The sequence below is a fragment of the Hordeum vulgare genome, chromosome 7H (genome assembly GCF_904849725.1).
Source record: "Hordeum vulgare subsp. vulgare chromosome 7H, MorexV3_pseudomolecules_assembly, whole genome shotgun sequence".
Lineage (NCBI taxonomy): Eukaryota > Viridiplantae > Streptophyta > Magnoliopsida > Poales > Poaceae > Hordeum > Hordeum vulgare.
The window spans coordinates 88,028,360-88,100,448 of NC_058524.1; the positions used below are offsets into that span (position 1 = coordinate 88,028,360).

The following is a 72,089-nucleotide window of genomic DNA, read 5'->3' on the forward strand; positions in this document are numbered from 1 at the left end:
GACCAGAGGGGGGCCAGGGGCCTCCCAGGCGGCCTGCTGGCGCGGCCAGGCCCTAGGCCGCGCCAGGAGATCGCATGGGTGGGTCCCACCTCCTCCGGTGCCCTCCTTTGGTCTATATTTAGAGTCCCGAGAGGAAACCCTCGCAGACTTTCTGGAATCACGAATTTCTCCATCGTTCCGCCACCGCAGCGCTTCCAAGATCGAGAGCTTCAGGAGACCTCTTCCCGGCACCCTGCCGGAGGGAGTATTGACCTCCGGGAGCTTCTCCACCGCCATGGATGCTTCCCGGACATGTCATGAGTAGTTCTCCTTGGACCATGAGTCCATGACCAGTAGCTATGTGATGTCTTCTCTCCAATCTTGTGCTTTAATGGTTAGTCCTTGTGAGCTGCCCTACATGATCAAGGCATCTATGTAATTCTCTTGCTATTGCTATGCTCGGTTTGTTGGGATTCGATGGATTATGAGATTATGTTCAGATTTTTATGAGTTATATATTTGATTATACTTTTATATTATGTTCCTTAGTGATTCCTGCATGTTCTTCGTTGCTATTTATTGCTTTGGCCGAGTAGTAGATTTTAACTTCAAGAGGGAGCGTTATGCATGATTGTGGGTTCATGCCCCTCGATGTCTAGCTTGAGTGACAGAAACATGAGACTAGGGAATGTGCTTGTTACCACCATGGATAAAACAACGGTGCTTGTGACCACGGTTGCAAGGATTCTTTACCTTACGCATAGTTCATTAATGCAGTTGTCCGTTGCTTTGACTTTACACATTGGGTGGGGTCACAACTTAATACCGAAGAGATGTTCTGGATAGATATCTCAAGGTGGATGATTAGTAAGTAAATGTTGATGAATAAACGGTCTATTTGTCTTGGTGTACTGCCCATTACTATTGAACTTCTAGCTATCAAGTAGCATAATTAGCATTGCGGTGCGATCATAATTCTGTCTATTGCCCAACTGTGCTTTGTTTACCCAAGCATAGTTGTTTATCGTCTTTTGGGAGAGAGACATCACTATTGAACATCATGTGACTCCGGTCCATATCACCATCATTGTTTACACCTCCATCATTTACCGCTTTCATTTACTTTTCCGTTGTAATCACTATTACTTTCCCGCTTGTGTTTTGATCCTTTGCAAACTACAAGGCCGGAGAGGTTGACAACCTCTCTGTACTAGTTGGGAGCAAAGTTATTTTTTGTGTGTGCAGGTCCACGTCTTCTGCTAGCGCCAGGATGGAAGACACCTACTTGTTGAGCCTAGAAGTCCTCTTGGTTCAATAAACCTTACAGTCTTCGTGTAAGGGAAATCTGCTATTGACTACATCTCCATCTTCCACTTGGGGTAACCAACGAGGGGCGAGAAGTATATCCATCAACTCGTCATCAAGCAAATTTCTGGTGCCGTTGCCGGGGACTCGAGTCTTCAAGATAGGGGAGTTGCACACTATGTTTTACGTTTGCTTTTTAGTCTTGTTAGTTTGCTTTTTAGTTTTTGTTTTAGAGTCTTATACCAAAACCTACAAAAAAATAGTTTCTTTGTTCTTGCTTGTTGTCGCTGCTACGGGCTCCACTGAAAACACCAAGTTGTGTGACTTCACTAGTCACAACAATAATGACTTTATATGCACACCTATTGCTGCTCCAGCCACTGGAGCCACGTCCTATGAGATTAAACCTGCTTTCCTGAACCTAGTTATGAAAGATCAATTCTCCCGTGCTGGAGATGATGCTACTTTGCACTTGAACAATTTTGTTGAGCTCTATGATATGCAAAAATATAAATAAGTAGATGGTGATATTGTTAAACTTAAGCTTTTTCCTTTCTCCTTGAGAGGAGGAGCTAAAGTGTGGCTTCAATCTTTTCCTAGGAATAGTATAGATTCTTGGGATAAGTGCAAAGATGCTTTTATTGGGAAGTATTACCCGCCTGCTAAGATTATCTAGTTGAGGAGTAACATTATGAATTTTAGGCAATTGGATAATGAACATGTTGCTCAAGCTTGGGAACATATGAAATCTCTTGTTAAGAATTGCCCTACATATGGTTTGACTACTGATAACCCACAAGTATAGGGGATCACAACAGTTTTCGAGGGTAGAGTATTCAACCCAAATTTATTGATTCGACACAAGGGGAAGCCAAAGAATATTCTCAATTATTAGCAGTTGAGTTGTCAATTCAACCACACCTGAAAGATTTAGTATCTGCAACAAAGTATCAGTAGCAAGGTAGTATGATAGCAGCAGTAGCAACACTTACCAATAGCAACAAAGTGACAGCAGTAGCAGCAAAGTAACAGCAGTAGCAACAGAGTAACAGTAGCAGCAGTGACAGCAGTAGCGACAAAGTAACGTAGCAAGGACCAGTAGGAAAAACTCGTAGGCTTTGGGTCGGTGATGGATGATTATGCCGGATGTTATTCATCATGCAACAGTTATAACACGGAGAGATATGTAACTAGCTCCAGTTCGTCAATGTATTGTAGGCATGTATTCCGTATGTAGTCATACGTGCTTAGGAAAAAGAACTTGCATGACATCTATTGTCCATCCCTCCCGTGGCAGCGGGGTCCTAATGGAAACTACGGGATATTAAGGTTCTCCTTTTAATAAAGAACCGGACCAACGCATTAACACTTAGTGAATACATGAACTCCTCATACTATGGTCATCCCCGGGAGTGGTTCCGGCTATTGTCACTCCGGGGTTGCCGGGTCATAACACATAGCAGGTGACTACAACTTGCAAGATAGGATCAAGAACACACATATATTAGCGACAACATAATAGGTTCAGATCTTAAATCATGGCACTCGGGCCCTAGTGACAAGCATTAAGCATGGCAAAGTAGTAGCAACATCAATCTCAGAACATAGTGGATACTAGGGATCAATCCCCGTCAAAACTAACTCGATTACATGATAGATCTCATCCAACCCATCACCGTCCAGCAAGCCTACGATGAGATTACTCACGAACGGTGAAGAGCATCATGGAATTTGCGATGAAGGAAGGTTGGTGATGACGATGGTGACGATCTCCCCTCTCCGGAGCCGAGAACGGACTCCAGATCTACCTTCCAGAGGAAGAACAGGTGGTGGCGGCGCCTCCGTATCGTAAGACGCGATGAACTCTTCACCTTGATTTTTTTTGGGCGAAAGGGACTAAATAGAGCTGAGATTGGAGGCGGTGGAGCAACGTGGGCCCCACAAGCCTGCCAGGCGCGGCCAGGGGGGCCGCGCCTGGTGGGCTTGTGGGCTCACAGCTCCACCCCTCTAATTGATTCTTGCGCCAGTATTTTTAATGTATTCCACAAAAATACCCCGTAAATTTCCAGGTCATTCCGAGAACTTTTATTTCTGTGCAAAAACAACACCATGGCAATTCTGCTGAAAACAGCGTTCGTCCGGGTTAGTTCCATTCAAATCATGCAAATTAGAGTCCAAAACAAGGGCAAAAGAGTTTGGAAAAGTAGATACGGCAGAGACGTATCAACTCCCCCAAGCTTAAAACCTTGCTTGTCCTCAAGCAATTAAGTTGACAAACTGAAAGAGACAAAAGAAAAACTTTTACGAACTCTGTTTGATCTTGTTGTTGCAATTATGTCTAACTCATATCCAGAATTTCAGCAAGATCATAAGCTAACCACATAAGCAAATGATATCTAGGTCTCACGGTTAACTCATATCAATGGCATAATCAACTAGCGAGCAATAATAATAAGTTTCAAACGTCAACACTTCAATCAAAACAATCATGAAGCAGTACGAACAGATGGTATCTCGCTAGCTCTTTCTGAGACCACAAAACATAAATGCATAGCACCTTCAAAGACCAAGGGCTGACTAAACATTGTAATTCATGGCAAAGAAGATCCAGTCACAGTCATACTCAATCACAGTTAAAAGCAAAGCATAAAAATGACAGAGGTGCTCTCTAATTGGTGCTTTTATAAGAAGAGGATGACTCAACAGGAACATAAATAGATAGGCCCTTCGCAGAGGGAACCATTGATTTGCAGAGGTGCCAGAGCTCAAGCTTTGAAAACAAAGATAATAATTTTGGGTGGCATGCTTTCATTGTCAACGCAATGACCAAGAGTTTTCACCATCTTCCACGCTACACATGCTATAGGCGGTTCCCAAATAGAAAAGTAAAGTTTTGACTCCCCACCACCGATCAATCACACTCCACGGCTAGCCGAATACTCGGGTGCCGTCCATACCAACAACAATCCAGGGGGAGTTTTGTTTACAATTATCTTTTCGATTTGAGCATGGAATTGGGCATTCCAATTACCGGCCCCTTTCTCGTGAGTGATAGTGAATAAACACATATCGAGGATAACACGCCTAGCATGGAAGATATTGATAGCCCCCTGTCACCACATGAGCGGTTCGGGCATGCAAAACAGATTATTTCTTGAAGATTTAGAGAGTGGCACATGGAAATTTACTTGGAACGGTAGGTAGATACCGCATATAGGTAGGTATGGTCGACTCATATGGAACAACTTTGGGTTTATGGAAGTGGATGCACAAGGAGTATTCCCTCTTAGTACAAGTGAAGGCTAGCAAAAGACTGGGAAGCGACCAACTAGAGAGCAACAACAGTTATCAAAATGCTTTGAGATTAACCAACATTGAGTGCAAGCATGAGTAGGACATAAATCACCATGAACATGAATATCATAGAGGCTATGTTGATTTTGTTTCAACTACATGCGTGAACATGCGCCAAGTCAAGCCACTTGAATCATTCAAAGGAGGATACCATCCTATCATACTACATCATAGTCATCTCAAGATTCATGTTGGCATCCAAGACAAACCATTATAAGTTCCTAGCTAATTAAGCATGGCATCAGAAACTATGATCTCTAAGTTGTCATTGCAAACATGTTTCTCTGACAACAAAGCTGAATCTGGAACGATGAGCTAGTCATATTTACAAAAACAAAATAGATCGAGTTCATACCAGCTTTTCCAGGCTCAGTCACTTCATCATATATCGTCATTATCGCCTTTCACTTGCACGACCGAATGATGTGAACAATAATAAGAGTGCTCGTGCATTGGACTAAGCTGGAATCTGCAGGCAAACACAAAGGAGAAGACAAAGTAATATGGCTCTATAACAGGTTAACAGATATGCGTGCGAGAGCCACTAAACATTGTAACCATGGTCTTCTACCTTGACCCAAAGAAAAACAAAACTATTTACACGGGAAAACTCCCAACAAGCAAAAGAAGAACGGAAAATCTTTTTGGGTTTTATCAAACTAGACAAACACACGAGAAGAAAACGAGAAAAAGAAATAAACTAGCATGGATGATACAGTGGCAAAGTGTGAACACCGACTAGCAAAGTGAAAGTGTGAACAAGAATATAAAGTCGGTGAGAAACACGTACTCCCCCAAGTTTAGGCTTTTGGCCTAAGTTGGTCTACTCCCAAGGAGGGAAATAACCATCTCCGGGGTACTCCAGAGTGTACTGAGGGTGCCACTGCTGGGTGAGCTGTGAAATGATTTTTTCTGGAGGTAGGAGAAGCAGATGGGAGCTAGAATAAGTGGAGGGGGTACACGTGGGCCCCACAAGCCTGGGAGGCGCGGCCAGGGGGGTGCCCGCGCCTCCAGGGCTTGTGTCCCACTAGTGCAGCCCCCTGACTAGCTTTCCATCTCAGTATTTTTCAAAAATTCCAGCAAAAATCATACTTGATTTTCACGGCATTTGGAGAACTTTTATTTTCGGGGGACTTTTCTACGGGACGCAAAAACAGAAAACAGGGAAAACTAAACTAAATCTATCATTTTTCTTCTAAGCAACCGAAGGTGAAAGCTTGGAACAGAGGTTTGTGACTCCTTGATTCATCCATCTCATGGTCATCGAAAGAAATCCGTCATTGAGGTTGATCAAGTCTCCTTGACAAACTTTTTCGAATCGCAAAAGGAAACGGAGAATTTTCGAATAGTCACTAGGTTACCTCAATGAGGATGTGCATATCCCCAACAAGCAAATCATACTTCATCTTGACAGTAGGTATAGGGCATTCAAAGGTCCCAATAAGAATCGATGAAGTTTTTTCGATATCATTGATGCAATGTACTCGATATTGTTTCTTCGGAAAGTGCATCGTATGCTCATTACCGTTGACATGGAAAGTGGCATTGCCTTTGTTGCAATCAATAACAGCCCCTGCAGTGTTTAGAAAGGGTCTTCCAAGGATGACCGCCATGGCATCATCCTCAAGAATATCCAGAATAACAAAGTCTATTAAGATAGTGACGTTAGCAACCACCACAGGCACATCCTCGCAAATGCCGATAGGGAAAGCAGTTGATTTGTCGGCCATTTGGAGAGAAATTTCAGTGGGTGTCAACTTATCCAGTTCAAGTCTACGATAAGAGAGAGAGGCATAACACTAACACCGGCTCCAAGGTCGCATAAAGCAGTTCTAACATAGTTGCCTTTAATGGAGCAAGGTATAGTGGGCACTCCGGGATCACCTAGTTACTTAAGAGTTCCACCCTTGAAGTTATAATTAGCAAGCATGGTGGAAATCTCAACTTCAGGTATCCTCCTCTTATTAGTCACAATATCTTTCATATACTTATCATACAAAGACATTTTGAGCATATCTGTCAAACGCATTTGTAGAAAGACAGGTCTAATCATTTCAACAAATCGCTCAAAATCCTCATCATCCTTTTTCTTGGATGGTTTGGGAGGAAAGGGCATAGGTTTCTGAACCCATGGTTCCCTTTATTTACCATGCTTCCTAGCAGCGAACTCGTTCTTATCGTATCTCTTATTATTAGGCTGTGGGTTATCAAGATCAACTGGTTCAATCTCCACATCCTTATCATTGCTAGGTTGAGCATCATCATGAACATCACTATTGATATTACCATTAGGCTCATGTTCATCACCAGATTGTGTTTCAGCATCAGAAACAGAGACATCGTTTGGACTCTCAGGTGTACCAGCAACAGGGTTGCTAGCATGCAGGTTCCTATCATCTCTCTTCTTCTTCCTAGGATGACTAGGTGCATCAGTGCTAACTCCTTGAGAATCTTGTTCAATTCTCTTAGGATGACCCTCGGGATACAAATGTTCTTGAGTCATTCTACCGCCTCTAGTGACGACTCTAACAGAATTGTCATTCAACTCATTCAGCAAGTCATTATGAGCCATAAGTACTTGTTCTACTTGGGTAGTAACCATAGAGGCATGTTTACTCAGGAGCTTAAGATCATTGACATTTCTGTCCACACAGGCACTTAAATGACTAAGCATACGAGCATTATGTTCCAATTGTCTGCTAACATAATCACTGAAACTTTGTTGTTTGGCAACAAAGTTATCAAATTCATCCAGGCATAAGCTAGCAGGTTTATCAAAAGGAATATCACTCTCATCGAACCTACGAAGAGAATTTACCTCTACTACCTGTATCGGGTTATCAAGACCATGGATCTCTTCGATAGGTGGTAGATTTTTGACATCTTCAGATTTAATGCCTTTCTCTTTCATAGATTTCTTAGCTTCTTGCATATCTTCAGGACTGAGGAATAGAATACCTCTTTTCTTCAGAGTTGGCTTAGGAGGTGGTTCGGGAATAGTCCAAGCACTCTCATTGCACATGATATTATTCAATAGGATCTTAGCTTGTTCTACAGTTCGTTCCCTGAAAACACAACCGGCACAACTATCTAGGTGGTCCTTAGAAGCATCGATTAGTCCATTATAGAAGATATCAAGTATTTCATTCTTCTCAAGAGGGTGATCAGGCAAAGCATTCGGTAGCTGGACGAGCCTCCCCCAAGCTTGTTGGAGAATCTCTTCTTCAACTTGCGCAAAGTTGTATATTTCCTGCAAGGCAGCTTGCTTCTTATGGGCAGGGAAATATTTCTCAAAGAAGTAGTAGATCATATCCTGGGGGCTACGCACACAACCAGGGGCAAGAGAAGTGAACCAGGTCTTAGCATCATCCTTTAGCGAGAAAGAAAACAGCTTGAGGATATAGTAGTGGCGGATCTTTTCCTCACTAGTGAATAGGGTGGCTATATCGTGCAGTTTGGTAAGATGGGCTACAACCGTTTCAGACTCATAACCGTGAAAAAGAATCAGATTCGACCAAAGTGATTAACTCAGGGTCAACAGAGAATTCATAATCCTTATCGGTCAAAAGGATAGGCGAATTGGCAAACTTCGGGTCGTATTTCATCCTAGCGTTCAGAGATTTTTTCTTTCCACTTGAGCTGTAATTTCTCAATATCATAGCTATCCTTACAAGCAAGAAAGTCCTCAGCTATCTCTCACTCTATAACATAACCCTCAGGCATATCAGGCAATTCATATCTAGGAGAGCTAGTTCTAACAGGCAAAATAGCAGGTTCTACTTCAATAGTATCAGTAGTTTCATAAGTATCATCACATCTAGCAGCAACTCTAGCAATTTGTGCATCAAGGAATGCACCTAGTGGCAAAGCAGTATCAAGCATAGTGCCATCATAAGCATCATGGGCAGCAGAAGTAGCATCATTAAGCACAGGCGACATATCAAGATTTCTAGCAGGAGGTGGTGTCGCAAACTTACTCATAACTGAAGGTGAATCAAGTTCAAAGCTAGATGGCAGTTCCTTACCTGTCCTCGTAGTTGATGGCAAGACTTTAGTTCTTGGGTCTTTCGGATTCCTCATAGTGACCAGCAGACGTAAATCCCAAGTGACTCACAGAATATAGCTATGCTTCCCCAGCAACGGCGCCATAAATAGGTCTTGATAACCCACAAGTATAGGGGATCGCAACAGTTTTCGAGGGTAGAGTATTCAACCCAAATTTATTGATTCGACACAAGGGGAAGCCAAAGAATATTCTCAAGTATTAGCAGTTGAGTTGTCAATTCAACCACACCTGAAAGATTTAGTATCTGCAGCAAAATATCAGTAGCAAGGTAGTATGATAGCAGCAGTAGCAACAGTAACCAATAGCAACAAAGTGACTGCAGTAGCAGCAAAGTAACAGTAGTAGCAACAGAGTAATAGTAGCAGGAGTGACAACAGTAGCGACAAAGTAACGTAGCAAGGACCAGTAGGAAAAACTCGTAGGCTTTGGGTCGGTGATGGATGATTATGCCGGATGTTATTCATCATGCAACAGTTATAACACGGAGAGATATGTAACTATATCAAGTTCATCAATGTAATGTAGGCATGTATTCCGTATGTAGTCATACGTGCTTACGGAAAAGAACTTGCATGACATCTATTGTCCATCCCTCCCGTGGCAGCGGTGTCCTAATGGAAACTACGGGATATTAAGGTTCTCCTTTTAATAAAGAACCGGACCAACGCATTAACACTTAGTGAATACATGAACTCCTCATACTATGATCATCTCCGGGAGTGGTTCCGGCTATTGTCATTCCGGGGTTGCCAGGTCATAACACATAGTAGGTGACTACAACTTGCAAGATAGGATCAAGAACACACATATATTGGCGACAACATAATAGGTTCAGATCTTAAATCATGGCACTCGGGCCCTAGTGACAAGCATTAAGCATGGCAAAGTAGTAGCAACATCAATCTCAGAACATAGTGGATACTAGGGATCAATCCCCTTCAAAACTAACTGGATTACATGACAGATCTCATCCAACCCATCACCGTCCAGCAAGCCTACGATGAGATTACTCACGAACGGTGAAGAGCATCATGGAATTGGCGATGAAGGAAGGTTGGTGATGACGATGGCGACGATCTCCCCTCTCCGGAGCCGAGAACGGACTCCAGATCTGCCTTCCAGAGGAAGAACAGGTGGTGGCAGCGCCTCCGTATCGTAAAACGCGATGAACTTTTCTCCTTGATTTTTTTCGGACGAAAGGGACTAAATAGAGCTGAGATTGGAGGCGGTGGAGCAATGTGGGCCCCACAAGCCTGCCAGGTGCGGCCAAGGGGGTCGCGCCTGGTGGGCTTATGGGCTCACAGCTCCACCCCTCCAGCTGATTCTTGCGCCGGTATTTTTAATGTATTCCACAAAAATTCCCCGTAAATTTCCAGGTCATTCCGAGAACTTTTATTTGTGCGCAAAAACAACACCATGGCAATTCTGCTGAAAACAGCGTTATTTCGGGTTAGTTCCATTCAAATCATGCAAATTAGAGTCCAAAACAAGGGCAAAAGAGTTTGGAAAAGTAGATACGACGGAGATGTATCAACTACTTGGATGGTTATCCAAACTTTCTATGCAAGATTGAACTTTACCTCGCGGAATCTGTTAGACTCGGCCACGGAGGAACCTTTGTGTCAACTACACTTGGTGCTGCCACAAAGCTATTGGATGAGATGGTGAAAAATTATTCTCAATGGCACACCAAGAGAGCTCTAACGGATAGGAAGGTAAACTCTGTTGAGGATATCTCCTCCCTTAATGATAAGGTTGACATGATCATGACTCTACTTACTAAGCAAGCTCCTATTGATCCTCATGATGTTCCTTTAAATTCTTTGGTTGCTCAAGAAAGAGAGCAAGTTGATGTTAATTTTATTTCTAGGAACAACTTCAATAATAATGCCTATAGGAGTAATTTTGGTAGCAATCCTAGACCGTTCCCATCCAACAACTATGGGAACAATAACAATTATCCTAGCACCAAAAACTCCACTTCTGAATTAGAGAGCATGCTTAAAGATTTTATCACCTCTCAAAAAGCCTTCAACAAGAGTGTAGAAGAGAAACTATAAAAATTAGATGGTCTCTGTTTGAAGGTGGACAACATAGCTCATGATGTAGAGATGCTTAAAATTAGAACTTCCCCACTTGAGGAAAGGAACACCAAACCCATGAATGCTATCCAGGTCCAAATTAATGAGAACATAAGAATGCTAGCCAAACTTCCTACACACACTACCATTGCTACTATACAAATTGTTGAGGACCTCAAAACTTTTAGCACCCATCGCACTCCTAGTACCAGTGGACCTAGTAATGGTGATGCTAATACCTCAACTATAGTACAAGAAGGTCCTATGAATTTAGAGACTACCAAAAGAATGAGCTTAGATGACATTACTACCACTTTAATTAATGGTAGTAATCTTGATTTTGACAATTGTAGTCTCTCCGAAGTTATCACCTTTTTGCAAAGGATGGCTAAAGACCCCCACACTAGTACACTCAATATTGCCTTCACCGATCATATTACCAATGATCTTATCAAAGCTAGGGAGGAGAAGCTCAAGCTAGAGACTTCTATCCCTAGGAAACTAGAAGATGGTTGGGATCCTATGGTCAAGATTAAATTGAATAATATCTCTTGCTTTGCATTGTGTGATGTTGGAGCTAGTGCTTCCGTTATGCTCAAAAGAATGTATGATATGCTTGATTGGAAACCTTATGATCCATGTTGTTTTGGTGTTCGTCTTGTTGATTCTTCCATAAAGAAACCTTTAGGGAGAATTGATGATGTTCTTATTATTGTCAATGATAATTATGTGCTCGTTGATTTTCTTATTATGGACATTGAATGTGATCCTTCATGTCTAATTATTTTGGGATGTCCTTTTCTCCGCACCGTTGGTGCTATAATTGACATGAAAGAGGGAATTATTAAATTCTAATTTCCTATTAAAAAGGGAATGGAACACTTACCTAGAAAGAAGATTAAGTTACCATATGAGTTCGTTACTCGGGCAAGTTATTCTTTTGAAGTTGATAACACTTGATCTTCTTGCATTATGTGTAGCTCAAAGGCATAAAAGAAAGCACTTGTTGGGAGGCAACCCAATTTGTTTTTACTTTCAGTTTTAGTAGTCTTTATGTTTTTTACTACTGTAGCAACATCATTGTATGTTTATTTTTAAGTGTTGTGCCAAGTTATAGCCTCCGATTGCAAGAAAGTTCAAAAATTGTGACATGCTGTCCAGAAACAAATTATTCTGCTTGACGGAGAAATTCGCCAAAACTCAACAAATCATCTTTTTGATCTGAATATTTTTGACAGAATGCTCTATATAATTTCTTTTCTGGAATCTGTTCTCAGTTTGTTGATTTGAGTGGCATAAGTGCCCCTAATAAATTATTTACTGCCCGATGTTATGTTTTTCACAGATTCTGCCATGTTTTGTGTTTCCATTGTTTTGCGAATCCTAATCTTGCTTCTTATTTGCAAAAATCTTTTGGCAATCATGAGAATCAGTAGCTTTTCATGAAAATATTTATTTTCCAGGAGGTAATGAAATATTTTATTAAGGAAACTAACCACTCTAATCAGCTTATGGTGAGTTTTGTATGAAGGGAGTTTTCAAGTATGCGATGGGAGAGATGATGAAAGAAGAAACAGGAGTGGCAAGTGCTCAAGCTTGGGGATGCCCCCATGCACCCCAAGAAATATTCAAAGGATAGTCAAGCGTCTAAGCTTAGGGATGCCCCCGTGCATCCCCTTCTCCATCAACAATCATCAGTTCGTCCATCTCCATGCTATATTTTTATCACTTCATATGATATGTGCTATGCTTGGAGCGTCTCGCTCTTTACTTTTTAGTTTGTTTTAGTTTTTCTTGCTGTTCATAACAAGTCAGAACCTAGCCTACCTTGTTTGGGAGAGATACACGCTCCATTCCACTCTAGAACACAACATAGGTTTTCATGCTTATCTTTTTGTGTGTTCTTCATCTTTTCGTAGCTATTGTCATGCTTAGCTCTTAGTTTTCATGCTTATCTTTTTAAGATCTATTATTTAGGTTGCTTCTGGAACTCTCTTGAGTTATCATGCTTATCTTGTTTAGAGAGTTGGCTCGTTGCACTGAGTTGTGTGTCTTGCATGAGTAGGTAATTGAGATTGCTATTTAAGTATAGTAGTAACTTGCAATAGTTTTGAGGTATTGATTTGAGTAATGTTTGGACTACTGGTGCCAAGATCTTGAGCCTATTAGTGATAGGTGTCGTATTTTGGGAAATCTGTGTGTCTTTTAGAAACTAAAAATTAGTTGAGAACTCTAGCTACTAAATTGATCGTTAACCTGTGGAGGGGTTGGAATATATAGAGTACCCTCACGTTACCATGAGTTCTGGATGCACAAGGATAACAAAAACCCCAAACACTCCACCTCGGGGTACTTGTCTCTTTGTGAATCTCCTAACTAGATAGAGAGTTACCGAAAATAAGTGTATGAGTTCTTCGGACTAATGTGAGTATTCGATTGTTGGCACTTCCACCATCCATATTTTGCTAGCCTCTTCGGTACCGTGCATTGCCCTTTCTCACATTGAGAGTTGGTGCAAACTCTGCCGGTGCATCCAAACCCATGATATGATACGCTATGTCATACATAAGCCTCATTATATCTTTCCTCAAAACAACCACCATACCTACCTATTAAGGCATTTCCATAGCCTTTCCGAGATACATTGCCATGCAACATCCACCATCTCATGACTTGATCTTCATGTTGTACATGCTTTTGCTTGATCATAGAGCCGCATGCTAGTTGGGCCTTGCCCAAATTACTTCTACATGACGCGCTAGTATCATTGCATATCCTGCTACACTGGTAGAGGCATACATTTGCATACATCATGATAGCTTTCACTTGTCTTTATGTTGAGTACTTCTTATAAAGTGTGGTGATTTTTCTTTTTATTCATGTAAAACATAGAGTGTTGCCCTTAAGAGAGGAAAAGATCCCAAGTGGACAAAACAAAAGATCCCAAAGAGGACAAATGAGAGATAAAAAGAAAGAGCCAAAGAGGCCACAAAATAAAAAAAAAGAGAAAAAGAAATAAAAAGAGAGAAGGGGCAACACTACTATTCCTTTGAAAGATCCACACTCGTACTCCATTTCTATATTGGTACTACATAGAGATTATCATTCATGCATAACTATGTGGGGGCCCTTACACTATAGAACTTGGTTTGCATATTCCCATGATGAGCCTCCTCAAATGAGCTCTAGGTATTCATGAGCAAACAAGTTGGATGCACCCCCACTAGTTCCATTGGAGAGCTTACCTTAGCTCATATGTGCATCCATTACATGGCAATCCCTACTCCTCACATCATATTTATCATTTGCCTTTCTCTCACCTATGGTTGTCCTCATTGATGTGATCCTTTCACACATTTTTGTCTTCCTTCCCCATAATTATTCTATTTGCCATCCTAAGTGCCAACATATCTTGCTTACGCTCATCCATTGCATGAGTGCTCAAAGTCGAAAGGGAGAGGATCATTTTGACTTGTGCCTGACTAGTGGTCTCGGGATGAGTCAAAATAAGATTCCGAAGGAGACTAAGTGTGAGGTTTAGTAGATTGAGTTCTCAATTAAAAAATATTTTTTATGATCTCAACCCATCTCCCACTTCTTGCACGCAAACACCATTTGGAGACATTCGAGTCACGGACAGTAAGAGCTCTTGCACCTTTATGTTCTTACTTTGCTAAATTCAATACTAGATATAGACTCTTGCTTGTTATTGTCTTGACTTGAATTGCATATATCATTTGCTTTCCTTTGAAGTTCTTATATGCGTGTTAGCATGTCATCACAGAAATTATTGTGTTATCATTTATCTACTCGAGGACGAGCAGAAATTAAGCTTGGGGATGTTCATACGTCCCAAACGTATCTATAATTTCTGCTTGTTCCATGATCTTTTGGGTGACATTGTCATATGTTTTGCTACACTTTTATATCATTTTACACATATTTGGACTAACCTACTAACTCAGTGCACCCAGTGCCAGTTTCTGTCTGCTAATGTCTATTTTGCAGGGGCTTTTAACGAATTTTCCGAAGCCCCAAAAAAATCCAGAAAAAATATATAAAAAATCAGCGAAACAGAAGCTTCCGGATCATCGAAGATGGGCCAGAGGGGGACCAGGGGCCTCCCAGGCGTCCTACTGGCGTGGCCAAGCCCTAGGCCACGCCAGGAGGTCACCTGGGTGGGTCCCACCTGCTCCGGTGCCCTCCTTCGGCCTATATTTAGAGTCCCAAGCGGAAACCCTCGCAGACTTTCTAGAATCGCGAATTTCTCCATCGTTCCGCCACCACAGCGCTTCCAAGATCGGGAGCGTCAGGAGACCTCTTCCCGGCACCCTGTCGGGGGGAGGATTGACCTCCGGGAGCTTCTCCACCGCCATGGACACTTCCCGGACGTGTCGTGAGTAGTCCTCGTTGGACCATGAGTCCATGACCAGTAGCTATGTGATGTTTTCTCTCCAATCTTGTGCTTCAATGGTTAGTTCTTATGAGTTGCCCTGCATGATCAAGGCATCTATGTAATTCTCTTGCTATTGCTATGCTCGGTTTGTTGGGATCCGACGGATTATGAAATTAATAATTAGATTGCTATGAGTTATATATTTGATTATCCTTTTATATTATGTCCCTTAGTGATTCATGCATGTTCTCCGTTGCTATTTATTGCATTGGCCGAGTAGTAGATTGTAACTCCAAGAGGGAGCGTTATGCATGATTGTGGGTTCATGCCCCTCGATGTCTAGCTTGAGTGACAGAAACATGAGACTACGGGATGTTCTTGTGGCCACCAGGGAGAAAAGAACGGTGCTTGTGACCACGGTTGCAAGGATTGTTTACCTTACACATAGTTCGTTAATGCAGTTGTCTGTTGCTTTCAGTTTACACTTTGGGTGGGGCTCGCAACTTAATACCGAAGAGATGTTCTGGATAAATATCTCAAGGTGGATGATTAGTAAGTAGATGTTGATGAATAAACGGTCTACTTGTCTTGGCGTACTTCCCATTACTATTGAACCTCTAACTATCAAGTAGCATAATTAGCATTGCGGTGCAATCATAATTCTGTGAATTGCACAACTGTGAATTGTTTACCCAAGCATAGTTGTTTATCGTCTTTTGGAAGAGAGACATCACTAGTGAACATCATGTGACTCCGGTACATATCACCATCATTGTTTACACCTCCTTTATTTCCGCTTTCATTTACTTTTCTGTTGCAATCATTATTACTTTCCCGCTTGTGTTTTGATCCTTTTGCAAACTGCAAGGCCGGAGAGATTGACAACCTATTTGTACTCGTTGGGAGAAAAGTTATTTGTTGTGTGTGCAGGTCCACGTCTTCTGCTAGCGCCAAGTGGAAGACACCTACTTGTTGAGCCTAGGAGTCCTCTTGGTTCGATAAACCTTACAGTCTCCGTCTAAGGAAAATCTGCTGATGACTACATCTCCACCTTCCACTTGGGGTAACCAACGAGGGGCGAGAAGTATATCCGTCAACTCGTCATCATCAACTATACTGAAATGTCACCGAACATTAAGTGTGCAGACCCTGCGGGTTCAAGAACTATGTAGACATGACCTAAGACATTCTCCGGTCAATAACCAAAAGCGGAACATGGATGCCCATATTGGCTCCTACATATTCTACGAAGATCTTTATTGGTTGAACCTCTATGTCAAGGACTCAGTTAATCCCATATGATGTTCCCTTTGTCCTTCGGTATGTTACTTGCCTGAGATTCGATCGTCGGTATCTCCATACCTAGTTCAATCTCGTTACCGGCAAGTCTCTTTACTTGTTCCGTAATACAAGATCCTGTGACTAAATACTTAGTCACATTGCTTGCAAGGCTTGTTGTGATGTTGTATTTCCGAGTGGGCCCTGAGATACCTCTCTGTCACATAGAATGACAAATCCCAATCTTGAACCATGCCAACCCAACAGACACCTTCGGCGATACCTATAGAGCACCTTTATAGTCACCAGGTTACGTTGCGACATTTGATACACACAAGGTATTCCTCCGGTGTCCGGGAGTTACATGATCTCATGGTCATAGGAACAGATACATTGGCATGCAGAAAACAGTAGCAATAAACTAACACGATCATATGATACGTTCATAGTTTGGGTATTGTCCATGACATCATTCTCATGATGATGTGATCCCGTTATCAAGTGACATCTCATGTCTATGGCCATGAAACCTTGACCATCTTTGATCAACGAGCTAGTCAACTAAAGGCTCACTAGGGACAATGGGTTGTCTATGTATCCACACATGTATTTGAGTTTCCAATCAATACAATTCTAGCATGGCTAATAAATGATTATCATTAACAAGGAAATATAATAATACCAATTTATTATTGCCTATGGGGCATATTTCCAACATGAGCTATGGTTGACTAGCTACGAATTAAACCGTTTTAACACGTTATCACGCAAACCAATGCCGATAGCATGTTAAACAGTTTTAAATATGCATGAGAGTTGGAAAATATTAATCTACGTGAAATTCTACACGTTTTACAAATCTACGGTTTTTGCATATGACACACGTTTCGGGGCAGATCTGGCCGAAGGCGGACCGACAGTGGAGTTCCACGCGGCGGCGGATCGGGGCAGCGACCAGATTGGGGCCGGCTCGACCTGAGGGTTCGGCTGGCGACGACAGAGCTCTCCGGTGATCCGGCGGCAAGCTGCGGAGGTGGCCGAGAGCGACATGGTGGCGGAGCTGCTGGGGGCTTCGGCTCGCCGACGTAGCGCAGCACGGCGCGACCTCATGCGGGATGCGGTCAGGGCTCAGGCCACAACAGCTTCTCGGGAGGAGCCAGCTCGGGGAGGAGGTTGCGAGCTGGTGGCTGATCCAGGCCTTCCCGGGCCCGATCTCGGCTCGGCGGGCCGGTGGCTGGAGGTGGGAGAGAAAGTTTTACACACACTTTTTAAACAAATATTTTAATAATGCCGTGGGCGCGGGCGCGTGTGGTTGGTATCAAAACGATCAACGACAAAACGGAGAGAACCGGTAACTATTAACGGATGCAAGTTTTGAAAACTGGCGGCAACGAAGTGCCGATGCAATGCAGATGATGCGAATGATGCGATAAACAAATAAGCACGGGGCGGCAATGGAATAAAAGGGGAATCTTCTAGAGCGTCGGTCCCGGGTTGTTACATATATATATTGAAGAGGAGAGAGGGCAGCCGCACCCGAAAAGGCCATGGCCCAGCTCTCTCTCTCCCTCTCTCTCTCCCTCCTCTAGTTCGTTCCACCTCTAGATTGATTCGGTAGCGCACGGTGCTTCCTGTCAAATCAGGTCCACCAAGATCGCCGCCACACCGTCGTGTTGTCAGAGAACTCATCTACCTCTCCGCCCCTCTTGCTGGATCAAGAAGGCGGAGAACGTCATCGAGTTGTACGTGTGCTGAACGCGGAGGTGCCTTCCGTTTGGCACTAGATCGGGATGGATCGTGATGGGATCGTGGGATGGATTGTGATTGGATCACGAAGACGTTCGACTACATCAATCGCGTAATATACGCTTCCGCTTAGCGATCTACAAGGGTGTGTAGAGGCACTCCCCCCTCTCGTAGATGTTAGTATCCATACATTTGTCTTGGTGAGTGTAGAATTTTTTTTGTTTCTCATGCAACGTTCCCCAACAGAAAAACCCAAAGATAACGTCCAATAGGCTCATGAAGGTTGTGTTGGAATTATGCCCTAGAGGCAATAATAAATATAGTTACTATTATAATTCCTGTATCAAGATAATCGTTTATTATCCATGCTATAATTGTATTGAATGAAGACTCATTTACATGTGTGGATACATAGACAAAACACTGTCCCTAGCAAGCCTCTAGTTGGCTAGCCAGTTGATCAAAGATAGTCAGTGTCTTCTGATTATGAACAAGGTGTTGTTGCTTGATAACTGGATCACGTCATTAGGAGAATCACGTGATGGACTAGACCCAAACTAATAGACGTAGCATGTTGATCGTGTCATTTTGTTGCTACTGTTTTCTGTGTGTTCCTATGACCATGAGATCATATAAATCACTAACACCGGAGGAATACTTTGTGTGTATCAAACGTCGCAACGTAACTGGGTGACTATAAAGATGCTCCACAGGTATCTCCGAAGGTGTTCGTTGAGTTGTATGGATCAAGACTGGGATTTGTCACTCCGTATGACGGAGAGGTATCTCGGGGCCCACTCAGTAATACAACATCACACACAAGCCTTGCTAGCAATATGACTTAGTGTAAGTTGCGGGATCTTATATTACGGAACGAGTAAAGAGACTTGCCGGTAAACGAGATTGAAATAGGTATACGGATACTGACGATCGAATCTCGGGCAAGTAACATACCGAAGGACAAAGGGAATGACATACGAGATTATATGAATCCTTGACACTGAGGTTCAAACGATAAGATCTTCGTAGAATATGTAGGATCCAATATGGGCATCCAGGTCCCGCTATTGGATATTGACCGAGGAGTCTCTCGGGTCATGTCTACATAGTTCTCGAACCCGCAGGGTCTGCACACTTAAGGTTCGACGTTGTTTTATGCGTATTTGAGTTATATGGTTGGTTACCGAATGTTGTTCGGAGTCTCGGATGAGATCACGGACATCACGAGGGTTTCCGGAATGGTCCAGAAACGAAGATTGATATATAGGATGACCTCATTTGATTACCGGAAGGTTTTCAGAGTTACCGGGAATGACGAATGGGTTCCGGGAGTTCACCGGGGGGGCAACCCACCCCGGGGAAGCCCATAGGCCTTGGGGTGGCGCACCAGCCTTTAGTGGGCTGGTGGGACATCCCAAGAAGGCCCTATGCACCATAGGAAGAAAATCAAAGAGAAAAGAAAAAAAAGAGGAGGTGGGAAAAGGGGGAAGGACTCCTCCTTCCAAACCTAGTTGGACTCGGTTTGGAAGGGGAGGGTTCCCCCCTTTGGCTCGGCCGACCCCCTTGGGAGTCCTTGGACCCCAAGGCAAGGCTCCCCCTCCTCCCCCTATATATACGGAGGTTTTAGGGCTGATTTGACACGATTTTACCACGGCAGCCCGACCACATATCTCCATGGTTTTACCTCTAGATCGCGTTTCTGCGGAGCTCGGGCGGAGCCCTGCTAAGACGAGATCATCACCAACCTCCGGAGCGCCGTCACGCTACCAGAGAACTCTTCTACCTCTCCGTCTCTCTTGCTGGATCAAGAAGGCCGAGATCATCGTCGAGCTGTACGTGTGCTGAACGCGGAGGTGCCGTCCGTTCGGCACTAGATCGTGGGACTGATCGCGGGACGGTTCGCGGGGCGGATCGAGGGACGTGAGGACGTTCCACTACATCAACCGTGTTCACTAACGCTTCTGCTGTACGGTCTACAAGGGTACATAGATCACACATCCCCTCTCGTAGATGGACATCACCATGATAGGTCTTCGTGCGTGTAGGAAAATTTTTGTTTCCCATGCGACGTTCCCCAACAGTGGCATCATGAGCTAGGTTCATGCGTAGATGTCTTCTCGAGTAGAACACAGAAGTTTTTGTGGGCGGTGATGTGCATTTTGCTGCCCTCCTTAGTCTTTTCTTGATTCTGCGGTATTGTTGGATCGAAGCGGCTCGGACCGACATTACTCGTACGCTTATGAGAGACTGGTTTCATCACTACGAGTAACTCCGTTGCTCAAAGATGACTGGCGGGTGTCAGTTTCTCCAACTTTAGTTGAATCGGATTTGACCGAGGAGGTCCTTGGATGAGGTTAAATAGCAACTCATATATCTCCGTTGTGGTGTTTGCGTAAGTAAGATGCGATCCTACTAGATACCCATGGTCACCACGTAAAACATGCAACAACAAAATTAGAGGACGTCTAACTTGTTTTTGCAGGGTATGCTTGTGATGTGATATGACCAACGATGTGATGTGATATATTGGATGTATGAGATGATCATGTTGTAATAGATAATATCGACTTGCACGTCGATGGTACGGCAACCGGCAGGAGCCATAGGGTTGTCTTTATACTAATGTTTGTGCTTGCAGATGCGTTTACTATTTTGCTAGGATGTAGCTTTAGTAGTAATAGCATGAGTAGCACGACAACCCCGATGGCGACACGTTGATGGAGATCATGGTGTGGCGCCGGTGACAAGAAGATCGTGCCGGTGCTTTGGTGATGGAGCTCAAGGAGCATGTGATGATGGCCATATCATGTCACTTATGAATTGCATGTGATGTTAATCCTTTTGTGCACCTTATTTTGCTTAGAACGACGATAGCATTATGAGGTGATCTCTCACTAAAATTTCAAGACGAAATTGTGTTCTCCCCGACTGTGCACCGTTGCTACCGTTCGTCGTTTCGAGACACCACGTGATGATCGGGTGTGATAGACTCAACGTTCACGTACAACGGGTGCAAAACAGTTGCACACGCGGAACACTCGGGTTAAGCTTGACGAGCCTAGCATGTGCATACATGGCCTCGGAACACATGAGACCGAAAGGTCGATCATGAATCATATAGATGATATGATTAGCATAGGGATGCTTACCACTGAAACTATACTCAACTCACGTGATGATCGGACTTGAGCTAGTGTAAGTGGATCATGAACCACTCAAATGACTAGAGAGATGTACTTTTTGAGTGGGAGTTTAGCGAATAATTTGATTAAGTTAAACTCTAATTATCTTGAACATAGTCTAAGTCCACTTTGAATATATTTGTGTTGTAGATCATGGCTCACGCGACAGTCACCCTGAATTTTAATACGTTCCTAGAGAAAGCTAAGTTGAAAGATGATGGAAGCAACTTTGTAGACTGGGCTCGTAATCTTAAGCTAATCTTACAAGCTGGGAAGAAGGATTATGTCCTTAATGCTGCGCTAGGAGATGAACCACCCGCTACGGCTGATCAGGATGTTAAGAACGCTTGGTTAGCACGTAAGGAGGACTACTCAGTAGTTCAATATGCAGTCTTGTATGGCTTAGAACCGGGACTTCAACGTCGCTTTGAGCGTCATGGAGCATTTGAGATGTTCCAGGAGTTGAAGTTTATCTTTCAGAAGAACGCCCGGATCGAGAGGTATGAGACCTCCGATAAATTCTATGCTTGCAAGATGGAGGAGAACTCGTGTGTCAGTGAACATGTGCTCAAAATGTCTGGGTACTCAAACCGTCTAGCTGAGCTGGGGATTGAACTCCCGCAAGAAGCTATCACTAACAGAATCCTTCAATCACTGCCGCCAAGCTATAAAGGCTTTGTGTTGAACTACAACATGCAAGGGATGAACAAGTCTCCCGGCGAGTTGTTTGCGATGCTAAAAGTCGCAGAGTCTGAACTCCGTAAAGAGCATCAAGTGTTGATGGTGAATAAGACCACTAGTTTCAAGAGAAACGACAAAGGCAAGAAGGGTAATTCAAAGAAGAGCGGCAAGCCTGTTGCCAATCCGACGAAGAAACCCAAAGATGGACCTAAGCCTGAAACAGAGTGTTACTATTGCAAGGGTATGGGTCACTGGAAGCGCAATTGCCCCAAGTATCTGGCTAATAAGAAGGCGGCCAAAGAAAAATCAGGTATATTTGATATACATGTTATTGATGTGTACTTAACCGGCTCTCGTAGTAGTGCCTGGGTATTCGATACCGGTTCTGTTGCTCATATTTGCAACTCGAAACAGGAACTGCGGAATAGACGAAGGCTGGCGAAAGATGAAGTGACGATGCGCGTAGGAAATGGTTCCAAGGTTGATGCAATCGCCGTCGGCACAGTTTCACTTCAGTTACCATCAGGATTAGTTATGAACTTGAATCATTGTTATTTAGTGCCTGCGTTGAGCATGAACATTATATCTAGATCTTGTTTATTGCGAGACGGTTACTCTTTTAAGTCAGAGAATAATGGTTGTTCTATTTCTATGAGTAACATCTTTTATGGTCATGCACCCAATGTGAGAGGATTGTTCATATTGAATCTTGATAGTGATACACACATACATAACATTGAGACCAAAATAGTTAGAGTTAACAATGATAGCGCCATATTTTTGTGGCACTGCCGCTTAGGTCATATTGGTGTAAAGCGCATGAAGAAACTCCATGCTGATGGACTTTTGGAGTCACTTGACTTTGATTCACTTGACACGTGCGAACCATGCCTCATTGGCAAGATGACTAAAACTCCGTTCTCCGGAACAATGGAGCGTGCAAGTGACTTGTTGGAAATCATACATACCGATGTGGGTGGTCCGATGAGCGTAGAGGCACGCGGCGGATATCGTTATTTTCTCACCTTCACTGACGATTTGAGTAGATATGGTTATGTCTACTTAATGAAGCATAAGTCTGAAACATTTGAAAAGTTCAAGAAATTTCAGAGTGAAGTTGAAAATCATCGTAACAAGAAGATCAAGTTCCTACGGTCTGATCGTGGGGGTGAATATCTGAGTTTCGAGTTTGGTGCTCACTTAAGACAGTGTGGAATTGTTTCACAGTTAACACCGCCTGGAACACCACAGCGTAATGGTGTGTCCGAACGTCGTAATCGTACTTTATTAGAGATGGTGCGATCTATGATGTCTCTTACCGATTTGCCATTATCGTTTTGGGGCTATGCATTAGAAACAGTTGCATTCACTTTAAATAGGGCACCATCAAAATCCGTTGAGACGACACCATACGAATTGTGGTACGGCAAAAGGCCAAAGTTGTCGTTTCTTAAAGTTTGGGGATGTGATGCTTATGTCAAAAAGCTTCAGCCTGAAAAGCTGGAACCCAAAGCGGAAAGGTGCATCTTCATAGGTTACCCAAAAGAGACAGTTGGGTACACCTTCTATCTCAAATCCGAGGGCAAAGTGTTTGTTGCTAAAAACGGAGCTTTTCTCGAGAAGGAGTTTCTCTCGAGAGAATTGAGTGGGAGGAAGATAGAACTTGACGAGGTTGTCGAACCTCTCATCCCTCTGGATGGTGGCGCAGGCCAAGGGGAAATCTTTGTCGTTGTGACGCCGGTTGAGGAGGAAGTTAATGATGATGATCATGAAACTCCGGTTCAAGTTTCTGTCGAACCACGCAGGTCGACGAGACCACGTGCTGCTCCAGAGTGGTACGGTAATCCCGTCTTATCAATCATGTTGTTAGACAACAATGAACCTGCAAATTATGAAGAAGCAATGGTGGGCCCAGATTCCAACAAATGGCTAGAAGCCATGAAGTCCGAGATAGGATCCATGTATGAGAACAAAGTGTGGACTTTGGAAGTACTGCCTGAGGGCCGCAAGGCTATTTAGAACAAATGGATTTTTAAGAGGAAGACGGACGCTGACGGCAATGTGACCGTTTATAAAGCTCGACTTGTGGCAAAGGGTTTTTCACAAGTTCAAGGAGTTGACTACGATGAGACATTCTCACCCGTAGCGATGCTTAAGTCCGTCAGAATCATGTTAGCAATAGCTGCATTTTTCGATTATGAAATCTGGCAGATGGATGTCAAAACGGCGTTCCTTAACGGTTTCCTTAAGGAAGAGTTGTATATGATGCAACCCGAAGGTTTTGTCGATCCTAAGAATGCTAACAAGGTGTGCAAGCTCCAGCGGTCCATTTATGAACTGGTGCAAGCATCTCAGAGTTGGAACAAACGCTTTGATGAGGTGATCAAAGCATTTGGGTTTATACAAGTGGTTGGAGAATCTTGTATTTACAAGAAAGTGAGTGGGAGCTCTGTGGCATTTCTAATATTATATGTGGATGACATATTGCTGATTGGAAACAACGTGGAATTTTTGGAGAGCATAAAGGATTACTTGAATAAAAGTTTCTCTATGAAGGATCTAGGAGAAGCTGCTTACATTCTAGGCATTAAGATCTACAGGGATAGATCGAAACGCCTGATAGGACTTTCACAAAGCACATACCTTGATAAAGTTTTGAAGAGGTTCAAAATGGAACTGTCCAAGAAAGGGTTCTTGCCAGTTTTACAAGGTACGAGATTGAGTAAGACTCAGTGCCCAGCAACTGATGAGGATAGAGAGCATATGCGCTCCGTCCCATATGCTTCAGCCATAGGTTCTATCATGTATGCAATGCTGTGCACTAGACCAGACGTTAGCCTGGCCATAAGTATGGCAGGTAGGTTCCAGAGTAATCCAGGAGTGGATCACTGGACGGCGGTCAAGAATATCCTGAAGTACCTGAAAAGGACTAAGGAGATGTTTCTCGTGTATGGAGGTGATGAAGAGCTCGCCGTAAAAGGTTACATCGATGCAAGCTTTGACACAGATCTGGACGACTCTAAGTCGCAAACCGGATACGTATTTATTCTTAATGGGGGTGCGGTAAGCTGGTGCAGTTCCAAGCAAAGCGTCGTAGCAGATTCTACATGTGAAGCGGAGTACATGGCTGCCTCGGAGGCGGCTAAGGAGGGTGTCTGGATGAAGCAGCTCATGACGGATCTTGGAGTGGTGCCAAGCGCACTGAATCCAATAACCTTGTTCTGTGACAACACGGGTGCCATTGCCTTAGCAAAGGAACCACGGTTTCACAAGAAGTCCAGACACATCAAACGACGCTTCAACCTCATCCGTGACTACGTCGAAGGGGAGGACGTAAATATATGCAAAGTGCACACGGATCTGAATGTAGCAGACCCGCTGACTAAACCTCTTCCACGGGCAAAGCATGATCAACACCAGAACTGTATGGGTGTTAGATTTATTACAATGTAATTCGCATGATGATGTGAGGGCTAGATTATTGACTCTAGTGCAAGTGGGAGACTGTTGGAATTATGCCCTAGAGGCAATAATAAATATAGTTATTATTATAATTCCTGTATCAAGATAATCGTTTATTATCCATGCTATAATTGTATTGAATGAAGACTCATTTACATGTGTGGATACATAGACAAAACACTGTCCCTAGCAAGCCTCTAGTTGGCTAGCCAGTTGATCAAAGATAGTCAGTGTCTTCTGATTATGAACAAGGTGTTGTTGCTTGATAACTGGATCACGTCATTAGGAGAATCACGTGATGGACTAGACCCAAACTAATAGACGTAGCATGTTGATCGTGTCATTTTGTTGCTACTGTTTTCTGCGTGTCAAGTATTTGTTCCTATGACCATGAGATCATATAACTCACTAACACCGGAGGAATACTTTGTGTGTATCAAACGTCGCAACGTAACTGGGTGACTATAAAGATGCTCTACAGGTATCTCCGAAGGTGTTCGTTGAGTTAGTATGGATCAAGACTGGGATTTGTCACTCCGTATGACGGAGAGGTATCTCGGGGCCCACTCGGTAATACAACATCACACACAAGCCTTGCAAGCAATATGACTTAGTGTAAGTTGCGGGATCTTGTATTACGGAACGAGTAAAGAGACTTGCCGGTAAACGAGATTGAAATAGGTATACGGATACTGACGATCGAATCTCGGGCAAGTAACATACCGAAGGACAAAGGGAATGACATACGGGATTATATGAATCCTTGACACTGAGGTTCAGACGATAAGATCTTCGTAGAATATGTAGGATCCAATATGGGCATCCAGGTCCCGCTATTGGATATTGACCGAGGAGTCTCTCGGGTCATGTCTACATAGTTCTCGAACCCGCAGGGTCTGCACACTTAAGGTTTGACGTTGTTTTATGCGTATTTGAGTTATATGGTTGGTTACCGAATGTTGTTCGGAGTCCCGGATGAGATCACGGACGTCACGAGGGTTTCTGGAATGGTCCGAAAACGAAGATTGATATATAAGATGACCTCATTTGATTACCGGAAGGTTTTCGGAGTTACGGGGAATGACGAATGGGTTCTGGGAGTTCACCGGGGGGGCAACCCACCCCGGGGAAGCCCATAGGCCTTGGGGGTGGCGCACCAGCCCTTAGTGGGCTGGTGGGACAGCCCAAGAAGGCCCTATGCGCCATAGGAAGAAAATCAAAGAGAAAAAAAGAGGAGGTGGGAAAAGGGGGAAGGACTCCTCCTTCCAAACCTAGTTGGACTCGGTTTGGAAGGCAAGGGTTCCCCCCTTTGGCTCGGCCGACCCCCTTGGGAGTCCTTGGACCCCAAGGCAAGGCTCCCCCTCCTCCCCCTATATATACGGAGGTTTTAGGGCTGATTTGGCACGATTTTACCACGGCAGCCCGACCACATATCTCCACGGTTTTACCTCTAGATCGCGTTTGTGCGGAGCTCGGGCGGAGCCCTGCTGAGACGAGATCATCACCAACCTCCGGAGCACCGTCACGCTGCCGGAGAACTCTTCTACCTCTCCGTCTCTCTTGCTGGATCAAGAAGGCCGAGATCATCATCGAGTTGTACGTGTGCTGAACGCGGAGGTGCCGTCCGTTCGGCAGTAGATCGTGGGACTGATCGCGGGACGGTTCGCGGGGCGGATCGAGGGACGTGAGGACGTTCCACTACATCAACCACGTTCACTAACGCTTCTGCTGTACGGTCTACAAGGGTACGTAGATCACACATCCCCTCTCGTAGATGGACATCACCATGATAGGTCTTCATGCGCGTAGGAAAATTTTTGTTTCCCATGCGACGTTCCTAACTGGTATGCAATGTAAAAACAGTCTATAAAATTGAAGATAATCACATTCCTACCACCACCACCCTCCTCTTTTAAAAAAACAGAGGGCAGACAAGTCACTATGCAATGTAAAACCTGGATTACAGTTTATATAATCTGGCCTTCAAACATGTGCACCTAGATTATTTTTATAAACCAGATTATATTCATAATCCAAATTATCATAATTTACTGTGGTTTCAAACCTGTTATTATCATCATCATGCAACGCCCAACAAAGCCCAAAGATAACGTCCAACTGGTTCATGTAGCTTCCAGACAAAACGAAAGGTGCTGGGTTTTCGCTCCATTTCACTAGTAGCTGTGATGGACACAAAAAGTGAAACAAGAGGCGTGGCATAAAGAAGGATAAAAAGGTGCGAACTAAGAGGCGTCCCTGCCTCCGGCTGCACACCACCTGTCCCGACGCCGTGTGCATTCCTGGCTGCCGTCCTCCCATCTGCCCGATTCTAGTATATTTTTTATTTTTATTATCACATATCGGAAAACCCTTTCGGACCCCACATTTATGTACCTCTTTCGATAACAAATTCCGCCTGCCCGGCCTAAATTCCGCAGCCACGGGCCACGTGCCGCATCCCGGCATCGCGAAGGGTACCCACGTAGCCGCTCGCGCGCGCCGGCGCAGCCCTTAACCCCGGCCGGCACAGCCCAAGCATCCCAGCCGCACCACCACCACCACCACCACCACCACCGTCCTTTAATCTCTGCCCCCACCACGTACTACTCCGCCACCAACAACATTCCTTCCACTGTCGCCAGCCCTGCCTCACCCGATGCCGCCGCCGCGCACCCTCGTCGTCCTCGTCCTCGTCCTCGCCGTCATCGTCGTCGGCGGCGGCGTCGCGGCCCATGGCCGCCTCCTCGCCTCCGGCGGCCTCCCGGGGCAGGGGAGCGCGTCCGACGCCGCCGTGCTCCGCCTCCCGTCGGCGGGGCGGCTGGGCGGGGAGGCTGAGGAGGGCGGGTGCGAGATGACCTACGGCTTCCTGCCGTGCACGGAGACGGCGGGGGGCAACCTCTTCCTCGCGCTCGCCTACGGCTTCCTCATGTTCAAGTCCGCCACCTACCTCTCCGCCGGCAGCGAGCTGCTGCTCGAGATCCTCGGCCCGGGGATCGTCGGCGGCCTCTTCCTCCCCATCCTCGGCGCGCTGCCAGACGCCCTGCTAATCCTCGGTTCGTTCTTCTTCTTCTTCTTCTTCTTCTTCTTCTTCTTCCTGTGAACTCTGTTCGTCTCCTTCTTTCTTTCTTTTTACAACATAATACTCCCTCTGTCCCAAAACAAGTGTGTTAACTCCGGTATAACTTTGCACGAGTTAGTATAAACTTGAGACATTTGTTTTGGGAAAGATGGAGTAACTCTTTCATCTCTTCGCTTCGCTGTGTCCGTTTGATGACTGTGTTTTAGTTTTCGGATCGCTATGCTCCCAATCGATAGAAAAAAAAACAATCAAATGTTTATGATTCAATGGATAATACTCCGTCCATTCACAAATACAAAATGTTTTGGAATATGGACTAAGTACGGATTGAAATGAGTCAACAAACACACTAAAATGCATCTACGTTCATCTCCGAATCAGAAAAAAGTTAGAACATGTTACAATGATGAACGGACGGAGTATCATCGTGCAGGGGTATTTTGGACTTTTTCCTTCTACAAAATAGGATAGAGATGGAAGTCCAAACAATAGGAAAGAGATTATTTTTACAGGTGACTAGCTAGGAAAGTGATTATTATTTCCTTATTAGTCTCGATAGTAAATAAGGAAAGATAAAAATTCCTAATTAATGTTATAGTAGTCAATCTTGGACTGTCTAGCTTCCAACTTCCTTTTCAACACAATGAGAGAAAAGAGAACTGCTATACGTACGACTATTTCTGTACGATTTTCATACAAACAGTGAACGGGAGTCTTCCCTTCAATTCAATGGAGGATTAGGATAGCGTCGGACAGAAATCGTACACAGATTGATCGTATGCAGATCAATTCCGGGTAGAAAATGTTCTAAAAACACACACACAAGGGAGCAACTTGTAGTGTTCTTTTGGTAATGCGTGTATTCTGATACGTAGAACAGATTAATAATGTCAATTGTTAATTACTTAAAAAACTGTCACACTTATTAAGAAATACACCGATGATATAACATATGTGCGTTTTAAGTACATAAGTATATTGATTATTAATCTTGTAAGTAATTTAGACAAACTATATTTCTGCTATATTTGCACCACACACATACAAAAAATGTCAATATGCATATTATATAAAGCACAATACTTAGATATTAAATATAAATCATATGCATGTTTTTTGTTCCATTTTTTACGAACACTCGAGCAAAATGTAGATGCAAAATGCATAATGTGTCTGTTTCTTGCATTTCAGTTTCTGGCCTCTCTGGCACTAAGGAGGTTGCTCAAAGTCAGGTTTTGATCGGAATGGGCCTGCTGGCGGGATCGACGATCATGCTTTTGACCATACTTTGGGGATCTTGTGTTATTGTCGGTAAATGTGATCTGTCAGAGAATTCAACTACAGTTGATTCCCAAGATACCAAAGCCTTCAGTCTTTTGGGTATGTTCTTATTTCTCAAATTCCTGTCTGGGGGTCCTTAGAAATTGAATGTCATCAAGTGCACCTGACATCTGGACTTCCAAACAAATCGTTGAACAATATTACCGCCTAATAGCTTCGTATATTTAGTTGTGATGCTCCACATCACTACACTAGTTTAGATAGTGGCTCTAGTTCTTCAGTTCAGGCTTCACGAAACTATTTTGAGGAAACACTTCCTAAAGCTATAGGCGTTCGTTCAGCCATGCAGGGTAAGAAGTTCTGATTTTATTTTATTTTACCTCTATATATCACAAACATGAATTTTGGACATGCTATATTAGTATGATGGCTGGGAATAGTTATCTTCTATAGCATAATAATTAATTTCCATGCCTTGCATCAGTACATACGCGATCCATTAGATCCATTCTGATATAACATTTGTGCTGTTAGGCTCTGGTGTTTCAACTGATTTGCAGACCAGCTATGCAGCAAGAATCATGGCAATATCTGTTCTCCCCTTTATTGTTGTTCAGATACCACAAATTCTGAAGCTCCAATCTGGTCATCGCTTAACTCTACTGCTTGGGCTTATAGTTGCAGTGCTACTTCTGCTTACTTATTGCCTATACCAGGTATATACTGACCTCATGGGAAAATGAACTCTACGCTTTCCCACTTTTTCTGCTTTTAATAGTGAAATATTTCACTCTATGTTAGCTTATGTACATTTCATCTGAAAAGGTTCTGAATTTTTTTATCAAAAAACTTTATAATTTTTTGGAGTTAATGACTTTTAGCAAGAACAAATGGTGCCTCTCTACCACCTATCTGACTTTCCTCTAGGCATTTTCATTTGGTCAGGAACTAAAATCTTGTGGCACATGTTCATTTACGTGTTGCTAATTTTCCAGGGGCAATTGCACATTACTTACGTTCATTATCATCTTATTTTGATCTATATTGCCCCATTGAACAATACTTGCATCTTCCACAATCAGATCTTTCAGCCATGGATCCAGAGGAGAAAATTAGAATATTCAAGACTGAAGCATGTAATGTCTGGGCTTCTGAAACATGCTCAAATGCATACTTTTGGTCACCTTATTGATGATGATGGCACACCAAATGTTTCTGTCATAGAGAAGTATGCCACTGGTTTGCATTTCGGTTTTAGTTACGTTTTCATCCCAAAAAATATATTCTAAATTATACCGTAAAAATTGGCAGGTTATTTCACAAAATTGATCTGGACAATGATGGAATGATAGGGCGTGGTGAACTACAAGCTTTCATTGTTGGTGTGAATTTTGAAGATATTGAGTTGGATAGTAACCTAGCTGCAGACCAAGTCATGGCTGACTTTGATAGGTCTCGGAATAGTTCCATTGAAAAGGGAGAATTCGTTGATGGCGTCCTTAGATGGCTGGAAGAAGCTAAGCGTGTTGTTGCTGGTTCTGGTGCCTACTCAAAAAAGTTTATGGATGATTTTCACATTGTAAGTTTATAGTCACATGTTTATGCTGTTACTTTGTCCACAAAGATAAATTGTGTCATCCTACAATTGTGCAGACAACAGGGGAAGAGCATAATGCACTGCTTGACAAGCATGAAGAGGATGATGAATCTATTGAAAATCCAACCTGGACATGCTTCAAGGCTATTTCACTTTTGCTTCTCGGAACTGCAATGGCAGCTGCATTTGCAGACCCACTTGTTGATGCTGTGCACAACTTTTCAAGTGCTACCAGTATACCGTCTTTTTTCATTTCCTTCATTGCGATGCCCTTGGCTACCAATTCCAGTGAGGCTGTCTCAGCAATTATCTTTGCCAGCCGAAAGAAGCAACGCACTCTGTCTCTGACATTCTCAGAGGTATGTCTGTTGGATACCTTATGTTTGCTGTTGACTATTGGAAGCAGTCATATAAATACCTTCGTTTTGATTGATTTCTTAGTCTCAATGGTTTTTCCTTTTTCCTCTAAATTTTGCTTGTACTTATTTCTCATGTACTGTCAACCTAGCTGTTTGATCACCTTATATATTGCAAGGTATTCCGTAGAAGAAATAAGAAACAGTTTCCCAGAGAACTGAAAGCTCTTACATATTGTAGACTTAGGCTTCCTAGGTGCTTTGCTGTTTCACTGGATTCTATTTATTTTTCTTGTTCTGTGCAATCATTTCTTTTTTTGAAGCGGATATAGGATTTAAGGTGTATAAATATTTGTTTTGTTTTGTGCAGTCGCTTTTAGATATATGAGCATTTTGCTGCATTGTTTTCTTTGTCAAGCTGCAAACAAATATAAATATTTTTTCTTCCTCTATTTTGGATTCTGTACAAACATTAGTATAATTTACAGAACATGGTAATAACGGGAAAAAAAATCAACACTCTTTAAACATAAGCACATCACATCGTCTTTAAACGTAAGCACATCACATCACAATTCACAAGAAAGCTTAAACTGAGCCCTAGAAGCCGTAGACTACTTTTAAGGAGTTAATACCAAATGAATGTCGTGATGGTATCAACGGATTCAGATCCAAGTTGCTTGAGTGCAGTTTACAGGGAGATATTTGATTAAAAAACATATTTCAAATAATTAAATTTGTTACTCAAATGCGAATATGGAAAATCTGATTGATTGAATGATTTTTGGCATCACTACATAGAAGTCACTCTCAGATCTTTGTGCAAAATCTGGTTTCATTGAATGATTTTTGGCATCAGAACGCATAAGTCATTGTCTGGTCTTTGCAGTCGCACATGGATGTATGTTTTTCAGGGGTACATGGATGTATTTTTTCTTGGAGGGGAGTACATGGGGTGTATGTTGTATACAAGATTGACCACATGAAAATGGCGGCAGTCTGATTATTTCTTACATATTTCTATTTCTATTTTATTTTTATCAGCGTGCCATTGTAAAATAGCGTAGCCATATCTTTTTCAATAAAAATGGCAAGAGTTTCTCGTTTTCCTTTATTATTGTTTGAGTTGAGGATGAGCTTTTGCGCTTATCCTCCCCCCTCCCCCTCCACCTCCACCTTTCCCTTACCATTGGCCATAAAATGGCAAAGCTCTTGTGTGGTAGGGAAGTATGGGGCTTTGCTCGCAACCCAAAATCTGATTTATACTGCAACATTCGTAGTGCTCAGAAGTTCCAAAAACAAGAATTTCATGCGGTGTCGTCATTTCAACTGCAGGTGTACGGTGGAGTGACCATGAACAACACGCTCTGCCTGGCCGTGTTCCTGGCTCTCGTCTACATCAGGGGCTTAACTTGGGACTTCTCATCGGAGGTCCTCGTCATCTTCCTCGTCTGTGTCATAATGGGACTCTTCACCAGCTTCCGGACCATGTTCCCCCTGTGGACGTGCTTCGTCGCATTCCTTCTGTACCCGCTGTCGCTGATCTTGGTTTACATCCTCGACTACAAGTTTGGCTGGTCGTAAACCTGACTTGAATGGTGATTAGTTGATAGGACTGATATACGAGGGGTAAATGTAGGCATGGATCACTTCTTTTACTGCTTGTAAACCTCATCTGGTACGTGTTTCCGGTTGGATGCGGGCTACGCGCTTTGACATGTTACATACTTGGCCATTGCTAATAAGTTAATATGAACTCTGATGAGAGGAGATGATATCTCGTGTGTTAATGCAGGAATTGGTTGCACTATGATTTGTCATACTTCTTCTGTCCCAAAATATGTTGGGTTTAGTCCCACATCGGTTATGGAAGGAGACATAACAAGATTTATAAGGATGAGGGTGTTCCCTCGTAACAGGTTAGTCTTTTGAGGGGAGAGGGCCTCTTCGGTTGGTCCTGATGAACGCATATGGGTAGGAAACACTGATGTTAGCGGACCCGGGAAGCTTTATGAAGGAGTACAAACATGAATACTTGATTAATAATCTGAGAACTAAAACTGAAATACATATATCTATCGTGTACTCCCCCGTTCCTAAATATAAGCCTTTTTAATATGTTAAGAGTGTACTAACAAAATTGATGTGAAGTCTTTTTCCATGCACGGTTGTATGTTGAGGTGGTATGTTTATTTATTTATGTTTCAAGTTGGTATGTTTATATATTGAGAGAAAAGGTCTGTGAATCACCTATTTTGTTGATATAACAGTGTTTAGGTTCCGCTCGTCACCAAGACATGTTCAGTAAAATACCATTCAACATGTGCACCAGCACCACTATTACTTCCTCAGCCATCCCCTGCCAGACTAAATCTACCAACCAAAATTTGTCCGGTCCGAACTCGTCGTTGCTGAGCAAATCGAATCAACTATCGGAAGACCTTGGTTATAATTTTTGCCAAGCGATGCCAACCGGTATGGATAGTTTTTCAGAAGCTCCTCCATTTCTTCGCTTTCAGGCTACTAACTGGTGCCTCAAAAAAGCAGTTGTTTAAGACTCAGAACGAATGTAAGAGCAAAACAAAAAATACAATACTGACGAATAAGGCCATTAGCTTACCAAAAAGAGGTGATCTGTCGGTGAAGACAATGCCGCATCAGTGTAGCTCAAAGATTGAAATGAGACTAGATTTCGGATTTTCAGTTTTAAAAAATGGATTTCGGATTTTAGAATTTGTAGGCTTAGAAGTACATTCATCATATGAAGCATGATGAGCATCATCATCATCATTAGGCTCGGTCTCGGTTAGTTAGGCTCGGTATTTCGATCGTCGGTTTATATGCCCACCCCTCATCATCATCATTGACTACATACTCAAGTTCCTGCATTGCAACTCTTCAAGCGTGGAAGTTGGCTCTTCTCTATACATATTTCGGGGTCAACTTCCCAATTACAGGAGGAGGAGGAGGAGGTCCTTGTAACTCAGCATTTAATCGTTTTTCTTTTCATATTATGAATAAATAATCCAATTCCTCTAGATGAGCCACAAATGGGTTGCAGAGTATTTTTCTTTTCCATCTCCGCTACTTCTGGACTTTGTGCCATATCATTCAATTCGACATGTTGCAGCATTATAGGCGTAGTGGAGATGCCAAAGAAACATTTTGTCATATTAGTATTTCAATGGCAAAGAAAGTTATCAATTTGTATTTTTGTACATTCATTATGTGAAAACAAAATAGATGGAAGGCAAAGACAGCATATAGCTTTTATTTATTCAAATCTGCAACTTGTATCAAGATTCTCTGAAAAAGTTACAAGGAAGCTCTCTTTTTTAAGTGGCAAACTGAGACTGAAAACTAAAATGGAGCCCAACCAGACAGGGACTGCAACCAAGAGATGTGATGTAGCAACCTGGAGGGTGTGCTCAATGATGATCATACTTGATCCGCTTTCTACAGCAAATAAGAGATATAGAAGATGCAACAATAGCTGCAGCCTCTTCATAAACACAAATACTTCATGGGCTCGAAAAGCAAAGACGCAAAAATGAACATTTACTCTCTTTTTCTCCAACACAATACAGTTGGAGACACTCATACATACGCATGTACACTCATGTCTATGAACGCAGGCATGCACACCCTACCTCTATGAACACCTCCAAGAGTCTAAGCCGGCACATCATATTGAGGTTTCCGAAGTCGCCACATACTTCTCCGTTGTCGACGAGAACGTCTCCTCCCACTGAACGCAGATCACCAAAAAGTCTGAAATAAATCTAGAAAAATGCGAGAATCAATGTCAAGTTTAGGACTAGAACTCTAGTGGTTGGGGATACCAATGTCCTCCAAACCAACCAATCGCAAAAGGTACATTTACTGAAGTACTAACTTTTGAGACTCTAAACGGCAACACCTAAGCTCATGGTCCTGTTGTTTATCAGCCCATTTGTTATTTCATTTAGCTTATATTTTGCAACCAGCATCAAATTAGCTCAGTATTTCAATACTGAAGTCTTACTCCCTCTGTTCCACAATATAAGAATTTGCAAAAACGTCTTATATTATGGGACGGAGGTACTACATGTATACCCCCAGAGAACTGGGAAGTGGCAAATCACAAAAGAAGCAAATTCTGAATATGGTAACCATGATTTCAACAATTGCAAGTATCTAAAATAACTTGAACCACTACAGTGACAACAATTATAATATGATCAAATGAAAGCATCACCACAGAGCAATTCCACATCTACTATGGCATCAGGTCGGGAAGCATTGAAGTCAAGTCTATCTCGAAATTTATCCATTAGCTGTGTAAACCTAAGGTCAAATTAACTGCATATAAATCAACCATGTTCACTGGAAATGGCACTCCACAATCCATATCTATACAGATGCTGATCACATTCGTTGCTCTGCTATTTAACATTTGAAACATGGGTCAAGGGGGTGACAAACCTTAAAATGCTATTCCAACACGACAATCCGGCAACGTGCTCCCACATCAAGCATGCACAGAGTCTCTTGTTGCATTTTCTCTTTTCAGGTAGAAACTTCATCCGGCACCTTCTCAGCACAGTAAGATGCATAAGTCGCAGCAAGGCCTGGAATACTCTTCTCATAAGGATGCACATACTTGTACAGAAACTTCTTCTCAGTCAGCGTGATAACAGTATAGAAGTCAAGCTCAGGATAAAGCAAACCCTTGGCGTTGAGAATATTTAGCAAGGAATGCCGTGGCAGCAACCGGCGCTCATAGCTATACATGACCAGCACTGGCCTTCGAGCAATATAGGGTATCTCCAGCCCAACATCCCTTGTCAAGAAATTCACAGTTGTCTGCATCCTTTCCTCGGACATGGTGAGCATACTCGGCATCTTCCTCACAGCGGTCAACACATCATCCTGTGACCAACCAAGCATTTCAAGGATCCCCATTTTCCGGTCAATTTTCTCCTGGCTCTGAAACGCAAACGCCATGAGCGCATAGCGAAACATTGGGGAATCCTGGGGCACGCCAAGCTTGTCGATGTACAGCACGGCATTCTGGACGTACTCGGGGAGCCTAGTGAGCACCCGGGTAAGGTATGTATCTGAAAAATCTCGGACGCTTATCCCGCATTGCTGGAGAAGGGCCAGGTTGGGCTTACCGACCTTCTCGAGGTCCGCTGCGAGGATGCCGCCGTTCACCTTCATGGCCCTGAGGAGCCTCTCGAAGGAGCCGAAGACCGGGAGCCAGAAGGCGAGGTTGGGGCCGAGGGAGGCGGTGCGGAAGGAGGCGCCGGCGAGCGGGATGAGGCGCGCGATCTGGGAGCGCTTGAGGCCGAGGCCCGTGAGCTCGGCGACGCGCTTGGCCAGGTTCAGCTCCACATCGGCGCAGAGGAACTGCGGGTCGGCGGCGACGATGGCGGCGGCGCCTGAGGGGGAGATGTCGAGCGCGGCGAGGAAGGCGAGGACGGCGTCGATCTTGGAGGAGGACTTGAGGTGGGCGAGCTTCTTGGACGCCTTGCGCGCCTTGGGCCGGGAGAGGCCGCAGGTGGTGGCGAGGTAGTCCTCGACGGCGAACGGCTCTGGGGAAGCGGGTGCGGTGGCGGCGAGGAGGCGGTGGAGCGGGAAGAGGGGGGGGAGGGAGGGTGTCGGGACATGAGATGCGGAGAGGAAGATCTTCCGGAGATGGAGCATGGCGTCGCGGCGGCGGCGGCGGCGGCGGATTGACTGCTGGGAGTTTGGGGATGTTGTAGGCTTGTAGCTGTAGGGTTTTTGCACTCTGAGTGGCCGGTTTCTGTTGGTTAATCTTTTTTTTTTTCGGGAAAATCACCGAGAGCTTTATTGAATGAAAGCGCTCTCTCAACAGTCGACGAGCACGATTAAGAACAACTCTAGCGGACACCGCATCCCGTCGGTCCGCAAAACGCGTTTGCAGGTCGCGTGAAACAGCTTTTGCGGGCTGGCCTGGGCTGGCACAGATGCAGATCCCTAAACGGATTCGTAAAAACTGTATATTCGCGGAATATTTCTAACGCAGCATGTCATAAAAGAATTCTAAGTTCTTTGTGCAGGATAACGCAGCATGTCATGACGTTCTTTAAGGTTCTCTTATCCCAAAAACGAGCAGGACCACGGACAATAGCAAACCTAGATTGCAAAGCACCGAATGCTCTTTCAATGTCTTTGCGGGCTGCCTCTTGCACCTTTGCAAATTCACATTCTTTTTTAAACTTGGGTTCTTTGATGCTCTTGACAAATGTGCACCAAGAAGGGTATATACCATCTGCAAGATAGTACCCCTTTGTGTATTCATGTCCATTGATAGTATAGTTGCAAGCAGGAGCATCACCACTAGCAAGCCTAACAAATAAATGAGACCGTTGCAACACATTGATGTCATTGAGAGTGTCCGGCATATAAAAAAGCAATACCAAATCCTTAAATCCTCGGATGCTACGGCCTTTAGCACAATTGTTGCATCACGAGACTTGCCACAATACATTCCTTGCCAAGCCTTGGTGTAAATTTTCCAATTTAATGCATACAATCAATGCTACCTAGCATGCGAGGCCAACCTCTCCTCTCATTAGATGCCATCAATTTCTTTGTGTCATCTTTATTGGGTGCCCGAAGATACTGAGGACCAAAGAGACAGATGATCACTTTCGCAAACCACCAGGTCACTAACCAGCTCATGCAGTGTCTCTTTGTTTTCTCTTTTATTTGTTCGTCACTTAGTTTTGTTCTTTTCTTTTGTTCCACTTCTTATCATTTTTATTTTATTTATTTTTAAAAGCATGATTTTTTAATTAGTGATCTTTTTTCAGAAATGATAACTTTTCTAAATTAGATGAACTTTTTTGCAAATACGATGAACTTTCCTGAAATTAAATGAACTTTTTTCACGTGTTTTTTTCGTGAACGGATCTGTTCCTCGGCCGAGCTTAAAACAGGCCACAGTGGGCACGCTGTAGGCGCTATTTCCAGGTTCGAGCGTCTATAGCGCCGAATATGACCTCCCCCAAATTTTGGCTGGCTATGGCCCATGGGGATTTGCCTGTTAGGTTTTCGTGGTACTTCATGGACAGTGGTCCGGCCCAAGTACGGAAGTGAAAAGGCCACTACGGCTTTTAGATTTGTCTGAAAAAAACTACAGTTTTTAAATGCAAATGGTCCCATTTCTTTGTAGTTCTAAAGGAATGAAAGAAAAATTCAAATTAATTGTGGAAATACTCACAAGCTGCCAAATAAAAGATAGAGTACTGGAATCGCTGTAAAAGTTGTTTATCAAATTAATCTGAACTCAACAATAAAGGATCTACTTGTGCATATGTACGCCGACGCTATTTCCTTGCTTCTACAATATTCCCTTCGCTTCTAAATATAAATTTTTTTAGATATTTCATTAGTCGACTACATACGAAACAAAATGTGTGAACCTATACTCTATAATATGTCTATATATATTCATAGTCTTTTAGTGAAACCTTTTAAAAGACTTATATTTATGAACGGAGGGAGTACATGTTTTCAATGTCTTCCAGAAATTAAAGTTGTTCTTTTTTTTGTGACAGATTAGGTGAGGCTTGAGTTGCGCAACACTGAACGAAAGCCCGAAGGAACTTGTAGTGTCTTCAGCTCAAAAGAAGCTTTACCATCGGATGCAAGCTGACGGTCATTATAAGAGCATCTCTAGCCGAGGGCCGAAATACGCCGTCATTATAAGAGCATCTCTAGCCGAGGGCCGAAATACGTCGTCTGGGGGTCAATCGGTAAACAATGGCTTCAAAAGGCTCGAGTTTCCAGTCACGTCCTCACCCAGCCGGTCACACGAGGAGAAAGATAGAAAAAAGAGAAGATTTCTTTTTTACATGTACATGATGGACCCAACAAAAAAGAAAAGGAGAGAGGCTGGCCGGTGGATTTGTGCATGAAAAAATAGCATCGGTCGCCCCCAAGCGCCTCTCGAGGGACTGGGTTTGGCCTGGAATCGCTGGTGCTAATTTTAACCAAATCCGACACAAAACGACGTTCTGAAGACGTGACTGGACGATTTTTTTAACGCCGACGATAAAAGACGCTTGGGATGGCGTTCTGGGGACGCGGCTAAAGATGCTCTAAGACCACAAGAGCTCACATGCCTGATAGGTTAAAAATTCGAGATTACGCATTATTTAGAACTGCTAAATGGAGCACACAAAATGTAATTCATACTTTGGACAGAACAGAAAAATATATCAGCAACGTACGTAACATGCAGCATCCGACTGAAATCTACAAAAAAAATTGTATAACCGCATAAAAAAATAGAATGTAAGATTATTAGAAATTACAGACAAGGCATGGTCACTCTTTCATTCTTCACATGTTTTTTTGGTCTGCCTTCCTACTTTTCACGCACAAATAGAAAAGATAAGGCAAATCTCTTGCCTCTGCTTCTGAAAACAAAACAAAAAAAGTTGCACTATCCTTGTTTTTTTGTGGGTACTCAGCTACACTACCCTACAAGCGGGTAGTCAGTTACACTACCCTACAAGAATTTGCTCGCTTAATCTCGAAGTAAGAAAGATAAATGTGTGTTACTGCAAGTATATAAAGGCCCCCTCCCTCCCTCCTCTACATTCATCGATCATATAATCCACCTTAAAGGTCTTAATCTATCCTACAACCCTTATAGTCTCTCTCACAAGAAATTAAATGGATCGGTCCATGAAGGTCTTTGTGGTCATCCTCCTACTTCTTGTGACCACAGGTACACATCCTACTATTTGAGATAACTGACAACACTGATATACTTATGTACATGACTTATACTCCCTCCGTTTTTAAATATATTTTTTAAAATTTTTCACTATGAACTATATACGAATATATATAAGCATACTTTAAAGTATGAATTTATTCATTCTGCTTCGTATGTAATCTGTAATGAAATATCTAAAAAGACATAGTATTTGCTTACAAGGGGAGTGTGGGAATCTGGCTTAATAGAAATGATAGATTACTCATATCAATAAAAAAAATACTTTTTTTTCATGAGCTTATTCGAAAAGAACTCTAAAATTAAACATGCTTAATTTGAAGTAATTTTAGAATGGATGACCGATCAAAAAGTTGATTCCTGCGCACGAGTAAAAACAAAATGTGTAGAAAAGATTATAGGAAGTATGTGAGATTGCTGACTTCCTCTATCAATTTGCCCGTGTAGAGTTCCAGGGAGAAGTGCAGGTAGCTTTGGCGAGGGAGTGTACGTCACAGAGCCACGAGTTTGTGGGGTTGTGCTTGAGCGACACCAACTGCACAAGTGTTTGCCTGACCGAGCGTTTTCGTGGAGGCAAGTGCGACGGCATTCGGCAGCGTTGTTTATGCCTTTATGCACCCAGATATGCTAGATGGCCCCTGTTTTCTTCTTGCATACATGCTTCCGTGCAATAATAACTGAATAATACGGAGTAATAGACCTGCATCTATGTATATACTCTTTCTACCTTAATAATTATAGTTGAGAAAAATAAGAGTAATTCTTTTCAATTACCACTTTTTAGGTACAGAAGGAGTATGATGCATTTGTGAGTGCCACACCAGGGAAGGAAGTACGTGAATCATCGGTACGTGTGTTCGAGCACGCCTAGGACGCGCCTCTTATTTATCCACGATAGACAAGTCCCACCGGTAGATCGAGCCGTGAAAGAGAGGATTACCTTAGAGAGAACACATAAAAAAGACATAATCCAACACTTGAGAATTGGAGCTGCCACCGCTTTCGGGGTTGAAACAAATGTAAGCTTAAAAACTGGAACAAACGAGACATGAAACTTGACAGGGGAAGTCATATTCCGTAACAAAGAAAAGTGAAAAGTGGAAATAGAACCTACCACCACACCTGAGGATTTGGGCAAGACTTTAATCTGTGTAGAATCGAATGTACCTAGCTTATATCTAATAGAAATTCAACACGTGAACTTCAGATTCCGCAAAAAAAAAAAAAACACGTGAACTTCAGAAAGATAAAAGTGGAACGACGCAAAAAAGGCTGCAGCCAAAAGATGAGAAACTGGGCAGAAAAGAAAGTTCGGGCTTAGTCTGGGTTGAGACGCATGCGTATCAATCCTTGGCAGTTTGGCACTAAATAACCGTCCATAATATGCATTAGGTCGAAATAAGGTTGCATATACATTGCTAATGAACAAACAAAACATACATTACTACTCCCTTCGTTTCTAAATATAAGTTTTTTTAGAGGTTTCACTAAAGAATTACATGCGGATGTATATAGACATATTTTAAAGTATAGATTCATTTATTTTGTTCTGTATGTAGTCCTTTAATAAAATCTTTCAAAAAAACTAGTAAAAAAGCCCGTGCATCGCAACGGGAGAAAATAATAATATCCCACATCCTTAGCCAATAAGCATAAGTCAAATACCCACAGATATGTGTCCTTTTTTTTGACACGGTACCCCGCCCAATGTCGTCGCTTGTCCTCCTATCCGCTCTTGCCAACAGTGACAGCGGTACTACTCCAGATAGACTGTACATAGAAATAGCCAAATTAGGCATGCAAAAGTACAGAGAAACCTTGTCATAAAAGAACAATAATTGAGGGCGGATGATGTGGATTGCAGTTGTAGTTGCATCATATATCGTGGAACCAAAAACTTAGAATGGAGCTGCATGGAGGACTCCTACCCAGTGCAGTTTATGGTGTAGTCCAAGTGAGCAATGTAGCTGAAACAGTGTCACTCTCAATAGCATTTGTTTTTAAAATCGACAGCTAGCTAGTGGTTGTAGCTCAATACTTTAAATCGGGCTGCTATGTTTATAATATAGGTCGCTCGTCTCGCTGGAATTGAAGATATTGTTTTATATATCAACTGAAATTAGAATCAATATTAAAATATTACAAACAATAAATAAATAGAAGAGAAATTATGTTATATGCTGACTTGATGTTAGTATCCATGTAGGCAGATATACACTATATATATACACAGAAGATTAGCAAGCCCAATTTTAATTTGTATAGGTTTGTAGAAATGTAGAAAAAGGTTGCGTACAATAGATTCAAAGGGGTCGAACCTTTCCCCGGACCCTGCGCAAGCAGGAGCTGCATGCATCGGGCTGACCCTTTTTTTACAGTATCAAAGTTCGTGCGTTGCAACGGAAGAAAATAATAATATCCTACATCCTTAGCCAATAAACATAACTCAAAAACCCACAAATATGTGTCCTCTTTTTTGACACGGTACCCCGTCCATGTCGTCGCTTGTCCTCCTTTCCGCTCTGGCCAACAGTGACAGCGGTACTACTCCACATAGACTGCATACAAAAATAACCAAATTAGGCATGCAAAAGTATAGAGAAACCTTGTCATAAAAGAACAATAACTGAGGGCGGATGATGTGGATTGCAGTTGTAGTTGCATCATATACCGTGGAATCAAAAACTTAGAATGGAGCTGCATGGATCCTACCCAGTGCAGTTTATAGTGTAGTCCAAGTGAGCAATGTAGCTGAAACAGTGTCACTTTCAATAGCATTTGCTTTTTAAATCGGCAGCTAGCTAGTGGTTGTAGCTCAATACTTTAAATCGGGATGCTATGTTTATAATATAGGTCGTTCGGTCTTACTAGAATTAAAAATATTGTTTTATATATCAACTAAAATTAGAATCAATATTGAAATATTACTGACAATAAATAAATAGAAGAGAAATTATGTTATATGCTGACTTTATGTTACTGTCCATGTAGGCAAATATACACTATATATATACATAGAAGATTAGCAAACCCAATCTGAATTTGTATAGGTTTGCAGAAATGTAGGAAAAGGTTGCGTATAATAGACTTAAAGTGATCGGACCTTTTCCCGGACCCTGCGCAAGCGGGAGCTACATGCATTGGGCTGACCCTTTTTTTACAGTATCGCTAAAAAGAAGATAATTCTAAGGTTACTCAATGCCATCTAATATATAAAAAATGTGGAATTCTGCTGAGCATGCATCTAATTGGGTGAGTGTTCATTGCAATGTAATAGTGGAGGGGTGCATTTCCCTCACCTTGTCCATCCTGATTATTTTCCTTATTGGTAGAATTTTTCTTAACCCACTTATTTAAAATTACTTCAGCAAAGCTATATGAAGCGGGAGCTACAACAAATAATCAATGAAGGAACTTATAGTGTTGAATATGACAAGTATATCACAGAAAGTAGAATTATAACCCTGATAATCGCATGCAAAGTTGATACTGCTAGCAACCAAGCACCACCATAAGTGTCACGCCAACGTAATTTGTCAATCTAATATATGTATTATGCATAAGAGATACCTAGAAAGAGGCCAAGAGAAGAGGAATTTGCTGACAGGTCCAAAGAAGCTAGGTTTCTAAGATCTGGAGAAGCACCCAGGCTATGCCGCTCGACAGCCCATGGGGGAACTGATGACAGTGTGAAGTAAAGAAGGGCGGAATTCATGGTCCAGCTCAAGGGGGGCAAAGAGACAGTTGCCATCGATGGTGGATATGGCGTTTGCGGTTACCTCAAAAAGTCGGAGCAGGTGGCTATCTCCCCTATCTATATTGCCGTAACTTTCAGATATAAAAATCCTTAAACAACATGAAGACATGACATCCGAGATAATCATTGGAAAAGTGTTACACAATCTGAATCTGATAGGAGAATAGGTTTCGTAAAATCATATATGAATCATAAAATGATTTTATTTTTATGATAAGATCATTTTGTGGCAGACTCATAAGTCATGATACAACCTCAGTGTCATGTTATACAAATTTCCAAATTTCTGGGACATGGGTATATATAGGCTAGAACAAATGTACGGAGTAGCTACCTTGACCAAATATGGACCTAAGGAAAGAGAGCATGCGTATAGCTCCTTATGCAAAAAGGGATCTATAGAAGTACAGTACGCAAGCCGGGGATCTTAGCAAGAGCAGCTACCTAAAAATATTGCATGACCTTAGAAAAGAGATCATGCACACCCCTCCATATGCAGGAAACGACTATAAAAACATGCAAGAAAATTTAGTGTATGTATAAAATCAGTCTGTCCCACTTTCTTACTCCATCGGTAAATGGACTGACTTCTTCCGATAATTGTACGAATCTATCTCTTTGCCTGATAACCAACTATCAACATGCCCATAACTTCAATATTTTATCTTAGGGTATCAAACCCTAAGATACATTAGTTCGAAACATTGATTAATGCAATATCAAAATAGAGTAGATGATCATTATCAGTTGAACATCAGAATTTTTTTTGCAGAACACTCATATCATAAAGTCAGAACAACAGTCAGTTGTATGTCATCTTACTTGGGAAATCATAAATCTTGCTATTGACCTCCCCCCTCCAACAAAATCAAATGAATTTGATAAAATAACTAATCCTGTTTCATGTGAATAGCATGGGCAAATTAATCAGCAAGCAATTTAATTCCTGAGCATGAACCCAGTGTTCCAGTCTCATAGGCTCACCGGAATGATAAACTTTTTAAATCGCATCAGGAAAGTACCATGATAATTTACCTAACAGGGTAATAGGTCAAGAAAATGTAGTTCCTAACTGAAACATCAGCTCTTACCGTCTTGTTATCCACAACCTTTAAAAAATCCCCAAAAATATATTTTGAAATAAGATGCCCAAGAATAATCATGTATCATTGTATCTGATTCCTAACAAACCGAGGCTTCTGTCCTAACAAAAAATGGAGTTTTCCGATTCATTAACTTAAAATGCAAATAGCAATACATAACACTAAAATTGATGAATAGTGAACCTGAACCAGAGGTTGAAGTGTCTGATAGCTTGCATGATGCCGGAAACGCATCTCTCAGTTGCATAAAGCAACTTAAGGTTATCTCTCCTCTTGGGCATTACTAACCTAAATATGATTTCTGAGCAAAGGATTTATTTTCCTCAGGCCCTTGTAACTGACCGGTGTTCTTCCAGTTGAGAACACCAGTAGAGAATCCTGGGAATTATCAGACTCCCGGAGTCTCTCAGAACTGAGCAACGGAGCTGAATCCATGCAAAAAAAGCTCAAGCTATATTCGCCTATTTCAATAGTTAAATCACCTTATCATTTCATCTCCCCTTCCTAAAAGAAGGATGCACCAGAGTATTCGTATTAAAATCTTAGGCGGACCTCGAATAAGAGGTAGGAGACTAAAGCTGGAACTATGGTAGATGCAACTGAAACAAACAAACAAACCGTTTGTCTTAGGATCAGATGAATCACCTAAATTCGTGTTTGCGGATCATGCCATCACATAATTCCCATGAGATATATGATGGAATTAGTACACCCTAATTAAACTATCTAACTAAACCGTAGTATTTCACATATAGTAATTTAAAGAAGGGGAAGGAAAACGCAAAATTGTGGAGAGTGTTGTGTGGGTACCTAGGCATACAAGCAAGGAGCAAACGGCCTCGAGGGCAAACTCGAGCGCACGGAACTCAAAGGGAACATCAAATCATGATGGCCTTGTCGACCTCGAGCGTTTGGCGCTCGATGGGAAAGGACAAAGGAAGACGGGGCTCCGCTTGCCGCGCCCAGCATCGCCTCCCTCTCTTTTCACAGGAGCTCAACGCCTCGACCTCGTCGCCCTCTTCCTTCATGGGAATGCCATGAGCCGGGGCTTCGTCGACAAGGGCTACCGTGCGCCACTCTGGCCACCTACCATGCCACATTGTCCATCGTCAACCAGGAAAATGGCGGCGCTGCCCAACCCTATTTTGAGAGAGAGAGAGAGAGAGATCTGGGTCGGGAGAGGGAGCAAATCCTTGCTAGCGTGGACTGGCGGCCGGCGTAATGCCGGATCCAGGGTCATCGGGTTCAGTCGCCTCTTGGCGACTGGGATCGGGAGGCGAGAGCGTCGGCCGGGGCAGTACCGGATCGAGCGTTGACGGGGTCGTTCGCCCGGTGGCGGCTGGGATCGGGAGGGAGGGGGAGCTCGAGCCGCCGCATCGCCCCAGCCGCTCGAGCCGGCGTTGACCCGATCCAGATTTAGGTAAAAAAGGATCGTGGGTTGAGTAGGCAAAACTACAGGGGTTTTTGTGTAAGAACGAAATGTTTTCTCAAAGTATCCACTTAAAACAAGACTGCGGGTTGAATACCCAGAAACGGAGGGACATTTGCGCAAAAGTGCCGATAACGGACGACAGAAGCGATCTGTGCTTTATTATTAGGAAGAGACTTATACTCCCTCCGTCCGGAATTACTTGTCCTATAAATAAATCACTTATGCTTCGGTACACCACCTGTAAACACAAAGACGGTCCAGATTAACCGATACCTCTTCATAAGAAAGGACACGATGGTCATATTCATGTATACACTATATTTTTGTTTTATTTTGTATGCACACACCCTTCCCTGCTGGGCCGGCCCATTGATGTTTCTCTATTTTTTAACCGCTAAAAAAGAATGTGTGTGTGCAGCAAGATTCGAACCACACACCCTTCGGAATTAGCACAACCACACTCACCAACTAGCCAAGACAACCTCAGATGCTACATACGTTTTTTATACAAATAAAAAAACTCCAAAAACGCACTATTACCTGTCTGGTTTTCATTTTCTCTTTATTTGTTCCTTTTCTTTTTTTGGTTTCCTTTTGTTTTCTAAATGCTTTAGCTTTTTAAAACTCATAACATTTTTTTCAAAATGATGATTTTTTTCAAGTTCGTCATTTTTTCTTCAAAATAGGTGAGTTCCCCCCCCCCCCCAAAATTGATGATTTTTTTCTAAATTTGTGAACTATTTCTCAAATAGGCGAACTTTTCTTGAAAGTTACTGAATTTATAAAATTGATGAACTATTATTTGAAAAATTGATTAATTATTATTTAAACTATTATTTTGGTACTCTTAACTAATTTTCAATTTATTGAATAAGTTTCACAGGAATAATAAAGATCAAAAAGGAGGAAATGAATTAATAAAAAGGAGAAACAAATAGAACAAAATACAAAATAAGTTAATTGATATTTAAAAATGTTCATCGAATATAAAACAAACCACATACTAAAAAAATAATGGATTTGAGAACAAGTTCGCATGAGTTTTAGACAATCACAAAATTTGAAAAAATGCATGAATAATAAAAAATACATGGATCCAGAAAAAAATCAAGAATTTGAAGAAAAGTTCATGGATTTGGTTTGCTCATGAATTTAAGAAAAGTTCAAGATATTTTTAATATCATGATTTAAAAAAAACAGGATGAAAAAGAAATACGAAAGATAAAAAACTGTTAGGTAAAATTTAAATGAGAATAGGAAAACCACTGCGTTGTTTTATATAAGGGAAATATCATACTAGAATTTGTCACATGTGCTAAGGTGGCCTGTTGGTAACTACCACTTTAATAGAAGACAAGAAAAAGGCATATAACGTAGGAGGATCCATCATACTCCCTCCGTTTCTTTTTAGTCTGTATATATGGTTTGGTCAAAGTCAAGCTTTGTAAAGTTTGACTAACTTTATATTAAAAAATATCAACATTCATAACATGAAATCAATATTATCAGATGCATCATGAGATGTATTTTCATACTATATAATTTTAATATAATAGATATTCATATTTTTTGATATAAATTTGGTCAAACTTTGTGTTGTTTGACTTTGTCCAAATCTTATACGCGGAATAAAAAGAAACAGAGGGAGTACATACGAAGTCGTTATGAAATGTCCATATTACCCTTTATACGGTTTGTAAGGGGGGGTGTAAATAAAAATGAATGTATCTAAAACTAAAATACATTCATTCCTATGACAAGTATTTTCGGACGGAGGGAGTATTTAGAAACGGAGGAGTATATAAATAACATAGATTTACAGAATCAAACTTGCATGACTAAGTTCTCCAGAATTGCTGTTAGTTTTGCAGAAGTATTGAGGAGATTTAAGAATCTAATCCACCAATCTACATGTAGGAGGAAATTCACTTTGGCTCATAGGTGTAGATGCACCTAACGACTAAATACACATTTTCAAAAGTAAAAAAAGAGAGAGAAAAACCCATGTGTATATCCAGGCATTATTTGTCCGTGCACAAAGTTTCAGAGAGAAAAAACCTATTCACAAGACATCTTTTTTATACATGCCACAAAAAATGTTATTTCTTTGTGAAATTTTGTATGCAAACAAAGAATGTCCGAATGTACACGCGAAATTATCATTTGAATTTTTTAACATTTTAAAATATTTATATTTATTTATTTATTTCATATTTTTTGATAACTTTTAAAGTGTTCAAAAATTAGCGAGCCTAAATAAGTTCTGTGGCAAGCTATAATGGACACAATTTTACCATAATAATAGGTGCCTCTACACCTATAAGCCAAAACACCGCTCTCGCGGTAGGGGTGGCTATTCACCCAAGTTAGCAAAAAATTGAAAAAATGTGATCAAACATTATCCAACAAATATGAAATTTTGGGACATCAAACATTATCACATGTGTGAAGTTGTTGCAAAATTTAATCTTAAAATATCATGAGAGGAGCTCTCACCAAAAAATAACAAAATCACTGCTCAAAAAGTGTACAAAACTTTCAGCAACGATTTTTTTTAGAGGTCCTTGGATGTTATTTTGCAATGAAACTTGGCAAGAACATCAGACATATGGTGAAGTTTGATGTAGCAAAATTTCAGATTTTTTGGATTTCGTTTGATACATTTTTTTCAACTCTTTTGCTAATTCGGGCGTACTACACCCAAGAGTAGAAAATCCAGTCTCATCTACATGTGTTGAGCTACAGGACATATCCCAGATCCATTGTCCAGCCTCACATACCTCAGCCACATGACAAAATATGCGAGGATGGGCGACAGGTCCGAGGTGTCAATTTCACAGCTCAGTTCAACTAGCAAAAGGGTCCGTGCGTTGCAATGGGGGAGAGATACCATAAATTCTTAATTTATAAAAAATGGTCTATAATCTGAGAATTTGTAGTTACGGCACAAACAAAGATGGTCTTATCCTACAAAAGTGCAGTTCAAAATTTTACAGGTCTTTTATTTTAACACGGCTTGCATGTAGATTTAATACGTACAAAGAATCAGTCAAGTGACCTTCAGTTTCATCTCCAATCCTGATTTTGTTGACGTGTTCATCCCCGACCCGGATGAGTACCGGTACGAAAGAAAGACGAATAATGACTTATTTATTAAGATTGCATCCTAGATAGTATTTTTATTAAACGTCTAACAGATAAAATAATGTCATATTTAAATTCTACATATTTTTCTAATTAAATTCCATATATAATATGTTAAATTTAGAGTTACGGTTTAAAATATATGAATATTTAAAAAATATTTAATATATACTACGAGTTTAATGTTAAAAACATCAGGGTTTTTTTTTTATAAAATATCATGATGGACTAAGAATATCTTTTTTTATTAGTAGGTATAGATTGATGTAAATAGTGCAATGGGTTTAGTCCCACATCAGGTACTGGATCCTGACCCCATCCGTCTCTCTTCGATGTCCGCCACTTCCCCGCCTTCCGGAGCGATGCCGTCGTCGTCCTGCATCCCGATTGGATCGGGAGCCGCCGCTCAATCTGAAGCCAAACGTGCACAGAGGCGAAGCAACGGCGCCTGGGGTGGGATCCGACGGGAATGGGTCCGTGGCGGCCGTATCTGGGCGAGGGAGTACGGATCTGAGCGGCGGCGCGCTGGAGATGCGACTACGAGCTCGGGCGTCCATGGCGGTTCCTGATAGAGAGAAAATGATGAGGCGGAAGAAAGAGAAGAGGGAAGAAGAAGGGGTGGGCGGCGGGTGGGATCCGACGGGAATGGGTCCGTGGCGGCCGTATCTGGGCGAGGGAGTACGGATCTGAGCGACGGCGCGCTGGAGATGCGACTACGAGCTCGGGCGTCCATGGCGGTTCCTGATAGAGAGAAAATGATGAGGCGGAAGAAAGAGAAGAGGGAAGAAGAAGGGGTGGGCGGCACTGCTGGCCTGGGTCGTCGGCGAGGCTCCGTCCGAAGTTGGTCGACGGCGCGAGGTCGACGGGGTCGGGCTACGACGGAGGGAGCTTGGGGTGCAGTCAAGCTCGGGAGCTCCTCTTACAAATTCTTACAGATGTAGGGGGCTTTTTGAAAACATGAAGCGTTTTCTCAGATCCACTTATGAAGGGACTGCGGGTTGAATGTCATAAACAGCAAGGACTTTTTTGTAAAATCACCTCGGTGAGTTTTCCGACGGAAGCGATAGCCTCTTTATTATTAGGTAAAGATAATTTAGGCTAAATCTGTGGCTTCGCAAAATTAATTTTAAAATTTATAGTCCTCCTTGAAAGTTTTCTACTAGAATATATACAGTTTTCTAAACGAATACAGTTCACCATGTAGGGTCTGAAATAAGAGAGACATGGCCTAGACATCCAAGCTGTAGCTTGCACTATGCAAGGCCTAAACATCCAGCATTTTATTTATTCGTGCCCCAACCACTGAACCGATGGCAATTCTAACCCTGTTAAATTAAAGTACAAAGTGAAGAAATCATGGTGAATTGGTAGTTTTGTCCTAGAAAATTTTATGTTTAACTTATCTTAAAGCCCATAATTTGTCTAACCATATCTGAGATCTCTGATTTTCAGAACTGTTATTCACTTATATTCTATAATGGAGGCTCACACATACTTTTGGCTTGGTTTGTCCACAACAAAGGAAAACTTATTTACGAATAAATTTAGCCCGAAAAGAGAGCAGCAAACTAATGCTGATATAGAATCTATCCAAAACCTTGCTAGTTTCACACAGTTAACTCTTGGAACAACAGAAATGAGAGTATTTAATCAAAAACTACCACAATTCAAGGAACCATGCCTACAAACTTGTTGGAAATATGCCCTAGAGGCAATAATAAATTAGTTATTATTATATTTTCTTGTTCATAATAATCGTTTATTATCCATGCTAGAATTCTATTGATTGGAAACTCAAATACATGTGTGGATACATAGACAACACACTGTCTCTAGTGAGCCTCTAGTTGACTAGTTCGTTGATCAAAGATGGTCAAGGTTTCCTAACCATAGACAAGTGTTGTCACTTGATAACGGGATCACATAATTAGGAGAATCATGTGATGGACAAGACCCAAACTATGAACGTAGCATATTGATCGTGTCGTTTTATTGCTATTGTTTTCTGCGTGTCAAGTATTTGTTCTTATGACCATGAGATCATATAACTCACTGGCACCGGAGGAATACCTTGTGTGCATCAAACGTCGCAACGTAACTGGGTGACTATAAAGGTGCTCTACAGGTATCTCCGAAGGTGTTCGTTGAGTTAGTATGGATCAAGACTGAGATTTGTCACTCCGTGTGACAAAGAGGTATCTCGGGGCCCACTCAGTAATACAACATCACACACAAGCCTTGCAAGCAATAGGTATGCAGATATCGACGATCAAATCTCGGGCAAGTAACATACCGAAGGATAAAGGGAATGACATACGAGATTATATGAATCCTTGACACTGAGGTTCAACCGATAAGATCTTTGGAGAATATGTAGGATCCAATATGGGCATCCAGTTCCCGCTATTGGATATTGACCGAGGAGTGTCTCGGGTCATGTCTACATAGTTCTCGAACCCGCAGGGTCTGCACACTTAAGGTACGATGACGTTTCGGTATAGTTGAGTTATAGGTGTTGGTAACCGAAAGTTGTTCGGAGTCCCAGATGAGATCCAAGACGTCACGAGGAGCTCCTGAATGGTCCGGAGGTAAAGATTGATATATAGGAAGTCCTGTTTTGGTCACCGGAAAAGTTCTGGGCTCATCGGTAGTGTACCGGGAGTGCCGGGAGGGGTGCCGGGGACCATCGGGAGGGGTGTCACGGCCCAAGGGGTCTCATGGGCTATGGGAAGAGATAAACCAGCCCCTAGTGGGCTGGAATAAGTTCCCACTAAGGCCCATAAGGTTTGAGAAGGAAAAAAACACAAGGTGGAAAGAGTTTCCAAGTGGGAAGGTGGAATCCTACTCCAAGTAGGATTGGAGTAGGACTCCTCCACCTTCAATTTCGGCCAAACTTTGAGGGTTTGAGGCTGCCTCCTCCCCTCCCTCCCTCCTATATATACTAGAGGTATTGAGGCTTTTTGAGACACAACTTTGCCACGTGCTGCTCGGCCCTATACCACGCAGTTTTTCCTCTAGATCGTATTTCTGTGGAGCTTAGGCGAAGCCTGCCGGAGTAGATCATCACCACCACCGACGCGCCGTCACACTGTCGGAGAACTCTTCTACCTCTCCGCCCTCTCTTGCTGGATCAAGAAGGCGGAGATCGTCATCGAGCTGTACATGTGCTGAACGCGGAGGTGTCGTCCGTTCGGCACTAGATCGGGAAGGATCATGATGAGATCGCGGGACGGACCGTGATGAAGTTCTCGGGACGGGTCATGATGAGATCGTGGGATGGAGTGTACGACTACGGTGATTTGAATCACGCAAGCTGTTCCACTAGATCATCCACATTTCTTAACGCTTACCGCTGTGCGATCTACAAGGGTACGTAGATCGGAAATCTCCTCTCGTAGATGAACATCACCATGATAGGTATTGCGTGTGCGTAGGAAATTTTTTGTTTCCCGTGCAACGTTTTCCAACAGTGGCATCATGAGCTAGGTTCATGCATAGATGTTATCTCGAGTAGAACACAAAGGGTTTTGTGGATGGTGATGTTTGATTTGCTGCCCTCCTTAGTCTTTTCTTGATTCGACGGTATTGTTGGATTGAAGTGGCCCGGACCGACATTATTCGTACGCTTACGAAAGACTGGTTTCATCGCTTGACATGCAACCTCGTTGCATAAAGATGATTGGCGGGTGTCGGTTTCTTCAACTTTAGTTGAATTGGTTTTGACCGAGGCGGTCCTTGGAGAGGTTAAATAGCAATTTGCACATCTCCGTTGTGGTTTTTGCGTAAGTAAGATGCGATCTACTAGATACCCGTAGCAGCCACGTAAAACATGCAACAACAAATTAGAGGACGTCTAACTTGTTTTTGCAGGGTATGCTTGTGATTTGATATGGCCAATGACGTGATGTGATATATTGGATGTATGAGATGATCATGTTGTAATAGTTAATTTCGACTTGCACGTCGATGGTACAGCAACCGGCATGAGCCATAGGGTTTTCTTTAAACTAACGTTTGTGTTTGCATATGCGTTTACTATATTGCTAGGACGTAGCTTTAGTAGTAATAGCATAAGTAGCATGACAACCCTGATGGCGACACGTTGATGGAGATCATGATGATGGAGATCATGGTGTGGCGCCGGTGACAAGAAGATCATGCCGGTGCTTTGGTGATGGAGATCAAGAAGCACATGATGATGGCCATATCATGTTACTTATGAATTGCATGTGATGTTAATCCTTTTATGCACCTTATTTTTCTTAGAACAACGGTAGCATTATGAGGTGATCTCTCACTAGAATTTCAAGACGAAATTGTGTTCTCCTCGACTGTGCACCGTTGCTACAGTTCGTCGTTTCGAGACACCACGTGATGATCGGGTGTGATAGACTCAACGTTCACATACAACGGGTGCAAAACAGTTGCACACGCGGAACACTCGGGTTAAACTTGACGAGTCTAGCATGTGCAGACATGGCCTGGAACACAAGAGACTGAAAGGTCGAGCATGAATCGTATAGTTGATATGATTAGCATAGAGATGCTTACCACTGAAACTATTCTCGACTCACGTGATGATCGGACTTGAGATAGTGGATTTGGATCATGTACCACTCAAATGACTAGAGAGATGTACTTTTTGAGTGGGAGTTCTTAAGTAATATGATTAATTGAACTAATTATCATGAACATAGTCTAATGGTATTTGCGAATTACGATGTAGCTTGTGCTATAGCTGTACTGTTTTTATATGTTCCTAGAGAAAATTTGAAAGTTGATAGTAGCAACTTTGCGGACTGAGTCCGTAAAACTGAGGATTGTCCTCATTGCTGTGCAGAAGGCTTTTGTTCTTAATGCACCACTCGGTGTGCTGTACCTCGGGCGTCGTCTGTGGATGTTGCGAACATCTGACATACATGTCTTTGATGACTACATGATAGTTCAGTGTGCAATACTTAATGGCTTAGAAGCAAGGCGCCGAAGACGTTTTGAAAACGTCGCAGAACATAGGAGATGTTCAAAGAGATGAAATTGATATTTCATACTCGTGCCCTTGTTGAGAGGTATAAGACCTCCGAAAAGATTCTTTGCCTACAAAGTAAAGGAGAAAAGCTCAAATCGTTGAGCACGTTCTCAGATTGTGTGAGTACAACAATCGCTTGAATCAAGTGGGAGTTAATCTTCCAGATGAGATAGTGATGGTTCTCCAAAGTCACTGCCACTAAGCTGCTAGAGCTTCGTGATGAACTATAAACAAATCAAGGATAGATATGATGATCCTTGAGTGATTCGCAATGTTTGACACTGCGAAAGTAGAAATCAAGAAGGAGCATCAATTGTTGATGGTTAGTAAAACCACTAGTTTCAAGAAGGGTAAGGCCTAGAAGGGATACTTCATGAAACGGCAAACCAGTTGCTGCTCTAATGAAGAAACCCAAAATTGAACCCAAACCCGAGATTAAGTGCTTCTGTTATGAGGGGAACGGTCACCGAGGCGGAGCTACCCTAGATACTTGGTAGATAAGAAGGCTGGCAAAGTCGACAGAAGTATATTTGATATACATGATATTGATGTGTACTTTACTAGTACTCCTAGTAGCACGAGGGTATTGGATACCGGTTCGGTTGCTAAGTGATTAGTAACTCGAAAGGAAAGCTACAGTATAAACGGAGACTAGCTAAAGGCGAGGTGACGATACGTGTTGGAAGTGTTTCCAAGGTTGATGTGATCAAACATCGCACGCTCCCTCTATCATCGGGATTGGTGGTAAAACCTAAATAATTGTTATTTGGTGTTTGCGTTGAGCATGAACATGATTGGATCGTGTTTATTGCAATATGATTATTCATTTAAAGAGAATAATAGCTATTCTATTTGCTTGAATAATTAGCCTCAATGGTTTATTGAATCTCGATCGTAGTGTTACACATGTTCATAATATTGGTGCCAAAAGATACAAAGTAATAATGATAGTACCACTTAGTTGTGGCACTGCCACTTGAGTCATGTTGGTATAAAATGCATGAAGAAGCTCCATGCCGATGGATCTTTGTACTCACTCATTTTTGAAACGTTTGGGACATGCAAACCATACCTGTTGGTATAAAATGCATGAAGAAACTCCATAGAGATGGATCGTTTGGACTCACTTGATTTTGAATCACCCGAGACATGCAAAACATGCCACATGAAATAAGAGAGTAACTTGTTGGGAGTAATGCATTTTTGATGTGTGCAGTCCAATGAGTGCTAAGGCACGCAGTGGATATCGTTATGTTCTTACTTCACTGACGATTTGAGTAGATACAGGAGTATTTACTTGATGAATCACAAGTCTGAAATATTGAAAAGTTCAAAGCAATTTCAGAGTGAAGATCATCGTGACAAGAGGATAAACTGTCTACGATATGATCATATAGATGAATATCTGAGTTACGAGTTTTTGGTACGCAGTTAAGACAAAGTGAAAATTGTTTCGCAGTTCATGCCACCTAGAACACCATAGTGTGATGATGTGTCTGAACGTCATAGCCACGCCCTATTTGATATGGTGCATACTATGATGTCTCTTATCGAATTACCACTATCGTTTATGGGTTATACATTAGAGACAACCACATTCACTTTAAATAGGGCACCGCGTATTTCCGTTGAGATGACACGGTATAGACTATTGTTTGGAGAAACCTAAGCTGTCGTTTCTTAAAAGTTTGGGGCTGCGATGCTTATGTGAAAAAGTTTTAGACTAATAAGCTCGAACCCAAAGCGGATAAATGCATCTTCATAGGATATCCAAAACAGTTGGGTGCATCTCCTATCTCATATCCGGAAGCGAAGTGTTTGTTTCAAGAAACGGGTCCTTTCTCGAGGAAAGGTTTCTCTCGAAAGAATTGAGTGGGAGGGTAGTGGAACTTGATGAGGTTAGTGAACTGTCACTTCAACCAGTGTGTAGCAGGGCGCAGGAAGATGTTCCTGTGGCGCCTACACCAATTGAAGTAGAAACTAATGATGGTGATCATTGAGCTTTGGATCAAGTTACTACAAACCTCGTAGGTCGACAAGGTCGCGTACTACTACAAAGTGGTACGGTGACCCTGTCTTGGAGGTCATGTTGTTGAACAACAATGAACCTACGAGCTATGGAGAAGCGATGGTGGGCCCGGATTCCGACAAATGGCTGGAGGCCATAAAATCCGAGAGAGGATCCATGTATGAAAACAAAGTATAGACTTTGGAAGAACTACTTGATGGTCGTAGGACTATTGAGTAAAGATGGATCTTTAAAAGAAAGACAAACGATAATGGTGATAAGTCACTATTAAGAAAAGCTCGACTTGTCGCAAAGATGTTTCCGACAAGATCAAATAGTTGACTATGATGAGACTTTCTCACTCATAGCGATGCTAAAAGTCTGTTAGAATTATCTTAGTAGATGCTGCATTATTTATGAAATATTGCACATAGGATGTCAAAACATTGTTTCCTCGACGGTTTCCTTGAGGAAAGATTGTATGTGATACAACCAGAAGGTTTTGTCGATCCTAAAGATACTAACAAGTATGCAAGCTCCAGCGATCCTTTTATGGACTGGTGCAAGCATCTCGGAGTTGGAATATACGCTTTGATGAGATGATCAAAGCTTTTGGGTTTGTACAAGGTTTATGAGAAAACTTGTATTTCCAAAGAAGTGAGTGGGAGCACTATAGTATTTCTAATAAAGTATATGTGGTTGACATATTGTTGATTGGAAGTAATGTATAATTTCTGTAAAGCATAAAGGTTGTTTAAAAGGGTTTTTTAAAGGAAGACCTGGATAAAACTACTTGAACATTGAGCATCAAGATGCTGAGCAGAACTTTCAAGTGAAATGCATGCCTTGACAAGTTTTTGAAGGAGTTCAAAATAGGTCAGCAAAGAAAGAGTTCTTGGCTGTGTTGTAAGGTGTGGATTTGAGTAAGACTCAGAAGCCCGACCACGGCAGAAGAAAGAGAAAGGACAAAGGTCGTCTCCTATGCCTTAGCCGTAGACTCTACAGTATGTCATGCTGTGTACCACACCTGATGTGTGCCTTGCTACAAGTCTGTTAAGAGGTACAGAGAGTGATCCAAGATTGAATCACTGAACAGCGGTCAAAGTTATCCTTAGTAACTAATGGACTGAGGAATTTTTCTTGATTATGGAGGTGGTTAAAGAGTTCATCGTAAAGGGTTACGTTGATGCAAGCTTTGACACTAATCCGAATAACTATGAGTAGTGAAACGGATTCGTATAGTAGAGTAGATATTTGGAGTATTTCCGAATAGAACGTAGTAGCAGAATCTATAAGATGACATAAAGATTTGTAAAGCACACACGGATTTGAAAGTTTCAGAAACGTTGACTAAAACCTCTCTCACGAGCAAGACGTGATCAAACCCCAGAACTATATGGGTGTTGGATTCGTTCAAATCACATGGTGATGTGAACTAGATTATTGACTCTAGTCCAAGTGGGAGACTGTTGGAAATATGTCCTAGAGGCAATAATAAATTAGTTATTATTATATTTCCTTGTTCATAATAATCGTTTATTATCCATGCTAGAATTGTATTGATTGGAAACTCAAATACATGTGTGGATACATAGACAACACACTGTCCCTAGTGAGCCTCTAGTTGACTAGTTCGTTTATCAAAGATGGTCAAGGTTTCCTATCCATAGACAAATGTTGTCACTTGATAACGGGATCACATCATTAGGAGAATCATGTGATGGAAAAGACCCAAACTATGAACGTAGCATATTGATCGTGTCGTTTTATTGCTATTGTTTTCTGTGTGTCCAGTATTTGTTCCTATGACCATGAGATCATATAACTCACTGGCACCGGAGGAATACCTTGTGTGCATCAAACGTCGCAATGTAACTGGGTGACTATAAAGGTGCTCTACAGGTATCTCCGAAGGTGTCCGTTGAGTTAGTATGGATCAAGACTGGGATTTGTCACTCCGTGTGATGGAGAGGTATCTCGGGGCCCACTCGGTAATACAACATCACACACAAGCCTTGCAAACAATGTGACTTAGTGTATGTCACGTGATCTTGTATTACGGGACGAGTAAAGATACTTGCCGGTAACGAGATTGAAATAGGTATGCAGATATCAACGATCAAATCTCGGGCAAGTAACATACCGAAGGACAAAGGGAATGACATACGGGATTATATGAATCCTTGACACCGAGGTTCAACCGATAAGATCTTCGGAGAATATGTAGGATCCAATATGGGCATCCAGGTCCCGCTATTGGATATTGACCGAGGAGTGTCTCGGGTCATCTCTACATAGTTCTCGAACCCGCAGGGTCCGCACACTTAAGGTACGGTGACGTTTTGGTATAGTTGAGTTGTAGGTGTTGGTAACGAAAAGTTGTTCGGAGTCCCAGATGAGATCCAGGACGTCACGAGGAGCTCCGGAATGGTCCGGAGGTAAAGATTGATATATAGGAAGTCCTGTTTTTATCACCGGGAAAGTTCCGGGCTCATCGGTAGTGTGCCGGGAGTGTCGGGAGGGGTGCCGGGGACCATCGGGAGGGGTGTCAGGCCCCAAGGGGTCTCATGGGCTATGGGAAGAGATAAACCAGCCCCTAGTGGGCTGGAATAAGTTCCCACTAAGGCCCATAAGGTTTGAGAAGGAAAAAAAACACAAGGTGGAAAGAGTTTCCAAGTGGGAAGGTGGAATCCTACTCCAAGTAGGATTGGAGTAGGACTCCTCCACCTCCAATTTCGGCCAAACCTTGAGGGTTTTAAGCTGCCTCCTCCCCTCCCTCCCTCCTATATATACTAGAGGTATTGAGGGTTTTTGAGACATTTGCCACGTGCTGCTCGGCCCTATACCATGCAGTTTTTCTCTAGATCGTATTTCTCTGGAGCTTAGGCGAAGCCCTCCCGGAGTAGATCATTACCACCACCGGCGCGCCGTCACGCTGCCGGAGAACTCTTCTACATCTCCGCCCCCTCTTGCTGGATCAAGAAGGCGGAGATCGTCATCGAGCTGTACGTGTGCTGAACGCGGAGGTGCCGTCCGTTCGGCACTAGATCGGGAAGGATTATGATGAGATTGTTGGAATTATGCCCTAGAGGCAATAATAAATATAGTTATTATTATAATTCCTGTATCAAGATAATCGTTTATTATCCATGCTATAATTGTATTGAAATGAAGACTCATTTACATGTGTGGATACATAGACAAAACACCGTCCCTAGCAAGCCTCTAGTTGGCTAGCCAGTTGATCAAAGATAGTCAGTGTCTTCTGATTATGAACAAAGTGTTGTTGCTTGATAACTGGATCACGTCATTAGGAGAATCACGTGATGGACTAGACCCAAACTAATAGACGTAGCATGTTGATCGTGTCATTTTGTTGCTACTGTTTTCTGCGTGTCAAGTATTTATTCCTATGACCATGAGATCATATAACTCACTGACACCGGAGGAATGCTTTGTGTGTATCAAACGTCGCAACGTAACTGGGTGACTATAAAGATGCTCTACAGGTATCTCCGAAGGTGTTAGTTGAGTTAGTATGGATCAAGACTCGGATTTGTCACTCCGTGTGACGGAGAGGTATCTCGGGGCCCACTCGGTAATACAACATCACACACAAGCCTTGCAAGCAATGTGACTTAGTGTAAGTTGCGGGATCTTGTATTACGGAACGAGTAAAGAGACTTGCCGGTAAACGAGATTGAAATAGGTATGCGGATACTGACGATCGAATCTCGGGCAAGTAACATACCGAAGGACAAAGGGAATGACATACGGGATTATATGAATCCTTGGCACTGAGGTTCAAACGATAAGATCTTCGTAGAATATGTAGGATCCAATATGGGCATCCAGGTCCCGCTATTGGATATTGACCGAGGAGTCTCTCGGGTCATGTCTACATAGTTCTCGAACCCGCAGGGTCTGCACACTTAAGGTTCGATGTTGTTTTATGCGTATTTGAGTTATATGGTTGGTTACCGAATGTTGTTCGGAGTCCCGGATGAGATCACGGACGTCACGAGGGTTTCCGGAATGGTCCGGAAACGAAGATTGATATATAGGATGACCTCATTTGATTACCGGAAGGTTTTCGGAGTTACCGGGAATGTACCGGGAATGACGAATGGGTTCCGGGAGTTCACCGGGGGGGGGGGGGGGAACCCACCCTGGGGAAGCCCATAGGCCTTGAGGGTGGCACACCAGCCCTTAGTGGGCTGGTGGGACAGCCCAAGAGGGCCCTATGCGCCTAGAGAAGAAAATCAAGGAGAAAAGAAAAAAAAGGAGGTGGGAAGGGAAGGAAGGACTCCCTCCCACCAAACCAAGTCCAACTCGGTTTGTGGGGGGGGGGAACCTTCCCCCTTGGACTCGGCCGACCCCCTTGGGGCTCCTTGAGCCCCAAGGCAAGGTCCCCTCCCTCCCACCTATATATACGGAGGTTTTAGGGCTGATTTGAGACGATTTTTCCACGGCAGCCCGACCACATACCTCCACGGTTTTTCCTCTAGATCGCGTTTCTGCGGAGCTCGGGCGGAGCCCTGCTGAGACAAGGTCATCACCAACCTCCAGAGCGCCGTCACGCTGCCGGAGAACTCTTCTACCTCTCCGTCTCTCTTGCTGGATCAAGAAGGCCGAGATCATCGTCGAGCTGTACGTGTGCTGAACGCGGAGGTGCCGTCCGTTCGGTACTAGATCGTGGGACTGAGCGCGGGATTGTTCGCGGGGCGGATCGAGGGACGTGAGGACGTTCCACTACATCAATCGCGTTCACTAACGCTTCTGCTGTACGGTCTACAAGGGTACGTAGATCACTCATCCCCTCTCGTAGATGGACATCACCATGATAGGTCTTCGTGCGCGTAGGAAATTTTTTGTTTCCCATGCGACGTTCCCCAACAGTGGCATCATGAGCTAGGTTCATGCGTAGATGTCTTCTCGAGTAGAACACAAAAGTTTTTGTGGGCGGTGATGTGCGTTTTGCTGCCCTCCTTAGTCTTTTCTTGATTCCCATGCGACGTTCTCCAACAGAGATCGCGAGACGGATCGTGATGAAGTTCGCGGGACGGATCGTGATGAGATCGTGGGATGGAGTGTACGCCTACGGTGATTTGAATCACGCAAGTTGTTCCACTATATCGTCCGCGTTTCTTAACGCTTACCGCTGTGCGATCTACAAGGGTACGTAGATCGGAAATCTCCTCTCGTAGATGAACATCACCATGATAGGTATTGCGTGTGCGTTGGAATATTTTTGTTTCCCATGCGACGTTTCCCAATAAAACTATCATTTTACGTTTTTGTCCCGAAAACTATCATTTTTTTCATAATCTACGACTAAAAACTACCAAGTCTGAAAAATGGTAGTTTTTAGTCACAGATTAGGAAAAAATGGTAGTTTTCGGGACAAAACCATAAAGTGGTAGTTTGTAGGCATGGTTCCATGAATTATGGTAGTTTTTGGTTAAATACTCCATTCAACCAGAGTATAGGTCATTCATTTGTTCAAGAATATGATGATGGAGTGGATGCATACAACACGAGTCATCTTCTCTAAACCAGCAACAATATCGGCTCCAACTATGTGTTGCGATCATTATAATGTACAAGCCAGATGATTCCCGTTCAGTACAATGTATGTATGCCCAAATTAAATGTCAACAATGTAACAAAACACACGTAACCAGGGTATATATCATTCGATTGTAGCCTGCAGGATTGCCTATTTTAGACTACTGACATATCAATTTTTTAACCTGTGAGCTAAGCTTGGCTCGAGGTATGGACGAGCCCAAAAAGGTACGTCGGCTCTGTGAGAATTAAACACGTTGCCCCTATACATATAGGATTAGGAGTTAGGCTGAGTCTTAGTAGTATTATGTTTGCTATATAGTCCTAGTCTCGTATAAACGTGTATACAAGGACCCGCAGGGCAGCTATGTACACAACCAGGTCATCGAGAAGCAATACAAAGTATCAGACTCGATACGAACATGTTGGCAATACATCGATCAGTTTTCCACGGAGTTATAGTATTTAACCAAAAACTATCACAATTCATGGAACTATGCCTACAAACTACTACTTTACGATTGTCCTGAAAACTACCATTTTTTCCCTAATCTGTGACTAAAAACTACCAAGTCTGAGAAATGGTAGTTTTTAGTCATAAATTAGGAAAAAAATGGTAGTTTTGGGATAAAATCATAAAGTGATAGTTTATTTTTTTTAGAAAGGGAGGATGACCCCCCGTCTCTGCATCTCGGAGATGCATGCGACCATTTTATTGATTATTCCCGAGGACCTTACAAAGTAGTACAACAATATGTCTGAATAGGCCATCTTGGCAACATTTGCCGCTACTCCTATCCATATGATGAAGGGGTGCAAGATGAGCCAAATACCCAGACCTCTCACCTAAGCCTAACATCTAAAGCCGGAGGCCCCGACCGAGCCACATACCGGGTCAGGGGCACAAACCGGTCTGACACACTCACATGTGTCGCCGCCACTATCTTTCACTGGTTCATCTTCAGAGCAGATTGAGGTACCAGCCTTGGTAGGTGCCTCCGCCATCGACGCCACTATGACGCCAAACGACGACCTCCACCTACGCGAGTCCATCTCCAAGCAGCGGACCCGTAGATCCATGCTAGGATAGGGCCGCACCACCGCCGTCGCCCACCACCCACAAGCACCACCCAGCCCAAGGTTCCCAAAACGACGCCTTCAAGAAGGGAACGACGCCGTGAGCGCTGCCGCCGCCCAACAAAGTTAGGGGTTTCGCCCGGGAGACCTAGGGAAAGGGGAAGTGAGGGGATCAGTCCATACCGACACCTCCAAGAAGGGGAACGGCGCCCTCAGGCGTCGCTGTCGACGCGGTCGGCCATGGCCGGCCAGGGATTTCGCCCGAACTAGATCCCGGTCACCAGCAGCGCCTCCTGTACAGGACCGGCAACCCAAGGAAGCACGGTCCGACCAGGCTAGCCCGCACGCCGAACATGAGAGGAGGGGATGCGCCAAATCGCGCGCACCGACCACCGCAGAAGCCGCCGCCGGCTGCCAACGACCACTGGATCCCGCCGCTCGCGCGGCTCGGACGCTAGCTTGTCGTGCCTCATCCATGGAGCCGTCGCTCCAGATCCAAAGTCTCCCACGCAGAGGCAGGGCAGCCAAGGCCCGGCCGCCACGATCCTTGGCGCCCCGGGCTTGCCGGGCGGCTGCCTCACGCGGCGGCGAGGAAGGGAGGGGGAGGGAGTTGGGTGGCTAGGGTTGGGAGGGGGAGGGAGGGGGATGGTGTTTATAGGCACGGTTCCATGAATTGTGATAGTTTTTGATTAAATACTCCAGAAATGAACATTGTACTGGAGCTAAGTCAGCCAAAACTTCCAAGCGGCGATACAGAATATATACATGAGAACGTGGTTGTGAAGAACCTAAGAAACAAAACTACAAATTCACTTATGAAAAATTTATCCCACACTACCTACAGATGGTACGTCGAAAGTCGGTGTGTAGAGAGCAAAGCTCTTCATCAGGTAGTAATGCTGCAATTGATAACCCATAGCAAAACCAATAATTCACGCACACAAAAACAAAAAAGATAAGGCAAATCTTTTACCTCCGCTTCTTAAGAAAAAATGAGTTGTACTATCCTTGTTCTTTTGCGGGTACTCAGCTACACTACCCTATAAAAGTGGGTAGTCAGTTACACTACCCTACAAAAACCTGCTCGCTTAGCCTGGAAGCAAGAAAGATATGCAAGTATATAACAAGCCCCCCTCCCTCCTCTACATTCATCCATCATACAATCCACCTTGGAAGGTCTTAATCTGTCATACAACCCTCTTAGTCTCTCACACAAGAAACTAAATGGATCGGTCCATGAAGGTCTTTGTGGTCGTCCTCCTGCTTCTTGCGGCCACAGGTACACACCCTACTACTATCTGAGATAACTGACAATACTGCTACAATTATGTATGTGAGATGGCTGATTTCCTCCATCGATTTGCCCGTGTAGAGTTCCAGGGAGCAGTGCAGGTAGCTTTGGCGAGGGAGTGTAGGTCAGACAGCAGAAAGTTTGTGGGGCTGTGCGTGAGCGACACCAACTGTGCAAGTGTGTGCCTGACCGAGCGTTTCCCCGAAGGCAAGTGCGACGGCATTCGGAAGCGTTGTGTCTGCACCATGAACTGCTAGATGGCCCTGTTTTCTTCTTGCATACATGCTTCCGTGTAATAATGTAACTGAATAATACTATCTGTGTGATGTATGGTGCATATGTGAGTGTTACTCCTAGGAAGTACTCCCTTTGTAGTGATCTAAAAGATCTTATATTAATTTACAGAGTACATGAACATCATACCATCCGAATAAAGTTTCCGCAGGGAGACAGTTTAAGTTGAATAATCTATCCAACACTCCAGAACTGGAGCTGCTACTGTTTTGGGGGTTGAAATGAATATAAGATTAAAAACTGGAACAAACAAGACACGGAACTTTACTAGAAGTCTAGAAGGGAAGTAATATTTCGAAAGAAAGAAAAGTAAAGCTTGGAAGTAGACCTAGTACCACCCCTGAAGATTTGGCCAGGACTTAGTGGAGAACCAAAAGTACCTATATAGCTTATCTAACAGAAATTCAATATGTGAAATACTGGGGAAAAAATGGAACAACGCGAAAGGCATAATATGAAACTGGGCAGACGCAGACATATCAATCCTTGATGTACATACTAACATGGTTTGGCAGTTTGGCACTGAATAAGCATTCATAATATGCCATTGGAAAAAATAAAGTTGCATACAGTGTTAATGAACAAACAAAACAAGTTCTATAAGGGCAACTCCAACGGGGCGACCCAAACGGACGCGCGCTTTGTCCGTTTTTGGTCCGTTTGGATCGTCCGCCGGCCTGTCCGTGTCTGTTTTTTAAAATGGGTCGGCACATGCGCCCAACAGGAAACAAGTGGACAACAACATTGTAGTATTATAATAATATGAGAGAAGTGGGTGGGAGTGGGTCAGCGAATTAAATAAGCAGGCAGAGGTGGGTGGATGGCTGTGTGACAAGTAGGCCAGGCCGGCCACATGCGGACACATGTGTGACAAGTAGGCCAGGCCACGCCGACGCATTTCAGTCCCAAATTTGAGGCAGAAATGGGTCGACGCAGACGCAAAGCGGACGCGTTTTGGAAATGGATCCGCACGTTGGGCCATTACTTTCGTCCACACGGACTCAAACGAACGGCGGCGGATGAAATGGGTGGGGTTGCTCTAAGCAACACTAGGTCTTAACACATTACAAGAATCAAACTTCACTACTAGAAAATCACGTTTTACCGTGTGGCAAGCTATAAGTCGTGTTCTTTTTTTCGGGTACTCGGCTTATTTGAATATAAGCCGTGTACACAAGCAAAAACACCAGGTAAAAACAACGCACTCGGCTTATGCTATCATATAAGCCGAGTGTCCAGAAAAAGCTCTTGGCTTATAGTTTTCACACGGTATATATGAAGAAAGCACTCGGTTTATACCGTGTCACCCGGTAAAGGTACCTGCCACGTGTCTACAACAGCGGTGTTTGACGGCGCCGTCACGGCTTGAGCTATAAGCCGTGTGCTTGACAAGTACACACGGCTTAGACACACTATAAGCCGTGTGCTTGACAAGAACACACGGCTTACACATAGTATACGCCGTGTGCTTGGTAAGTAGACACGGCTTACACACTATATGCCGTGTGTTCTGCAAAAGCACTCGGTTTATATTTTATAGATTTTCAAATTCAAAAAAGTTCTAAAGTGATTTCCCTTGCATTTATCTTTAATCCCTGAATGTTATTTATTTATTCATTTTACCACAGGAATGTCTCTCATGTCGGCTATAGACCGTGTGAGGGGGGGGGGGGGGGTAGAAAGATCACCAAAACCCTAGAAATGCAATAAATGTCTCAAATAGTTGTGGGCCCACCCGGAACGTGCCCAAACTTTTACGACACCCTACAAGGGGCATGTGATGACGTCGTGCCTGATCCTGAGGATTTCTGGCATCGTATCATTTTCCGAGGCTTCAAACGGTTTGATGAGGCATGTCACCCAAGTGATTTCGTACCCCCGATGGCTGGGGCTGCCCCTCCCACGCCTGCACAAGGCATACCCATGTCACAAATACATCACATAGGATTTTCCATGCTTCTTCTGGGCATGATTTCATGTGTCGCCTTGCAGATCTGCAGTTTCCGACACTAAAACCCTAGAATTGCAAGAAATGTCTCAAATATTGTAGGTGGGTCAGAAAAATGCGGGGGCCTGACACGTGTCATTTGATGGCCTTCTCTGAGAGCACGAGGAGTTTCGATGCCAACGGAGCAACATGACCGACACTTCCTTCACAAACGTGACACGTTCCCTCTCGATACCAAGAGACTACCTCGAAGATGGTGCAGTTTACAAACGGCCTCGGGTAAGCCCCACCCAGACCGCGTCCAACTTTTACGACACCCTACAAGAGGCATGTGATGACGTCGTGCCTGATCCTAAGGATTTCTAGCATCCTACCCTTTTCCGAGGCTTCAAACGGTTTGATGAGGCATGTCACCCAAGTGATTTCGTACCCCCGATGGCTGGGGCTGCCCCTCCCACGCCTGCACAAGGCATGCCCATGTCACAAATACATCACATAGGATTTTCCATGCTTCTTCTGGGCATGATTTCATGTGTCGCCTTGCAGATCTGCAATTTCCGACACTAAAACCCTAGAATTGCAATAAATGTCTCAAATATTGTAGTCGGGTCAGAAAAATGCATGGGCCTGACACGTGTCATTCGATGGCCTCCTCTGAGAGCACGAGGAGTTTCGATGCCAACGGAGCAACATGACCAACACTTCCTTCACAAACGTGACATGTTCCCTCTCGATACCAAGAGACTACCTCGAAGATGGTGCAGCTTACAAGCGGCCTCGGGTAAGCCCCACCCAGACCGCGTCCAAACTTTTACGACACCGTACAAGGGGCATGTCGTGGGTATAAGCCTGACAGTAGATGTGTAGGGTACGAATGAGATGGGCAGAGTCCTAGCTACGGCGAGGTTGTATGAGTTCAGGCCCCTCTACGGTGGAGGTAACAGCCCTACGTCTCAGTGCTCTCGGAGCTTGTTGTCGAGTGGAATATGGAATACAATGATTTGCTAACCCCTTTACCAGTGGGGGAGGGCGGCTTATATAGAGTGCGCTGCCCTCCACAACGGTTCCGGTACAGGGGTGGAGTAGTGGGGATTGAATGCGTACGTTACAGGTAACGTATGCTCTAAATGCTAATAAATGCACCCGGAAACGTACGGCCGTTTCCCTCCAGAGAGGTTACGATGTACCGAGTGTATCCAGTCGGTTAGCTTGGTATCCTCCGAATGCTAGTCTCCGACTGGATGGTTGATGACCTGTTACCGACTGAATGATGGGGACTCCTTTATTCAGTCGGGACTGACTAAGGGCCTTGTCCTTTGTGAGGGGTAGTCCTTGGGTAGGACCTCCATGGCAGGCCTATGACCCTACCCTAGGACTATGACCCCATCAGGGCATGTGATGATGTCGTGCCTGATCCTAAAGATGTCTGGCATCGTACCATTTTTCGAGGCTTCAAACGGTTTGATGAGGCATGTCACCAAAGTGATTTCGTACCCCCGATGGCTGGGGCTGCCCCTCCCACGCCTGCACAAGGCATACCCATTCACAAATACATCACATAGGATTTTCCATGCTTCTTCTGGGCATGATTTCATGTGTCGCCTTGCAGATCTGCAATTTCCGACACTGAAACCCTAGAATTGCAATAAATGTCTCAAATATTGTAGTCGGGTCAGAAAAATGCACGGGCCTGACACGTGTCATTCGATGGCCTCCTCTGAGAGCACGAGGAGTTTCGATGCCAACGGAGCAACATGACCAACACTTCCTTCAAAAAAGTGAGACATTCCCTCTCGATACCAAGAGAATACCTCAAAGATGGTGCAGTTTACAAGCGGCCTCGGGTAAGCCCCACCCAGACCGCGTCCAAACTTTTACGACACCATACAAGGGGCATGTGATGATGTCTGGCATCGTACCATTTTCCGAGGCTTCAAACGGTTTGATGAGGCATGTCACCCAAGTGATTTCGTACCCCCGATGGCTGGGGCTGCACGTCCCACGACTGCACAAGGCATACCCATGTCACAAATACATCACATAGGATTTTCCATGCTTCTTCTGGGCATGATTTCATGTGTCGCCTTGCAGATCTGCAATTTCCGACACTGAAACCCTAGAATTGCAATAATGTCTCAAATATTGTAGGCGGGTCAGAAAAATGCGGGGGCCTGACACGTGTTATTTGATGGCCTCCTCTGAGAGCACGAGGAGTTTCGATGCCAACGGAGCAACATGACCGACACTTCCTTCACAAACGTGACACGTTCCCTCTCGATACCAAGAGACTACCTCGAAGATGGTGCAGTTTACAAACGGCCTCGGGTAAGGCCCACCCAGACCGCGTCCAAAATTTTACGACACCCTACAAGGGGCATGTGATGACGTCGTGCCTGATCCTGAGGATTTCTGGCATCCTACCCTTTTCCGAGGCTTCAAACGGTTTGATGAGGCATGTCACCCAAGTGATTTCGTATGCCCGATGGCTGGGGCTGCCCCTCCCACGCCTGCACAAGGCATGCCCATGTCACAAATACATCACATAGGATTTTCCATGCTTCTTCTAGGCATGATTTCATGTGTCGCCTTGCAGATCTGCAATTTCCGACACTGAAACCCTAGAATTGCAATAAATGTCTCCAATATTGTAGTCGGGTCAGAAAAATGCACGGGCCTGACACGTGTCATTCGATGGCCTCCTCTGAGAGCACGAGGAGTTTCGATGCCAACGGAGCAACATGACCAACACTTCCTTCACAAACGTGACACGTTCCCTCTCGATACCAAGAGACTACCTCGAAGATGGTGCAGTTTACAAGCGGCCTCGGGTAAGCCCCACCCAGACCGCGTCCAAACTTTTATGACACCGTACAAGGGGCATGTGATGATGTCGTGCCTGATCCTAAAGATGTCTGGCATCGTACCATTTTCCGAGGCTTCAAACGGTTTGATGAGGCATGTCACCAAAGTGATTTCGTACCCCCGATGGCTGGGGCTGCCGCTCCCACGCCTGCACAAGGCATACCCATTCACAAATACATCACATAGGATTTTCCATGCTTCTTCTGGGCATGATTTCATGTGTCGCCTTGCAGATCTACAATTTCCGACACTGAAACCCTAGAATTGCAATAAATGTCTCAAATATTGTAGTCGGGTCAGAAAAATGCACGGGCCTAACACGTGTCATTCGATGGCCTCCTCTGAGAGCACGAGGAGTTTCGATGCCAACGGAGCAACATGACCAACACTTCCTTCACAAACGTGACACGTTCCCTCTCGATATCAAGAGAATACCTCGAAGATGGAGCAGTTTACAAGCGGCCTTGGGTAAGCCCCACCCAGACCGCGTCCAAACTTCTACGACACCGTAAAAGGGGCATGTGATGATGTATGGCATCGTACCATTTTCCGAGGCTTCAAACGGTTTGATGAGGCATGTCACCCAAGTGATTTCGTACCCCCGATGGCTGGAGCTGCACGTCCCACGACTGCACAAGGCATACCCATGTCACAAATACATCACATAGGATTTTCCATGCTTCTTCTGGGCATGATTTCATGTGTCGCCTTGCAGATCTGCAATTTCCGACACTGAAACCCTAGAATTGCAATAATGTCTCAAATATTGTAGGCGGGTCAGAAAAATGCGGGGGCCTGACACGTGTTATTTGATGGCCTCCTCTGAGTGCACGAGGAGTTTCGATGCCAATGGAGCAACATGACCGACACTTCCTTCACAAACGTGAAACGTTCCCTCTCGATACCAAGAGACTACCTCGAAGATGGTGCAGTTTACAAACGGCCTCGGGTAAGGCCCACCCAGACCGCGTCCAAACTTTTACGACACCCTACAAGGGGCATGTGATGACGTCATGCCTGATCCTGAGGACTGGGGCTGCCCCTCCCACGACTACACAAGGCATACCCATGTCAAAAATACATCACATAGGACATCATATGGTTAAGAGCCATAAAGAAACCAATTTTATTCCTGCCAAAGTTTCAAGATTAGATTTAGTGCAACCAACATTTTTATTTTCTCGAAGTATGTAAAAGAAATAAAATTTGGCACTATACGTAATGCCTTAATAGTAATCTAAAAACCTTACAGTATTGCTCTAGGTATTTCTTCGTCATGTCAATAGAAAAACTATGATGTGAATTTGAAGTAATTAAATACCATACCAGATGAATGTCATGGAAGTTAAACACGTATATTCAAAATAGAAGTTAAACACGAATTTGCACACACATGAACATATTTTCATGTGTAAGCCGTGTGTACTTGTCATAGGGCACTCGGCTTACATTTTTGCTCCCGGCTTACTCCATATACAGAAAACGCGGGAGTTAGCCAAATATCACGCGCGCTTTCTCCAAAATAGACCGCGCTTTCTGTTTTTTTTTTCAAATCCTGCGGTCACTCACCTCTCCCCTCCACCTCGCGCAGCAGATCCCAGCACTGCTGCCCGTGCACCGGAGCTCCCCACCCCAACTACCTCCACCGCACCAGCCCCCTCCACCGCCCCTGCGCCGGCCCCCTCCATCAGCCCTCCACCGCCGGCCCTCCACCGCCCCTGCGCCGGCCCTCCACCGCCCCCTCCACCAGCCCTCCACCGCAGGCCCTCCACCGCCCCTGCGTCGGCCCTCCACCGCCAGCCCTCCACCGCCCCTGCGCCGGCCCCTCCACCAGCCCTCCACCGTCGGCCGTCCACCGCCCCTCCACCGGCCCCTCCACCGCCCCTCCACCAGCCGCCTCCACGGGCCCCTCCACCAGCCGCCTCCACCGGCCCCTCCACCAGCCCCCTCCAGCCCCCTCCACCGGCCCCTCCACCAGCCC

At 43.5% G+C, this 72,089-nt stretch overlaps 3 protein-coding genes and 1 pseudogene across 4 annotated transcripts; 3 read left to right on the forward strand and 1 right to left on the reverse strand.

Annotated features, from left to right (window-relative positions):
- Nucleotides 1–27,999: 27,999 nt before the first annotated feature.
- On the forward strand, nucleotides 28,000–33,618 carry LOC123411992 (sodium/calcium exchanger NCL2-like). The gene is made up of 7 exons (XM_045104952.1): nucleotides 28,000–28,583; nucleotides 29,801–29,989; nucleotides 30,425–30,606; nucleotides 30,973–31,118; nucleotides 31,202–31,469; nucleotides 31,544–31,846; nucleotides 33,179–33,618. Exons 1-7 carry the CDS (start codon nucleotides 28,187–28,189, stop codon nucleotides 33,425–33,427), a joined length of 1,734 nt encoding a protein of 577 aa, XP_044960887.1. The 5' UTR covers nucleotides 28,000–28,186; the 3' UTR covers nucleotides 33,428–33,618.
- Nucleotides 33,619–35,384: 1,766 nt separating this feature from the next.
- On the reverse strand, nucleotides 35,385–37,601 carry LOC123410983. 2 transcript variants are annotated; one of them, XM_045103903.1, is made up of 2 exons: nucleotides 36,308–37,601; nucleotides 35,385–35,614 (listed from the first exon to the last, which is right to left on the reverse strand). In XM_045103903.1, the coding sequence occupies exon 1, from the start codon at nucleotides 37,529–37,531 to the stop codon at nucleotides 36,392–36,394; it is 1,140 nt and encodes a 379-aa protein (XP_044959838.1). In that variant the 5' UTR covers nucleotides 37,532–37,601; the 3' UTR covers nucleotides 35,385–35,614; nucleotides 36,308–36,391. The 2 variants fall into 2 exon arrangements, with proteins under 2 accessions (XP_044959838.1, XP_044959837.1); XM_045103902.1 differs by having other exon boundaries at nucleotides 35,385–35,625.
- A 27,244-nt stretch (nucleotides 37,602–64,845) lies between these two features.
- Nucleotides 64,846–65,341, forward strand: LOC123410566 (defensin Tk-AMP-D5-like). Its single transcript, XM_045103511.1, has 2 exons — nucleotides 64,846–64,992; nucleotides 65,086–65,341. Exons 1-2 carry the CDS (start codon nucleotides 64,938–64,940, stop codon nucleotides 65,259–65,261), a joined length of 231 nt encoding a protein of 76 aa, XP_044959446.1. The 5' UTR covers nucleotides 64,846–64,937; the 3' UTR covers nucleotides 65,262–65,341.
- A 5,626-nt stretch (nucleotides 65,342–70,967) lies between these two features.
- The window catches only part of LOC123408366, a 1,251-nt pseudogene continuing 129 nt past the window's right edge, over nucleotides 70,968–72,089 (forward strand).

Bases quoted from the DNA above. Each gene is read 5' to 3' on its own strand.
- LOC123411992 (XM_045104952.1), top strand. From the start codon at position 28,187: ATGCCGCCGCCGCGCACCCTCGTCGTCCTCGTCCTCGTCCTCGCCGTC. The intron at 31,119-31,201 runs GTATGCCACTGG...AAAAATTGGCAG, and splicing joins AATGTTTCTGTCATAGAGAA to GTTATTTCACAAAATTGATC. The intron at 31,847-33,178 runs GTATGTCTGTTG...TTTCAACTGCAG, and splicing joins TGTCTCTGACATTCTCAGAG to GTGTACGGTGGAGTGACCAT.
- LOC123410983 (XM_045103903.1), bottom strand. From the start codon at position 37,531: ATGCTCCATCTCCGGAAGATCTTCCTCTCCGCATCTCATGTCCCGACA.
- LOC123410566 (XM_045103511.1), top strand. From the start codon at position 64,938: ATGGATCGGTCCATGAAGGTCTTTGTGGTCGTCCTCCTGCTTCTTGCG. The intron at 64,993-65,085 runs GTACACACCCTA...TTGCCCGTGTAG, and splicing joins CCTGCTTCTTGCGGCCACAG to AGTTCCAGGGAGCAGTGCAG.